The sequence below is a fragment of the Pinus tabuliformis genome, chromosome 2_1, assembly GCF_031772625.1.
Source record: "Pinus tabuliformis cultivar Carrire ecotype Pingquan chromosome 2_1, CPIR1, whole genome shotgun sequence".
Lineage (NCBI taxonomy): Eukaryota > Viridiplantae > Streptophyta > Pinopsida > Pinales > Pinaceae > Pinus > Pinus tabuliformis.
The window spans coordinates 92040133-92112221 of NC_142299.1; the positions used below are offsets into that span (position 1 = coordinate 92040133).

The 72089-nt window shown below is 38.7% G+C and overlaps 2 protein-coding genes and 1 long non-coding RNA gene across 3 annotated transcripts; all 3 read left to right on the forward strand.

The window, feature by feature from the left end:
- Positions 1-3581: 3581 nt before the first annotated feature.
- LOC149198926 (uncharacterized) lies at positions 3582-4108 on the forward strand. The gene is made up of 2 exons (XR_016253746.1): positions 3582-3710; positions 3961-4108. It is a non-coding gene; the product is annotated as an uncharacterized LOC149198926 (long non-coding RNA).
- Positions 4109-19847: 15739 nt separating this feature from the next.
- On the forward strand, positions 19848-51779 carry LOC149198927 (uncharacterized). The gene is made up of 5 exons (XM_089400412.1): positions 19848-19970; positions 20074-20282; positions 20533-20679; positions 50981-51097; positions 51219-51779. The coding sequence occupies exons 1-5, from the start codon at positions 19859-19861 to the stop codon at positions 51777-51779; spliced, it is 1146 nt and encodes a 381-aa protein (XP_089256538.1). The 5' UTR covers positions 19848-19858.
- Positions 51779-53248, forward strand: LOC149198928 (uncharacterized). Its single transcript, XM_089402228.1, has 3 exons — positions 51779-52347; positions 52552-52624; positions 52749-53248. The coding sequence occupies exons 1-3, from the start codon at positions 52106-52108 to the stop codon at positions 52893-52895; spliced, it is 462 nt and encodes a 153-aa protein (XP_089258354.1). The 5' UTR covers positions 51779-52105; the 3' UTR covers positions 52896-53248.
- Positions 53249-72089: the final 18841 nt, after the last annotated feature.

The window sequence follows — 72089 nt, forward strand, 5'->3', positions numbered from 1 at the left end:
AGGAGCTGCCTATCAGTGCTACAGGTGCCACAAGGGGGGGCACAGATCTTTTGAGTGTCTTGAAGCAGAACAATCTAGTCAAAGGGGAGTGTATGTTGCACAGCTAGAGGAAGCAGAGGCACCACCCCAGGAAGCAAAAAATGTGCCAGAAACAAGGGAAGCCTTAGTTTTGAATAAAGTGCTGTTGAAACCAGCCAAGGAGACAACTGAACAAACTCAAAGGAAGGCATTATTCCGGACAGTTTGTAAGTCGCACGGAAAATGCTGCAAGTTGATTATCGAAAATGGGAGAACAAATAATTTGGTTGCCATAGAGATGGTAGAGAAGTTGGGTTTGAAGTGGCTGAAGCACCCCACTCCCTACAAGGTATCGTGGTTGCAGAAAGGCCATCAGCTGTTGGTTGACGAACATTGTGAATTTGAGTTCCATATTAGCAGGTATAAGGACAAGGTTGTTTGTGATATTATGCCAATGGACATATGTCATATATTGCTAGGAAGGCCATGGCAGTATGACTGGAAGGTAGTGCATGATGGGAAGACAAATGTTACAAGTTTGTCAAAGATGGGATTAAGCACACACTTGTGCCCATCAAAGAGGAGGAGACAATAGAAACAAGCGGGAAGAAAGTGTTACTAATGGGTGGAAAACAGTTTTTGAAGTAGATTGAAGATAGTGAAGTGAACTATGTTGTGGTGAGAAGGGAAAAAACAGTGCTATTGCACACATAAATGTCTGATTTACCTGCAGAAATTCAAAAAATGCTGCAGGACTTCAGCGATATCGTAGTGGACGATTTACCAGATAAATTGCCTCTTAAGAGAAGTATTAGTCATCACATTGACTTTATACCTGGAGAAAGTCTACCGAAGAAAGCAACATATCGGATGAGCCCCAAAGATAACGAGGAAATCAAAAAAAAGGTGCAGGAATTGCTGGATAAAGGGCTGATAAGGGAGAGTTTGAGCCCCTACGCAGTTCCGACAGTTATCGCTCCCAAGAAAGGAGGAGAAGGGTAAGAAAGAACTGGTATGCAAGTTAAAGAAGTCTCTGTATGGGTTAAAACAGTCACCAAGGATGTGGTATCAGAAATTTGATACATTTATATGGGGACTTGGCTTCACTAGAAGCAAAGCAGATCACTGTGTGTATTTTAAATTAATTGGTGACCGTGTTATTTATCTGGTCTTGTATGTGGATGATATGTTGCTGATTGGAAATGACAAAGAAATTATCCAGGATTTGAAGACCCAATTGTCCTCCAAATTCGAAATGAAAGATATTGGTGCTGCAAACTGTATTTTGGACATCTCTCAATGTGGAGTCTTTAGCCTCTATATAGGCCTCATACATACAATACCATGGGTCATTACCATGGTTCCCTCAATACCATCTATCTAATACCATGGGCCCATTACATTATTACTAACTACTTGTGGTCCCTTACATGATACGGGTTAACCACCTTATTTATTACTATGGCCCATCCCATTATTACATTATTCCCTTGGGTACCTCCCTTTGTACCCCATATTATCCCCCTAGGTATATAACATAAAACCTAATAATGCTTTTCAGAGATAATCTTGTTAAAATTTGCATTAACTAAATCTTAGTTTTATCTCTCCCATATTTATGCTACCATTTCCATTTTGGTACTGCCTTCCATATTTCTTACCGGACTGTGAATTGTATGTCACTGATACATCACGACCTAAACTGAAATGCTACTCCATTTGGCCTCTCATTCTAGAACTATTATATGTCATTTCATTGCATTAGGTTCAGGAGGGAGGACTAAAGCCACAAGAATAATTAAATGGGCCATCATAAATGTCCTCTCACGGTGTCTAACCATTATGGCTTTTGATAGATTATTTTTTTTAAGGTAAGAGAGGTTGCAAAAATAATTAAAAGGTCCATTACTAATGTTCTATGTTGGCATCTCTAGCCAGTGATATTTAAGACAAATTCACATGCCTAAAGAAATCGCCAAGCTTTTTAAATCCAATTAATAAAATCTAAATACAAATTCACAGGCCTAAAAAAATCGCTAAGATTTTTTAAATCCAATTAATAAAATCTAAATATTTCTTGTACTCTCGAGGTAATCCAAATCCAATCAATAAAATAAGATTGCCTGTATTTTGCAATCTTTGGAGTCTTAACTATATTCCTAAAACTTATAATAGTATGCATGTAACATAATCACGACATTTTCATTTAGTAATTTCATGGAATTAATTGTAGTTATTTAATTATGTAATAAATTCAATATTTGGACAATGACATTAAATGTAGCTCTTTGATTGTAACGTGGATGGAAAAAAAATGTGTTTATTGATGGCATTAGGGAATGTATGAAGATCCGCCACTCATGGTAAGAGAATACGCATCACAGTGAGAAACAACAGCTCTGTTGCAATTTGAAATCATTGCAAACATCCTATAATATATGGTAATTAGTTGATATATGGTCATGGGTTGCTAATATCAATTTCCATTGTTAATCTTAAATTTATTTTAAATTACTATTTTTCAATTAAAAAAATACCAATTATTATAAACACCAATTGAAAAATATACCAATTATTATAAACTCTATTTTGTTAATATAACTTAGATATAATTAAGGGGAGATGAAGAACATCCTATCAAATATTTCAAAACCTTTGCAACTTTAATTAGTCTGCGATCATCCCATCCAACGATTTGCACCTGTTCAAGCTTTTTTAGCTACTTTGATTCCAACCATTCGTTCAACCCAACAGAGTTAATTCAACAATGATGAGGTGCAGAAAATATGTAGAAATTGCCCAAATACACCAAAACAAAATCTCCTGACTAGAATGAATAGATTATAGTTTTTAAAAACTAAATTTGCACAAACATTGAAATCAAAACCCTGCTTTTAAATTCTACAAATTCACACAAACATTGAAATCAACACCTTACTTTTAAATTGTACAAATTACCAAACAACAAAAATTAAATTCTAAATCTTAAAACTAGCTTGAATTCAATATGTTTACTCTAATTTAACTATAATTAAACTAAATAACACTTCTATCCTTCCCTTTACCCACTTCAAAAATATACTGGGTAGTGTTCAAAGGAGCAATCTCTTTCTAACGTTTCAAAAGCTTTTGGTTTATCACGTTGATATTTTTGCCTTATGGACCCTCGAAGTACATTTTCCATTTCGAACATATTTGAGGAGATGATTGCCGTCAATGAACCGCGAATTGCGATGCTATACAGGCGTGTCGTGTAAATTACCGGCTCATGGGCGGAATAGAGGAATCCGCCATGGCCAAAGCTTCAGCGGCCTTGCCCTGGGAATGGATCGTCGAGAAGCTGGTTTACAATAAAGACATCGGCACACAGCTGCTCAAAGGTACTCCTAAATTCTACAACCTCCGCAAATCGCTTGTACAATATAGGAGACTTTGCTCTCTAACGCAGAAATTTAATATAGGAGACTTTGCTCCTTTTTACAGCTATGGTATTCATGCACATTCCAGACATCAACAATTCTTCTTGCAGTAATCTGCAAGAGAGAATTGCGCTAAGATATATGGAGGAAGTTCTCTTACTTGACAGAGTCGAAGCACACGCGATCCCTCTAGTAAAGGTTCTGGTTAATTCATCTATACCAAATTCAAGTTCCGCCGCTGATCAGGGCTTGCTGCTCCGAGTTTGCACGGAGGTAACTGATGCTTTACAGAAACTGACATTCCAAGATTTAAATATCAAGTAAATTGGGTTAGAAATGTGTCAGATATGAAGCTTTTAGGGTTTCACGTTCTGAACTAAAATATCTGCCAAGATTAGGCTAAATGTCTTTATTAATCGAAAAGAATCTGGCATTTGCTTAACGTGGCTAGCGATCTTGTGTTGACTGTAACTTAATAGAAAGTGAAGGAGCTCTAATTCCATTTTGGATTCCGTGTAGTTAGGTCGTTTTAGGGCACGTAAGAGAGCTTGATGAAAATGGAGAAAGGGACTGGAACGGTTTTGAGGATGATTTAAAACGCATATTTACAGAGGAGGATTCGTCACTGCCATTTATCAATCGGAGAAGCGAGCTCCTCCGGCTCTTGGAAGTATGTACACCTTTCCTGTTATTGTATTTTTCTTGCTCATTTAAAAGCAAAAATGCAAGAAAAGCCTAAAAAACGTCAAACTCATGTTCTATGTGACAATAAAGGTTGTTTCTAACCATTACGAAATGCATACAAAGCATTAGCTCTATGTTAGCCCAATGTTAAGGGGAATACACCAACTGTTTTTCAGGGCATAGGAGTGTTGGAAAATGCAATATGGCAGTTATTAATTTAGATTTTCCTTAACTTTAATAATTGCTTGTGAACTTTATTTATCTTTTTGTTTTTTTAATTAGATCTTCTTCATCAAACAATTATCAAGAGCAGAATAGTAAAGGCAGTAGAAACCTAAATTAGCCTCCAAGTCAGGGCAAAACCCCTCTAAAGTGAAAACCCATAAAATCTCTTTTCTTCTTATAGAATCTGCTTCAAATGAGACAACCAACACTCAAAGCCTAGACCAAGTCCTCCTCCAAGTACCAAGTCAGCCCTCCAAGAAGCTCTTCCAAGTAAATCAGATTGGCAAGGTTTGATCCTGCTTCAACTTGCTTCTAACTTTAGTTTCGTCCCCCAACTTCGACCCTGCAACTTCAGCTTTGTAATTGTTGCAGAAACCCTAATTCAGGCACATGGAAATCTTTCAAGAGATCCTTCTTTGAGCAAGACAATGTCTCCCAAGGTCAATAAAGTCAAATTAGAATACTCGCCCTTCCAACAGCTTGATCCTGCAACTTGATCTCCTGCAATTCGGACTTGCAGTTTCAGCCTTCCTGGAAGCTATAGAAACCCTAGATTTCGCACGTGTGAGAAAGATGGAGCCCAAAAACAAGCCTTTCTTTTTCTTTTTGGATTCTCATTGTCTTCTAGACCTTCACTCTTCTTGTTTTGCTTCTCCCAGTTTCAAGTCGAACTTCTTCTTGAGAGATCGAACTTGTGTGTGTGAATGTGCCAAATGAGGTCGAAATTGCTCCTATTTATAGCCTTTCTAGGGGGTCAAATTCCCTCCTTTAGGTTGACTTGTAGCTGCCAGGGCTAACTTGTACTTTGGAGGTTTCTAGGACTTTCTAGACAAAATCAATTCTTTTACAAGGTACATTTTGCCCAGAAGGGTCTTATAATCATGATGTTGACTCTCTTGACTCATAACAATAAATCCCGTGACCTAACAAACCCTAGAAGCATGAAGAACATGCTTTTACCTAGAAGACCATCAATAAGAAGCATGAAACCCATGCCTTTAAAATAACAATTTTCTTTTTTCTTTTGTTTGTTACTTAAGATATACATATTGAAATGAGTACAATAACAACTATGAAAACCGAAACTAGTTACATTTTCAACACTCCCTGAAGAGTACAACATCATTCTCAAATTGAAGAGTTCTCATAAGAAGATTCAGATTGATAAGGCAATTGCAAGCATCGACATTATAACCAGCACTGTCTTTGAGGCCTAACTAGACAAGCTCAATTTCATTTAAGAGCATTATGTTGGGAGGCTTTACATGAGACATCACATTACCTCTAAGGCACATACCTCATCCTAATGTTCACAAGGTATGTCCTTTTAGGACTATTCTTATCTTGGATTTTTATCCCTTAATCCTTAAATAATATCAGTCCTCTTCGACCAATCTTATCTTGGATACTTGTCTTATCCTCAAAGAATGTCGATACCTTTCCTTTCTTGGATTGTCTATCCTTAAGGAAACCACAAATTCTTATCCAATCCTCCACCATTCTCTCTCCATGTCTTTCACTTAGACTTATCGCTGTTAGTCCTGGTCAAGTGCATGACACATGAAGAAGAGAATGCACATGTGATGTTCATCATCACTCCCTCTCAACTAGAGAGGAGATCCCTATTCTTACTTGGAATAGATTCTTGCTCCTTCACTAATATCTTGTAGACTTCATACTCCCTCTAAAGCATAAAGGAGATTCACAACTTTTTATTATTAGAAAGTCATAGCCACAAGCTTTCTAGCTTGTCTTCATAAGAGTATCAACTACCTGTTTTTTTATGAAGATAGATGCATGGCTCCCTCTTTCCTTCGTATCTCATTATGTTGAGCTTTCTTCTTTTCTAGGTATCTTGGAGCCATCTTCTTCCTTCAATCTTGTTACAGGGTTCATGTCATCAATCTTGTACATCACTTTCATCTTTTCATCATTAATGAAGGCATTATATTGAGCCTTACCAAACTTCAAGCTAATCATAACTTCCTTATGGCAGTGATCTCCTTTATATGAGCTTGAACTGCAGGTTATCTTCTTGCACTGCTACCTTTTAATCCCAAGATGAAAACATCTTGACTTCATAATTACCAAGATCATATGTTGAGCTTGCCTTAACATTCATCATATATTCTTGCAATATCTTTCTAGGTAGCAAGGTAATATTTTAACCATATAACCAATAACAAAATATTAGACTTACCTCATTGTGATGGCTTTCTCATCAAAACATCGACATCCTCATGGTCCATCTCCACAAGAATCTTCCTTCATGCATCATAGTGCCCAAGGATCGAACTTGATTACAAGTTATAATTTTGTTTTGGAGACTATACTGGATGTTGATCACTTTTCTATATAATCTAGTGAGAAAGTCTTGATCCTTTATTCATTCTAGAGTAAGTCAAATTCTTCTTTTAAGCATCGTATAACCATAGTAAGCATATTTTATGGTCAACTTTTTCTACAGGATTCTGTACATATGAATCCTACCCAAGAGAAGAGTTACTTCTAATATGCATCCCTATGCATCCATATAATCATCTAGTTATTTGACCTTAAATGAGCCTTCAATTTGACCAACTAGATTCTCTCATCCTTCAAGAGTATTGTTTCCACACTATATGGAATATATACTAACCTTGTCATAATGCTTAACCTTCCAAAATGATGGTTTTTATAGGATCTTGATGATCCATCTTAGCAAAATGACTACCTCTGACATAATGTTAGATAATGCTTGGATGAACAATAATACGCAAAATGGTCCTAATCTTCTAATTCATAAACTAGATGACTCTTATTGAAGAAACTTAATTAAGTAGACTCCAATTCTTCTACTATCACATGCTTCTACCTATGATGCCATACAAAATCAAAACCCTTCTAGAGTAAACACCAATATTCTAAATGAAGGAAATATTAAATTCATAAAGAACCTGTTATAGAGGATCTGATGATGCTCCTTTTGCAGAGGTGAAAACCACCTCAGATGAAGGTGGGGATCTGTATTTGGCTTCTTCAAGTACACATGTAGATCATGAGGCATGGTTGATTGACTCAAGTGCATCCTTTCACTTCAATCCCCATAGAGAGTGGTTCTGCGAGTATGAGAAATACGATGGTGGTGATGTCTTCTTAGGGGATGATAAGAAGGCTAGAATTGTTGGTTGCGGAAAAGTAAGGTTGAAGTTGCAAGGTTTAAGGGTTAGAACACTTCCGGGTGTTTTGCATATTCCTACATTAGCCAAAAATCTGATTTCTATAAGCAAGTTGGATGATGCAGGTGTAAAAACAGTGTTCGAGAAGGATAACTGCAAGATGGTTCAGGGAGCACTAGTATTGATGCAGGGAGTTTGGACTGGAAATCTGTATAAGCTACAAGGTAGCATTGTTGTTGATGGGTGCAACAGTTTTGTGGTTCCTGAAATTGGAGCAGAAAATCTAGTGGTCTCTGGAGAGAAGACCATGCTATGGCATCAAAGGCTTGGACATATTGGAGAGAAGGGCCTTCGAATACTTCATGGTAAAGGTATGGTAGAAGGTATGAGTAATAGCTCTCTGGATTTTGATTTCTGTGAAAATTGTGTATATGGGAAGCAAAATCAAGTGAGTTTCCCCTTTGGTGGTAAGAGGGCGAAACATATATTAGAGCTTGTGCACAGTGATGTGTTTGGACCTTTGAAAGTTCCATCACTAGGTAAGTCTGTGTACTATGTATCACTTATAGATGACTTCTCAAGGAATACATGGATATATTTCCTTGAGAAGAAATCTGAAGTCTTTGACAGGTTTAAAGAATTTAAGACTCTGGTGGAAAACCAGACAGAGAAGAAGATAAAGGTGTTGGGATAGATAACGGTGGAGAGTTTTGTAGTAAGGAATTTGAAGAATTCTGTAAGAAGTGTGGTATAGCATGGCAGAAGAATACTCCATATACACCTCAGCAAAATGGAGTTGCAGAAAGAATGAACAAGACGTTGATGGAAAGGGCAAGAAGCATGCTCAGTAGTGCCAGGTTAGGACAGGAATTCTGGACAGAGGCAGTGGAGACATCATGTTACCTGGTCAACATATCACCTTCATCAGCGTTGGAGGATAAGACTCCACAAGAGGTATGGACTAGTAAGAAACCCTCTCTTTCACATCTGAGGGTATTTGGATGTGATGCATATGTACATGTTCCAAAGGAGAAACGCACCAAGTTGGATAGTAAATCTGAAAAGTACATCTTTATTGGGTATAAGGATGGTTTAAAGGGTTATAAGCTTTGGAACCCAATAACAAGGAAAGTTGTGTACATCAGAGATGTGGTGTTCAAAGAGGTGAAAGACATTATTAAACATGAAGTCCAACCAAAGGAACCTGAGAAGATAGAGTTTGAGCTTAAGGAAGAAGAATCAGACTCTACAACAGAGGAGGAATCAGAAGATGAAGAGCCACAAACTCCAGGTCTGAGAAGATCAGTTCGAGAAATAAGGCAGTCAGAAAGGTATAGTCCATTTGCTTTCTGTTCAAATTTTTCTTTATCTATTACCGATGATGATCCTAGAACTATGAAGGAAGTAGTAGATTCATAGGATGGAAAACTCTGGAAAGAGGCCGTGGTTGATGAAATGGCATCTTTTCAGAAAAATGAGGCTTGGGATCTGGTGGAGTTGCCGGCTGGAAGGAAACCCATTGGCGGCAAATGGGTGTTCAAGAAGAAGACAAATGTTGAAGGAAAGGTGGAAAAATACAAAGCTTAGTTGGTAGCAAAAGGCTATTCCCAGGTGCCAAGAATTGATTTTGGTGATATTTTTTCTCTTGTTTCCAAGGTATCCTCTATTAGATACTTTTATCCGTTATTGCTGCTTTTGATTTTGAGGTTGAACAGATGGATGTGAAGACAACATTTCTTCACAGGGATCTGGCAGAGGAAATCTACATGAAACAACCCGAAGGCTTTGCGGTGAAGGGTAAGAAAGAACTAGTATGCAAGTTAAAGAAGTCTCTGTATGGGTTAAAACAGTCACCAAGGATGTGGTATCAGAAATTTGATACATTTATATGGGGACTTGGCTTCACTAGAAGCAAAGCAGATCACTGTGTGTATTTTAAATTAATTGGTGACCGTGTTATTTATCTGGTCTTGTATGTGGATGATATGTTGCTGATTGGAAATGACAAAGAAATTATCCAGGATTTGAAGACCCAATTGTCCTCCAAATTCGACATGAAAGATATTGGTGCTGCAAACTATATTTTGGACATCTCTCAATGTGGAGTCTTTAGCCTATATATAGGCCTCATACATACAATACCATGGGTCATTACCATGGTTCCCTCAATACCATCTATCTAATACCATGGGCCCATTACATTATTACTAACTACTTGTGGTCCCTTACATGATACGGGTTAACCACCTTATTTATTACTATGGCCCATCCCATTATTACATTATTCCCTTGGGTACCTCCCTTTGTACCCCATATTATCCCCCCTAGGTATATAACATAAAACCTAATAATGCTTTTCAGAGATAATCTTGTTAAAATTTGCATTAACTAAATCTTAGTTTTATCTCTCCCATATTTATGCTACCATTTCCATTTTGGTACTGCCTTCCATATTTCTTATCGGACTGTGAATTGTATGTCACTGATAGATCACGACCTAAACTGAAATGCTACTCCATTTGGCCTCTCATTCTAGAACTATTATATGTCATTTCATTGCATTAGGTTCAGGAGGGAGGACTGAAGCCACAAGAATAATTAAATGGGCCATCATAAATGTCCTCTCACGGTGTCTAACCATTATGGCTTTTGATAGATTATTTTTTTTAAGGTAAGAGAGGTTGCAAAAATAATTAAAAGGTCCATTACTAATGTTCTATGTTGGCATCTCTAGCCTGTGATATTTAAGACAAATTCACATGCCTAAAGAAATCGCCAAGCTTTTTAAATCCAATTAATAAAATCTAAATACAAATTCACAGGCCTAAAAAAATCGCTAAGATTTTTTAAATCCAATTAATAAAATCTAAATATTTCTTGTACTCTCGAGGTAATCCAAATCCAATCAATAAAATAAGATTGCCTGTATTTTGCAATCTTTGGAGTCTTAACTATATTCCTAAAACTTATAATAGTATGCATGTAACATAATCACGACATTTTCATTTAGTAATTTCATGGAATTAATTGTAGTTATTTAATTATGTAATAAATTCAATATTTGGACAATGACATTAAATGTAGCTCTTTGATTGTAACGTGGATGGAAAAAAAATGTGTTTATTGATGGCATTAGGGAATGCATGAACATCCGCCACTCATGGTAAGAGAATACGCATCACAGTGAGAAACAACAGCTATGTTGCAATTTGAAATCATTGCAAACATCCTATAATATATGGTAATTAGTTGATATATGGTCATGGGTTGCTAATATCAATTTCCATTGTTAATCTTAAATTTATTTTAAATTACTATTTTTCAATTAAAAAAATACCAATTATTATAAACACCAATTGAAAAATATACCAATTATTATAAACTCTATTTTGTTAATATAACTTAGATATAATTAAGGGGCGATGAAGAACATCCTATCAAATATTTCAAAACCTTTGCAACTTTAATTAGTCTGCGATCATCCCATCCAACGATTTGCACATGTTCAAGCTTTTTTAGCTACTTTGATTCCAACCATTCGTTCAACCCAACAGAGTTAATTCAACAATGATGAGGTGCAGAAAATATGTAGAAATTGCCCAAATACACCAAAACAAAATCTCCTGACTAGAATGAATAGATTATAGTTTTTAAAAACTAAATTTGCACAAACATTGAAATCAAAACCCTGCTTTTAAATTCTACAAATTCACACAAACATTGAAATCAACACCTTACTTTTAAATTGTACAAATTACCAAACAACAAAAATTAAATTCTAAATCTTAAAACTAGCTTGAATTCAATATGTTTACACTAATTTAACTATAATTAAACTAAATAACACTTCTATCCTTCCCTTTACCCACTTCAAAAATATACTGGGTAGTGTTCAAAGGAGCAATCTCTTTCTAACGTTTCAAAAGCTTTTGGTTTATCACGTTGATATTTTTGCCTTATGGGCCCTCGAAGTACATTTTCCATTTCGAACATATTTGAGGAGATGATTGCCGTCAATGAACCGCGAATTGCGATGCTATACATGCGTGTCGTGTAAATTACCGGCTCATGGGCGGAATAGAGGAATCCGCCATGGCCAAAGCTTCAGCGGCCTTGCCCTGGGAATGGATCGTCGAGAACCTGGTTGACAATAAAGACATCGGCACACAGCTGCTCAAAGGTACTCCTAAATTCTACAACCTCCGCAAATCGCTTGTACAATATAGGAGACTTTGCTCTCTAACGCAGAAATTTAATATAGGAGACTTTGCTCCTTTTTACAGCTATGGTATTCATGCACATTCTAGACATCAACAATTCTTCTTGCAGTAATCTGCAAGAGAGAATTGCGCTAAGATATATGGAGGAAGTTCTCTTACTTGACAGAGTCGAAGCACACGCGATCCCTCTAGTAAAGGTTTTGGTTAATTCATCTATACCAAATTCAAGTTCCGCCGCTGATCAGGGCTTGCTGCTCCGAGTTTGCACGGAGGTAACTGATGCTTTACAGAAACTGACATTCCAAGATTTAAATATCAAGTAAATTGGGTTAGAAATGTGTCAGATATGAAGCTTTTAGGGTTTCACGTTCTGAACTAAAATATCTGCCAAGATTAGGCTAAATGTCTTTATTAATCGAAAAGAATCTGGCATTTGCTTAACGTGGCTAGCGATCTTGTGTTGACTGTAACTTGATAGAAAGTGAAGGAGCTCTAATTCCATTTTGGATTCCGTGTAGTTAGGTCGTTTTAGGGCACGTAAGAGAGCTTGATGAAAATGGAGAAAGGGACTGGAACGGTTTTGAGGATGATTTAAAACGCATATTTACAGAGGAGGATTCGTCACTGCCATTTATCAATCGGAGAAGCGAGCTCCTCCGGCTCTTGGAAGTATGTACGCCTTTCCTGTTATTGTATTTTTCTTGCTCATTTAAAAGCAAAAATGCAAGAAAAGCCTAAAAAACGTCAAACTCATGTTCTATGTGACAATAAAGGTTGTTTCTAACCATTACGAAATGCATACAAAGCATTAGCTCTATGTTAGCCCAATGTTAAGGGGAATACACCAACTGTTTTTCAGGGCATAGGAGTGTTGGAAAATGCAATATGGCAGTTATTAATTTAGATTTTCCTTAACTTTAATAATTGCTTGTGAACTTTATTTATCTTTTTGTTTTTTTAATTAGATCTTCTTCATCAAACAATTATCAAGAGCAGAATAGTAAAGGCAGTAGAAACCTAAATTAGCCTCCAAGTCAGGGCAAAACCCCTCTAAAGTGAAAACCCATAAAATCTCTTTTCTTCTTATAGAATCTGCTTCAAATGAGACAACCAACACTCAAAGCCTAGACCAAGTCCTCCTCCAAGTACCAAGTCAGCCCTCCAAGAAGCTCTTCCAAGTAAATCAGATTGGCAAGGTTTGATCCTGCTTCAACTTGCTTCTAACTTTAGTTTCGTCCCCCAACTTCGACCCTGCAACTTCAGCTTTGTAATTGTTGCAGAAACCCTAATTCAGGCACATGGAAATCTTTCAAGAGATCCTTCTTTGAGCAAGACAATGTCTCCCAAGGTCAATAAAGTCAAATTAGAATACTCGCCCTTCCAACAGCTTGATCCTGCAACTTGATCTCCTGCAATTCGGACTTGCAGTTTCAGCCTTCCTGGAAGCTATAGAAACCCTAGATTTCGCACGTGTGAGAAAGATGGAGCCCAAAAACAAGCCTTTCTTTTTCTTTTTGGATTCTCATTGTCTTCTAGACCTTCACTCTTCTTGTTTTGCTTCTCCCAGTTTCAAGTCGAACTTCTTCTTGAGAGATCGAACTTGTGTGTGTGAATGTGCCAAATGAGGTCGAAATTGCTCCTATTTATAGCCTTTCTAGGGGGTCAAATTCCCTCCTTTAGGTTGACTTGTAGCTGCCAGGGCTAACTTGTACTTTGGAGGTTTCTAGGACTTTCTAGACAAAATCAATTCTTTTACAAGGTACATTTTGCCCAGAAGGGTCTTATAATCATGATGTTGACTCTCTTGACTCATAACAATAAATCCCGTGACCTAACAAACCCTAGAAGCATGAAGAACATGCTTTTACCTAGAAGACCATCAATAAGAAGCATGAAACCCATGCCTTTAAAATAACAATTTTCTTTTTTCTTTTGTTTGTTACTTAAGATATACATATTGAAATGAGTACAATAACAACTATGAAAACCGAAACTAGTTACATTTTCAACACTCCCTGAAGAGTACAACATCATTCTCAAATTGAAGAGTTCTCATAAGAAGATTCAGATTGATAAGGCAATTGCAAGCATCGACATTATAACCAGCACTGTCTTTGAGGCCTAACTAGACAAGCTCAATTTCATTTAAGAGCATTATGTTGGGAGGCTTTACATGAGACATCACATTACCTCTAAGGCACATACCTCATCCTAATGTTCACAAGGTATGTCCTTTTAGGACTATTCTTATCTTGGATTTTTATCCCTTAATCCTTAAATAATATCAGTCCTCTTCGACCAATCTTATCTTGGATACTTGTCTTATCCTCAAAGAATGTCGATACCTTTCCTTTCTTGGATTGTCTATCCTTAAGGAAACCACAAATTCTTATCCAATCCTCCACCATTCTCTCTCCATGTCTTTCACTTAGACTTATCGCTGTTAGTCCTGGTCAAGTGCATGACACATGAAGAAGAGAATGCACATGTGATGTTCATCATCACTCCCTCTCAACTAGAGAGGAGATCCCTATTCTTACTTGGAATAGATTCTTGCTCCTTCACTAATATCTTGTAGACTTCATACTCCCTCTAAAGCATAAAGGAGATTCACAACTTTTTATTATTAGAAAGTCATAGCCACAAGCTTTCTAGCTTGTCTTCATAAGAGTATCAACTACCTGTTTTTTTATGAAGATAGATGCATGGCTCCCTCTTTCCTTCGTATCTCATTATGTTGAGCTTTCTTCTTTTCTAGGTATCTTGGAGCCATCTTCTTCCTTCAATCTTGTTACAGGGTTCATGTCATCAATCTTGTACATCACTTTCATCTTTTCATCATTAATGAAGGCATTATATTGAGCCTTACCAAACTTCAAGCTAATCATAACTTCCTTATGGCAGTGATCTCCTTTATATGAGCTTGAACTGCAGGTTATCTTCTTGCACTGCTACCTTTTAATCCCAAGATGAAAACATCTTGACTTCATAATTACCAAGATCATATGTTGAGCTTGCCTTAACATTCATCATATATTCTTGCAATATCTTTCTAGGTAGCAAGGTAATATTTTAACCATATAACCAATAACAAAATATTAGACTTACCTCATTGTGATGGCTTTCTCATCAAAACATCGACATCCTCATGGTCCATCTCCACAAGAATCTTCCTTCATGCATCATAGTGCCCAAGGATCGAACTTGATTACAAGTTATAATTTTGTTTTGGAGACTATACTGGATGTTGATCACTTTTCTATATAATCTAGTGAGAAAGTCTTGATCCTTTATTCATTCTAGAGTAAGTCAAATTCTTCTTTTAAGCATCGTATAACCATAGTAAGCATATTTTATGGTCAACTTTTTCTACAGGATTCTGTACATATGAATCCTACCCAAGAGAAGAGTTACTTCTAATATGCATCCCTATGCATCCATATAATCATCTAGTTATTTGACCTTAAATGAGCCTTCAATTTGACCAACTAGATTCTCTCATCCTTCAAGAGTATTGTTTCCACACTATATGGAATATATACTAACCTTGTCATAATGCTTAACCTTCCAAAATGATGGTTTTTATAGGATCTTGATGATCCATCTTAGCAAAATGACTACCTCTGACATAATGTTAGATAATGCTTGGATGAACAATAATACGCAAAATGGTCCTAATCTTCTAATTCATAAACTAGATGACTCTTATTGAAGAAACTTAATTAAGTAGACTCCAATTCTTCTACTATCACATGCTTCTACCTATGATGCCATACAAAATCAAAACCCTTCTAGAGTAAACACCAATATTCTAAATGAAGGAAATATTAAATTCATAAAGAACCTGTTATAGAGGATCTGATGATGCTCCTTTTGCAGAGGTGAAAACCACCTCAGATGAAGGTGGGGATCTGTATTTGGCTTCTTCAAGTACACATGTAGATCATGAGGCATGGTTGATTGACTCAAGTGCATCCTTTCACTTCAATCCCCATAGAGAGTGGTTCTGCGAGTATGAGAAATACGATGGTGGTGATGTCTTCTTAGGGGATGATAAGAAGGCTAGAATTGTTGGTTGCGGAAAAGTAAGGTTGAAGTTGCAAGGTTTAAGGGTTAGAACACTTCCGGGTGTTTTGCATATTCCTACATTAGCCAAAAATCTGATTTCTATAAGCAAGTTGGATGATGCAGGTGTAAAAACAGTGTTCGAGAAGGATAACTGCAAGATGGTTCAGGGAGCACTAGTATTGATGCAGGGAGTTTGGACTGGAAATCTGTATAAGCTACAAGGTAGCATTGTTGTTGATGGGTGCAACAGTTTTGTGGTTCCTGAAATTGGAGCAGAAAATCTAGTGGTCTCTGGAGAGAAGACCATGCTATGGCATCAAAGGCTTGGACATATTGGAGAGAAGGGCCTTCGAATACTTCATGGTAAAGGTATGGTAGAAGGTATGAGTAATAGCTCTCTGGATTTTGATTTCTGTGAAAATTGTGTATATGGGAAGCAAAATCAAGTGAGTTTCCCCTTTGGTGGTAAGAGGGCGAAACATATATTAGAGCTTGTGCACAGTGATGTGTTTGGACCTTTGAAAGTTCCATCACTAGGTAAGTCTGTGTACTATGTATCACTTATAGATGACTTCTCAAGGAATACATGGATATATTTCCTTGAGAAGAAATCTGAAGTCTTTGACAGGTTTAAAGAATTTAAGACTCTGGTGGAAAACCAGACAGAGAAGAAGATAAAGGTGTTGGGATAGATAACGGTGGAGAGTTTTGTAGTAAGGAATTTGAAGAATTCTGTAAGAAGTGTGGTATAGCATGGCAGAAGAATACTCCATATACACCTCAGCAAAATGGAGTTGCAGAAAGAATGAACAAGACGTTGATGGAAAGGGCAAGAAGCATGCTCAGTAGTGCCAGGTTAGGACAGGAATTCTGGACAGAGGCAGTGGAGACATCATGTTACCTGGTCAACATATCACCTTCATCAGCGTTGGAGGATAAGACTCCACAAGAGGTATGGACTAGTAAGAAACCCTCTCTTTCACATCTGAGGGTATTTGGATGTGATGCATATGTACATGTTCCAAAGGAGAAACGCACCAAGTTGGATAGTAAATCTGAAAAGTACATCTTTATTGGGTATAAGGATGGTTTAAAGGGTTATAAGCTTTGGAACCCAATAACAAGGAAAGTTGTGTACATCAGAGATGTGGTGTTCAAAGAGGTGAAAGACATTATTAAACATGAAGTCCAACCAAAGGAACCTGAGAAGATAGAGTTTGAGCTTAAGGAAGAAGAATCAGACTCTACAACAGAGGAGGAATCAGAAGATGAAGAGCCACAAACTCCAGGTCTGAGAAGATCAGTTCGAGAAATAAGGCAGTCAGAAAGGTATAGTCCATTTGCTTTCTGTTCAAATTTTTCTTTATCTATTACCGATGATGATCCTAGAACTATGAAGGAAGTAGTAGATTCATAGGATGGAAAACTCTGGAAAGAGGCCGTGGTTGATGAAATGGCATCTTTTCAGAAAAATGAGGCTTGGGATCTGGTGGAGTTGCCGGCTGGAAGGAAACCCATTGGCGGCAAATGGGTGTTCAAGAAGAAGACAAATGTTGAAGGAAAGGTGGAAAAATACAAAGCTTAGTTGGTAGCAAAAGGCTATTCCCAGGTGCCAAGAATTGATTTTGGTGATATTTTTTCTCTTGTTTCCAAGGTATCCTCTATTAGATACTTTTATCCGTTATTGCTGCTTTTGATTTTGAGGTTGAACAGATGGATGTGAAGACAACATTTCTTCACAGGGATCTGGCAGAGGAAATCTACATGAAACAACCCGAAGGCTTTGCGGTGAAGGGTAAGAAAGAACTAGTATGCAAGTTAAAGAAGTCTCTGTATGGGTTAAAACAGTCACCAAGGATGTGGTATCAGAAATTTGATACATTTATATGGGGACTTGGCTTCACTAGAAGCAAAGCAGATCACTGTGTGTATTTTAAATTAATTGGTGACCGTGTTATTTATCTGGTCTTGTATGTGGATGATATGTTGCTGATTGGAAATGACAAAGAAATTATCCAGGATTTGAAGACCCAATTGTCCTCCAAATTCGACATGAAAGATATTGGTGCTGCAAACTATATTTTGGACATCTCTCAATGTGGAGTCTTTAGCCTATATATAGGCCTCATACATACAATACCATGGGTCATTACCATGGTTCCCTCAATACCATCTATCTAATACCATGGGCCCATTACATTATTACTAACTACTTGTGGTCCCTTACATGATACGGGTTAACCACCTTATTTATTACTATGGCCCATCCCATTATTACATTATTCCCTTGGGTACCTCCCTTTGTACCCCATATTATCCCCCCTAGGTATATAACATAAAACCTAATAATGCTTTTCAGAGATAATCTTGTTAAAATTTGCATTAACTAAATCTTAGTTTTATCTCTCCCATATTTATGCTACCATTTCCATTTTGGTACTGCCTTCCATATTTCTTACCGGACTGTGAATTGTATGTCACTGATACATCACGACCTAAACTGAAATGCTACTCCATTTGGCCTCTCATTCTAGAACTATTATATGTCATTTCATTGCATTAGGTTCAGGAGGGAGGACTGAAGCCACAAGAATAATTAAATGGGCCATCATAAATGTCCTCTCACGGTGTCTAACCATTATGGCTTTTGATAGATTATTTTTTTTAAGGTAAGAGAGGTTGCAAAAATAATTAAAAGGTCCATTACTAATGTTCTATGTTGGCATCTCTAGCCTGTGATATTTAAGACAAATTCACATGCCTAAAGAAATCGCCAAGCTTTTTAAATCCAATTAATAAAATCTAAATACAAATTCACAGGCCTAAAAAAATCGCTAAGATTTTTTAAATCCAATTAATAAAATCTAAATATTTCTTGTACTCTCGAGGTAATCCAAATCCAATCAATAAAATAAGATTGCCTGTATTTTGCAATCTTTGGAGTCTTAACTATATTCCTAAAACTTATAATAGTATGCATGTAACATAATCACGACATTTTCATTTAGTAATTTCATGGAATTAATTGTAGTTATTTAATTATGTAATAAATTCAATATTTGGACAATGACATTAAATGTAGCTCTTTGATTGTAACGTGGATGGAAAAAAAATGTGTTTATTGATGGCATTAGGGAATGCATGAACATCCGCCACTCATGGTAAGAGAATACGCATCACAGTGAGAAACAACAGCTATGTTGCAATTTGAAATCATTGCAAACATCCTATAATATATGGTAATTAGTTGATATATGGTCATGGGTTGCTAATATCAATTTCCATTGTTAATCTTAAATTTATTTTAAATTACTATTTTTCAATTAAAAAAATACCAATTATTATAAACACCAATTGAAAAATATACCAATTATTATAAACTCTATTTTGTTAATATAACTTAGATATAATTAAGGGGCGATGAAGAACATCCTATCAAATATTTCAAAACCTTTGCAACTTTAATTAGTCTGCGATCATCCCATCCAACGATTTGCACATGTTCAAGCTTTTTTAGCTACTTTGATTCCAACCATTCGTTCAACCCAACAGAGTTAATTCAACAATGATGAGGTGCAGAAAATATGTAGAAATTGCCCAAATACACCAAAACAAAATCTCCTGACTAGAATGAATAGATTATAGTTTTTAAAAACTAAATTTGCACAAACATTGAAATCAAAACCCTGCTTTTAAATTCTACAAATTCACACAAACATTGAAATCAACACCTTACTTTTAAATTGTACAAATTACCAAACAACAAAAATTAAATTCTAAATCTTAAAACTAGCTTGAATTCAATATGTTTACACTAATTTAACTATAATTAAACTAAATAACACTTCTATCCTTCCCTTTACCCACTTCAAAAATATACTGGGTAGTGTTCAAAGGAGCAATCTCTTTCTAACGTTTCAAAAGCTTTTGGTTTATCACGTTGATATTTTTGCCTTATGGGCCCTCGAAGTACATTTTCCATTTCGAACATATTTGAGGAGATGATTGCCGTCAATGAACCGCGAATTGCGATGCTATACATGCGTGTCGTGTAAATTACCGGCTCATGGGCGGAATAGAGGAATCCGCCATGGCCAAAGCTTCAGCGGCCTTGCCCTGGGAATGGATCGTCGAGAAGCTGGTTGACAATAAAGACATCGGCACACAGCTGCTCAAAGGTACTCCTAAATTCTACAACCTCCGCAAATCGCTTGTACAATATAGGAGACTTTGCTCTCTAACGCAGAAATTTAATATAGGAGACTTTGCTCCTTTTTACAGCTATGGTATTCATGCACATTCCAGACATCAACAATTCTTCTTGCAGTAATCTGCAAGAGAGAATTGCGCTAAGATATATGGAGGAAGTTCTCTTACTTGACAGAGTCGAAGCACACGCGATCCCTCTAGTAAAGGTTTTGGTTAATTCATCTATACCAAATTCAAGTTCCGCCGCTGATCAGGGCTTGCTGCTCCGAGTTTGCACGGAGGTAACTGATGCTTTACAGAAACTGACATTCCAAGATTTAAATATCAAGTAAATTGGGTTAGAAATGTGTCAGATATGAAGCTTTTAGAGTTTCACGTTCTGAACTAAAATATCTGCCAAGATTAGGCTAAATGTCTTTATTAATCGAAAAGAATCTGGCATTTGCTTAACGTTGCTAGCGATCTTGTGTTGACTGTAACTTGATAGAAAGTGAAGGAGCTCTAATTCCATTTTGGATTCCGTGTAGTTAGGTCGTTTTAGGGCACGTAAGAGAGCTTGATGAAAATGGAGAAAGGGACTGGAACGGTTTTGAGGATGATTTAAAACGCATATTTACAGAGGAGGATTCGTCACTGCCATTTATCAATCGGAGAAGCGAGCTCCTCCGGCTCTTGGAAGTATGTACGCCTTTCCTGTTATTGTATTTTTCTTGCTCATTTAAAAGCAAAAATGCAAGAAAAGCCTAAAAAACGTCAAACTCATGTTCTATGTGACAATAAAGGTTGTTTCTAACCATTACGAAATGCATACAAAGCATTAGCTCTATGTTAGCCCAATGTTAAGGGGAATACACCAACTGTTTTTCAGGGCATAGGAGTGTTGGAAAATGCAATATGGCAGTTATTAATTTAGATTTTCCTTAACTTTAATAATTGCTTGTGAACTTTATTTATCTTTTTGTTTTTTTAATTAGATCTTCTTCATCAAACAATTATCAAGAGCAGAATAGTAAAGGCAGTAGAAACCTAAATTAGCCTCCAAGTCAGGGCAAAACCCCTCTAAAGTGAAAACCCATAAAATCTCTTTTCTTCTTATAGAATCTGCTTCAAATGAGACAACCAACACTCAAAGCCTAGACCAAGTCCTCCTCCAAGTACCAAGTCAGCCCTCCAAGAAGCTCTTCCAAGTAAATCAGATTGGCAAGGTTTGATCCTGCTTCAACTTGCTTCTAACTTTAGTTTCGTCCCCCAACTTCGACCCTGCAACTTCAGCTTTGTAATTGTTGCAGAAACCCTAATTCAGGCACATGGAAATCTTTCAAGAGATCCTTCTTTGAGCAAGACAATGTCTCCCAAGGTCAATAAAGTTAAATTAGAATACTCGCCCTTCCAACAGCTTGATCCTGCAACTTGATCTCCTGCAATTCGGACTTGCAGTTTCAGCCTTCCTGGAAGCTATAGAAACCCTAGATTTCGCACGTGTGAGAAAGATGGAGCCCAAAAACAAGCCTTTCTTTTTCTTTTTGGATTCTCATTGTCTTCTAGACCTTCACTCTTCTTGTTTTGCTTCTCCCAGTTTCAAGTCGAACTTCTTCTTGAGAGATCGAACTTGTGTGTGTGAATGTGCCAAATGAGGTCGAAATTGCTCCTATTTATAGCCTTTCTAGGGGGTCGAATTCCCTCCTTTAGGTTGACTTGTAGCTGCCAGGGCTAACTTGTACTTTGGAGGTTTCTAGGACTTTCTAGACAAAATCAATTCTTTTACAAGGTACATTTTGCCCAGAAGGGTCTTATAATCATGATGTTGACTCTCTTGACTCATAACAATAAATCCCGTGACCTAACAAACCCTAGAAGCATGAAGAACATGCTTTTACCTAGAAGACCATCAATAAGAAGCATGAAACCCATGCCTTTAAAATAACAATTTTCTTTTTTCTTTTGTTTGTTACTTAAGATATACATATTGAAATGAGTACAATAACAACTATGAAAACCGAAACTAGTTACATTTTCAACACTCCCTGAAGAGTACAACATCATTCTCAAATTGAAGAGTTCTCATAAGAAGATTCAGATTGATAAGGCAATTGCAAGCATCGACATTATAACCAGCACTGTCTTTGAGGCCTAACTAGACAAGCTCAATTTCATTTAAGAGCATTATGTTGGGAGGCTTTACATGAGACATCACATTACCTCTAAGGCACATACCTCATCCTAATGTTCACAAGGTATGTCCTTTTAGGACTATTCTTATCTTGGATTTTTATCCCTTAATCCTTAAATAATATCAGTCCTCTTCGACCAATCTTATCTTGGATACTTGTCTTATCCTCAAAGAATGTCGATACCTTTCCTTTCTTGGATTGTCTATCCTTAAGGAAACCACAAATGCTTATCCAATCCTCCACCATTCTCTCTCCATGTCTTTCACTTAGACTTATCGCTGTTAGTCCTGGTCAAGTGCATGACACATGAAGAAGAGAATGCACATGTGATGTTCATCATCACTCCCTCTCAACCAGAGAGGAGATCCCTATTCTTACTTGGAATAGATTCTTGCTCCTTCACTAATATCTTGTAGACTTCATACTCCCTCTAAAGCATAAAGGAGATTCAAAACTTTTTATTATTAGAAAGTCATAGCCACAAGCTTTCTAGCTTGTCTTCATAAGAGTATCAACTACCTGTTTTTTTATGAAGATAGATGCATGGCTCCTTCTTTCCTTCGTATCTCATTATGTTGAGCTTTCTTCTTTTCTAGGTATCTTGGAGCCATCTTCTTCCTTCAATCTTGTTACAGGGTTCATGTCATCAATCTTGTACATCACTTTCATCTTTTCATCATTAATGAAGGCATTATTTTGAGCCTTACCAAACTTCAAGCTAATCATAACTTCCTCATGGCAGTGATCTCCTTTATATGAGCTTGAACTGCAGGTTATCTTCTTGCACTGCTACCTTTTAATCCCAAGATGAAAACATCTTGACTTCATAATTACCAAGATCATATGTTGAGCTTGCCTTAACATTCATCATATATTCTTGCAATATCTTTCTAGGTAGCAAGGTAATATGTTAACCATATAACCAATAACAAAATATTAGACTTACCTCATTGTGATGCCTTTCTCATCAAAACATCGACATCCTCATGGTCCATCTCCACAAGAATCTTCCTTCATGCATCATAGTGCCCAAGGATCGAACTTGATTACAAGTTATAATTTTGTTTTGGAGACTATACTGGATGTTGATCACTTTTCTATATAATCTAGTGAGAAAGTCTTGATCCTTTATTCATTCTAGAATAAGTCAAATTCTTCTTCTAAGCATCGTATAACCATAGTAAGCATATTTTATGGTCAACTTTTTCTACAGGATTCTGTACATATGAATCCTACCCAAGAGAAGAGTTACTTCTAATATGCATCCCTATGCATCCATATAATCATCTAGTTATTTGACCTTAAATGAGCCTTCAATTTGACCAACTGGATTCTCTCATCCTTCAAGAGTATTGTTTCCACACTATATGGAATATATACTAACCTTGTCATAATGCTTAACCTTCCAAAATGATGGTTTTTATAGGATCTTGATGATCCATCTTAGCAAAATGACTACCTCTGACATAATGTTAGATAATGCTTGGATGAACAATAATACGCAAAATGGTCCTAATCTTCTAATTCATAAACTAGATGACTCTTATTGAAGCAACTTAATTAAGTAGACTCCAATTCTTCTACTATCACATGCTTCTACCTATGATGCCATACAAAATCAAAACCCTTCTAGAGTAAACAAAATCTCCTGACTAGAATGAATAGATTATAGTTTTTAAAAACTAAATTTGCACAAACATTGAAATCAAAACCCTGCTTTTAAATTCTACAAATTTACACAAACATTCAAATCAACACCTTATTTTTAAATTGTACAAATTACCAAACAACAAAAATTAAATTCTAAATCTTAAAACTAGCTTGAATTCACTATGTTTACTCTAATTTAACTATAATTAAACGAAAGAACACTTCTATCCTTCCCTTTACCCACTTCAAAAATATACTATGTAGTGTTCAAAGGAGCAATCTCTTTCCTAACGTTTCAAAAGCTTTTGGTTTATCACGTTGATATTTTTGCCTTATGGGCCGTCGAAGTACATTTCCATTCCGAACATATTTGAGGAGATGATTGCCGTCAATGAACCACGAATTGCGATGCTATACATGCGTGTCGTGTAAATTATCGGCTCATGGGCGGAATAGAGGAATCCGCCATGGCCAAAGCTTCAGCGGCCTTGCCCTGGGAATGGATCGTCGAGAAGCTGGTTGACAATAAAGACATCGGCACACAGCTGCTCAAAGGTACTCCTAAATTCTACAACCTCCGCAAATCGCTTGTACAATATATGAGACTTTGCTCTCTAACGCAGAAATTTAATATAGGAGACTTTGCTCCTTTGTACAGCGATGGTATTCATGCACATTCCAGACATCAACAATTCTTCTTGCAGTAATCTGCAAGAGAGAATTGCGCTAAGATATATGGAGGAAGTTCTCTTACTTGACAGAGTCGAAGCACATGCGATCCCTCTAGTAAAGGTTCTGGTTAATTCATCTATACCAAACTCAAGTTCCGCCGCTGATCAGGGCTTGCTGCTCCGAGTTTGCACGGAGGTAACTGATGCTTTACAGAAACTAGCATTCCAAGATTTAAATATCAAGTAAATTGGGTTAGAAGTGTGTCAGATATGAAGCTTTTAGGGTTTCACGTTCTGAACTAAAATATCTGCCAAGATTAGGCTAAATGTCTTTATTAATGAAAAGAATCTGGCATTTGCTTAACGTGGCTAGCGATCTTGTGTTGACTGTAACTTGATAGAAAGTGAAGGAGCTCTAATTCCATTTTGGATTCCGTGTAGTTAGGTCGTTTTAGGGCACGTAAGAGAGCTTGATGAAAATGGAGAAAGGGACTGGAACGGTTTTGAGAATGATTTAATACGCATATTTACAGAGGAGGATTCGTCACTGCCATTTATCAATCGGAGAAGCGAGCTCCTCCGGCTCTTGGAAGTATGTACGCCTTTCCTGTTATTGTATTTTTCTTGCTCATTTAAAAGCAAAAATGAAAGAAAAGCCTAAAAAACGTCAAACTCATGTTCTATGTGACAATAAAGGTTGTTTCTAACCATTACGAAATGCATACAAAGCATTAGCTCTATGTTACCCCAATGTTAAGGGGAATACACCAACTGTTTTTCAGGGCATAGGAGTGTTGGAAAATGCAATATGGCAGTTATTAATTTATATTTTCCTTCACTTTAATAATTGCTTGTGAACTTTATTTATCTTTTTGTTTTTTTAATTAGATCTTGTTCATCAAACAATTATCAAGAGCAGATTAGTAAAGGCAGTAGAAACCTAAATTAGCCTCCAAGTCAGGGCAAAACCACTCTAAAGTGAAAACCCATAAAATCTCTTTTCTTCTTATAGAATCTGCTTCAAATGAGACAACCAACACTCAAACCCTAGACCAAGTCCTCCTCCAAGTACCAAGTCAGCCCTCCAAGAAGCTCTTCCAAGTAAATCAGATTGGCAAGGTTTGATCCTGCTTCAACTTGCTTCTAACTTTAGTTTCGTCCCCCAACTTCGACCCTGCAACTTCAACTTTGTAATTGTTGCAGAAACCCTAATTCAGGCACATGGAAATCTTTCAAGAGATCCTTCTTTGAGCAAGACAATGTCTCCCAAGGTCAATAAAGTCAAATTAGAATACTCGCCCTTCCAACAACTTGATCCTGCAACTTGATCTCCTGCAATTCGGACTTGTAGTTTCAGCCTTCCTGGAAGCTATAGAAACCCTAGATTTCGCACGTGTGAGAAAGATGGAGCCCAAAAACAAGCCTTTCTTTTTCTTTTTGGATTCTCATTGTCTTCTAGACCTTCACTCTTCTTGTTTTGCTTCTCCCAGTTTCAAGTCGAACTTCTTCTTGAGAGATCGAACTTGTGTGTGTGAATGTGCCAAATGAGGTCGAAATTGCTCCTATTTATAGCCTTTCTAGGGGGTCGAATTCCCTCCTTTAGGTTGACTTGTCGCTACCAGGGCTGACTTGTACTTTGGAGGTTTCTAGGACTTTCTAGACAAAATCAATTCTTTTACAAGGTACATTTTGCCCAGAAGGGTCTTATAATCATGATGTTGACTCTCTTGACTCATAACGATAAATCCCGTGACCTAACAAACCCTAGAAGCATGAAGAACATGCTTTTACCTAGAAGACCATCAACAAGAAGCATGAAACCCATGCCTTTAAAATAACAATTTTCTTTTTTCTTTTGTTTGTTACTTAAGATATACATATTGAAATGAGTACAATAACAACTATGAAAACCGAAACTAGTTACATTTTCAACACTCCCTGAAGAGTACAACATCATTCTCAAATTGAAGAGTTCTCATAAGAAGATTCAGATTGATAAGGCAATTGCAAGCATCGACATTATAACCAGCACTGTCTTTGAGGCCTAACTAGACAAGCTCAATTTCATTTAAGAGCATTATGTTGGGAGGCTTTACATGAGATATCACATTACCTCTAAGGCACATACCTCATCCTAATGTTCACAAGGTATGTCCTTTTAGGACTATTCTTATCTTGGATTTTTATCCCTTAATCCTTAAAGAATATCAGTCCTCTTCGACCAATCTTATCTTGGATACTTGTCTTATCCTCAAAGAGTGTTGATACCTTTCCTTTCTTGGATTGTCTATCCTTAAGGAAACCACAAATGCTTATCCAATCCTCCACCATTCTCTCTCCATGTCTTTCACTTAGACTTATGGCTGTTAGTCCCGGTCAAGTGCATGACACATGAAGAAGAGAATGCACATGTGATGTTCATCATCACTCCCTCTCAACTAGAGAGGAGATCCCTATTCTTACTTGGAATAGATTCTTGCTCCATCACTAATATCTTGTAGACTTCATACTCCCTCTAAAGCATAAAGGAGATTCACAACTTTTTATTATTAGAAGGTCACAGCCACAAGCTTTCTAGCTTGTCTTCATAAGAGTATCAACTACCTGTTTTTTTATGAAGATAGATGCATGGCTCCCTCTTTCCTTCGTATCTCATTATGTTGAGCTTTCTTCTTTTCTAGGTATCTTGGAGCCATCTTCTTCCTTCAATCTTGTTACAGGGTTCATGTCATCAATCTTGTACATCACTTTCATCTTTTCATCATTAATGAAGGCATTATATTGAGCCTTACCAAACTTCAAGCTAATCATAACTTCCTCATGGCAGTGATCTCCTTTATATGAGCTTGAACTGCAGGTTATCTTCTTGCACTGCTACCTTTTAATCCCAAGATGAAAACATCTTGACTTCATAATTACCAAGATCATATGTTGAGCTTGCCTTAACATTCATCATATATTCTTGCAATATCTTTCTAGGTAGCAAGGCAATATGTTAACCATATAACCAATAACAAAATATTAGACTTACCTCATTGTGATGGCTTTCTCATCAAAACATCGACATCCTCATGGTCCATCTCCACAAGAATCTTCCTTCATGCATCAGAGTGCCCAAGGATCGAACTTGATTACAAGTTATAATTTTGTTTTGGAGACTATACTGGATGTTGATCACTTTTCTATATAATCTAGTGAGAAAGTCTTGATCCTTTATTCATTCTAGAGTAAGTCAAATTCTTCTTTTAAGCATCGTATAACCATAGTAAGCATATTTTATGGTCAACTTTTTCTACAGGATTCTGTACATATGAATCCTACCCAAGAGAAGAGTTACTTCTAATATGCATCCCTATGCATCCATATAATCATCTAGTTATTTGACCTTAAATGAGCCTTCAATTTGACCAACTGGATTCTTTCATCCTTCAAGAGTATTGTTTCCACACTATATGGAATATATACTAACCTTGTCATAATGCTTAACCTTCCAAAATGATGGTTCTTATAGGATCTTGATGATCCATCTTAGCAAAATGACTACCTCTGACATAATGTTAGATAATGCTTGGATGAACAATAATACGCAAAATGGTCCTAATCTTCTAATTCATAAACTAGATGACTCTTATTGAAGCAACTTAATTAAGTAGACTCCAATTCTTCTATTATCACATGCATCTACCTATGATGCCATACAAAATCAAAACCCTTCTAGAGTAAACAACAATGCATGCTATTCTAAATGAAGGAAAGATTAAATTCATAAAGAACCTGTTAGAGAGGATGCCTTCTTCAATAGTAGAGATCTTTGACATCTCTATTTTTGGCTTCTTCTCTGGTTCTCCCTTATCTTCAATTGTGAGAGCTTCACTTATTTCCTTTCTTTTGTTGTTCTACTTGATTGGACAATCCCTTTTAAAGTGTCCATATTCATTGCATCCAAAGCATTGAACCCTCGACATATCTGGCTTCTTCTTGGACTTTCCAAACTTTCCCTTCTTCAAATCCTTGGTTCTTGCAATAAAGGCTTGAGATTGTTCATTTGATTCAATGTCATCCTTTGCCTTGATCCTACTCTCTTCCAAGATGCATTGAGTCCACAACTCATCAAAAGGAGTTGTATCTTTCTTAGAGTAAATGTTAGTTGCAAAATTGCTCCATTCTGGTGGCAAAGCATTCAATACACAAATGGTCATCTCACAGTAAATAATTGTCTCCCCAAGCCCATGCAATTGATCTCTTATTTTAGAAATCTTCATCAGATGGGAGGCTGTGTCTTCATCCTTTGATTTCCTTATACAATATAGTTGGTTTCTCAAGTAAATCTTTTGACCTGATGTGCTTATAGAGTACAAATTTACTAGCTTATCATACACAACCTTAGAAGTCTTTAAATCAACAACAAAGGGAACTATTTTGCTAGTTCTTGAGTTTTATCTTTGCTGGGTTCAACAACTTCACCAAGAACATATTCCATTACTTCATGTTCCACAAGTGCCAGGTCAATCATTTTCTTCCATGCTAGGAAATTTGTTGATCCAATGAGCTTATTGCTTTCCTTGCAGAAAGAACCCATATGATCCCGTAGATTCAGACATAGAGAAATAATATGATACTTGTCAATCAAGAGTCTTCTTCTTTGATAATGTCTCCAACTATCTTGATGCTTTCAAGATCTTCAAAGAGACTTCAGTGATATCCTTGAAATATGGTTCCTTCAACAACAACTTTCAAGAGTGATGAATGATATCAAGATCCTTTGATGCTTTCTTCAAAGATGCCTTTCAATGAGCCTTTTAAATAGATCTCCTTCTAAGAGAGATCAACAACCTTCTTGTAATCTTCCTCTTTCAAGCCTTTCTGTTAAAATTGGCAACTAGGGCCAAACTCCATGAGGGTCTTCTTATTTATGGCCGCTGATATTTTTCTTGGATTCCTCTCGTCGAGAGGTGTAGGATTGATCTAAAAATCATTCGATTCCGACATGTATTCATGGAGATATGAATTTATTTGTGTTATGTGACAACTCGTCAAGGTCGGCCAGCAACCAAATTACCCCCACTTGTCCTCCAAGTTTTAGTATAAATAGAGGTGGCCTTCAAGTCACTTTGACACACACACTCTTGTAATCTCTCTTCATTCTGTTTTGGGTTTGATGAAGAAGAGCATAGAGGGAGTGCCCTAGGATGTACACTATCCTAATTTACAGTCAATGAAGCAAGCCCTAATTGCATTTTCTGAGATGACAAGTATAGGGTGCAGGAAGCAGTGCTTCGTATAGGAAGGAGGGCTTCATATTGGGTGCAGACAACATGATCACATGCCCCACAAGCAGTCAAGGACTCGGGTAAGGGAGTTGCAGTCAAGAAGGCAGAGAGCACACATTCAAGACCACGCATGGAAAGGCAGGGTCTGATTGCACCTCGACTAGGGTATTAGGTGCAGTCATGACCAGAACTCATAAGCATAATATAGACGCAGATCAAATCGATATACTGCCTATGAATCAATGCTCAAATGGACAAGGAAGTATAGATTTCGGATGGGGTTATTGCAGTAAGGTCCAAACTTCATGGAGAGCTAACCCTTAGTATGACAGTCTTTGCATTACATGGATAAGGCATGAAATGTATGTTGTCATGATATTCCTGTAGAGTACTAGGTACGAGGATGAGCAATCATGGATTTGTTTTATAGATCACATCTCTGTCTATAAGGAAAAAGCAGTACCAAAGCTCCAGCAATCTGATAATGAAGGAATGTAACTAGGTCTATTCAATAGTAATCACTGTCTCAGTAATGATAAGGATATAAGATACAGTCATCATGATGAAGACTTCAATGTAACTTCGTTGACATAATGAAATGACTGTCATAATAGAGATCTCAGTGCATCTATGAAAACATAGAGATCACAGTGAAGGTCTGAATGGATCAGGTTGACATGGTAAAGAAGCAACAGTGAAGACCTCTGTGATATTGTAGTAATGGCTTGAATGTGCAACATAGTGCAACATGACAGTGGTGCAACATAATGATGATGAATGGTGTAGCATAGTGATGATGAATGGTGCAACATAGTGCAACATGAGAGTGGTGCAACATAATGATGATGAATGGTGCAACAAAGTGCAACATGGTGCAACATAGTGATGATGAATGGTGCAACACAGTGCCTCATGACAATGTGTGCAACATAATGATGATGAATGGTACAACGTAGTGCGACATGAATGGTGCAACACAGTGATGGGTGCAACACAGTGATGGGTACAATATGGTGATGGAATCACCTGTGTTCAGATCTGCTACCTCATGTGTCATCTTCCTAGAGAAGATCTCTGCTCGTATTATGACAAGTCAAAATGTTGACTTCTGATGTATATGTACTATCTCTCTCTCTCTGCTGAACTATTAAAGAACATAAGAAGAATTGATCAAGGGTTCCCCACATTGGGGTTTGTCCTTGGCTGGCACCACATCTTGTGTCCTCTTGTCTTGGTTTGTCTTTTGCGATTTATGTTTATTTTCTATCTGCATTTTACTATCATGCTTAATGTGATTGCTAATCTGGAATTGATATTGAACTAATATGGAAAATTGAAGTAAATTTGCTCTCAGCATAAAACATACCTAAAATTTAACATGGTTTCAGAGCTAAGGTGAAGACAAAGCCCAAGCAAGAGTGAAAGAGTAATCACCAAAGACAGTTGGATAAGGTCAAAAGACTCAATGGGTTCCTCATCCCACTTCAAATTCACCAAGGGTGAAGTCGTAGCAAAGAAGATTATCAAAGTGGCACAGCGAAAGCATCTGGTGGCCTACCTATAGGTCACTTCAATGGGAAGTCCGGATCTGAGAATGGAAGGAAAGGCAGATGCCTTGCTTGCAATAAGTTTGGCCATTATGCAAGGAAGTGTCCAAATAGAAGGGACACATCACTTGATGATGATAACAATCATTCCATGGGTATCTTCAATGATCAGAGGAATGACAGGTACAATGGCAAAGGAAAAGGGAATGCAGGTCATCAAGGAAATGGCCGTCTCTTCAAGAAAGAAAGGATCTCCAGGTATGAAGAATATAATGTTGTTTCAAATAAGCAAGAGGAGATCAGCTCTCTTCACTACCTCTCCTCTGGACACTTTGAAAAGGTGGTATATTGATAGTGGTGCATCAAGGCACTTCATCGGATACAAGGAAGCTCTCTCTAATTTGATAGAGAAGGAGACAATCGTGGAGATTATTCTTGGAGAGGATGCCACCTATCTCGGAAAGGGTGTAGGGAATGCTACCCTTCAATTGAATGAGAGTAGCACGATTCATTTACAAGAAGTTCTTTGTGTACCTGATCTCAAGAAGAACCTGGTGTCCATTTCGGCAGTGGAAGTCAAAGGTTTCAAGGTGGCATTGATCGATGGAAAGGTACGTGTTTGAAAATGGAATATTCAAGATGCTTTTACTCATGGGTTCAGGGTTGGCAATTTGTATCAAGTTGCAGGAAGTCCATTAGGGACCATGTCATGTGACACATCTCTTCAATGACACCGGAGGTCTGCTCATCTTCGTCGTAAGACCCTACCCGATGTGAGACAGATGGTGATAGGGATGCCTGAATCCAAAGAAGAGCATGAAGGTACATGTCCAAGATGTACCGAAGGAAAATTTACAAGGGGACCATTCCCCTCATGTAATAGCAAGACCATGGATGTGGAACAACCAGAGGGGTTTGAGATTCATGATCGGGAAATCTCACGTATGCAGGTAGAAGAAAGCCCTCTATGGCTTGAAGCAAGCACCCCGGGCCTGGTATGAAAGGATAGACAACTATTTGATGAAGCTGAGACTCACTAGGAGTGACGCCAATCCAAACCATTGCTTGAAGGTTGTGGATGATAGACCTCTCATACTGGCACCTTATGAGGACTACCTCTTTTTGACAGGTGTAGACCCTCTCATTTGCAAAAGTGAGAGGGAGTTGGATTCCGGATTTGGAATGATGAACTGCAAGCCCGTGACTACCTCGATGAAGCCTAACTTTAAGAAGTTATGCGATAGTGATGCTGGACTTGATTTGGGAAATGCCTCTGAGTTTCATAAACTCACACTAGCATTGATGTTCTTGGTGAACTCCCGCCTGGATATATGTTTTGCAGTTAGCATATTGAGCTCATATATGGTTGAGCCTCACTGGATTGGTGCCCAGAATCATTTGAGATATCTTCAGGGCACAATCTCTCATGGATTGAGATACACTGCCAGAAATATGACGCTGCATGATTATTCTGTTGCTGACTGGGTAGGCAGTGTGGAGGATCGCAAGAGCACTTTTGGGTGCTGATTCTCTTTGGGTTATGCTTCAAGATCTTGGATGAGCAGGACGCAGAAGTCGGTTGTTTTGAGCACCAATGAGGTCGGATACATAGCTGTGAGTATGGCCTCCTGTGAAGCTGTCTGGTTGTGGAAGCTCTTCTGTGAGTTGGTTGGACTCGTGCTGGATACCATCGTGATCTTCTGTGACAACCAGAGGGGGATTCGATTGTTAAGGAATCTCGTGTTCTATAATCGCTCCAAGCATACAAACATCAGGTACCACTTTATCTGGGATATGGTACAACGAGGAGCAGGAAGGCTCCATCACTCTGGGACTGATGTGCAGGTCACCGTTATTCAGATAAAGCCCCTGGGAAAGGTCAAATTCTTGACTTTCTGAGAACGACGAGGAGTCGTGGAGAGACTTTCTCCTGAAGGTCCTATATGATATGGACATTGAGCTCTGGGAGCTCCGGGGGCTTGGGGGTACTTCTTGGAGTGATGAGCAACCATAGGGTGAGTGGTTCAGCCTTCCCCTAGTGGTCTGCTATGTAGGCAGGATGAGTGGCTCATCCTTCTCCCATCAAGATACAATCATAGGGTGAGTGGTTCAGCCTTCCCCTAGTGATTTTTTGTGTAGTGAGTGGTTCAACCTTCCCCTGGGATACCCCGTGGCGACATGTAGGCAGGATGAGTGGTTCATCCTTCTCTTGCTGAGACATCCTACCCATGCAGTTTGGGACGCATGGGAAGTACCTCGCATCTGGCCAATGAGTAGGGAAATGAGGATAGGGACCATAGTAGTACCGATTGATGCATCATGTAACTATTGTACTCCCTATGCTAGGATGATATTGATCTGGGGTCAATTGGAACTGACTTCGGGTCAGTAAGAGTGTTTTGACACTCTCTTTATTTGGAACTGATTTCAGATTAGTAAGAATGATATAACTCACTCTCTTTTGGAATTGATTTCGAATTAGTGAGAGTGGTATGATACACTCTCTTTATTTGGAATTGATTTTGGATCAGTAAGTGTGGTATGATACACTCTCTTTATTTGGAACTGACTTCAGATCAGTAAGAGTGGTATGAGACACTCTCTTTTATATAGGACTGACTACGGGTCAATAGAGGATGGTATGATACATTATCGATCACTTCTTCTTCTTCATAGTTCAGCAAAGCAGAGCAGAACAGAGCAGTGCAGGGCACTGATACCTGAGATAGTACGGACTGGCAGATGGATTAGCAGATGGAGTTCTCCCTAGTTGAGAGGGAGTGTTAAAATTGGAAACTAGGGCCAAACTCCATGAGGGTCTTTTTATTTATGGCAGCTGATATTTTTCTTGGATTCCTCTGTAGGATTGATCTAAAGATCATTCGATTCCTACATGTATTCATGGAGATATGAATTTACTTGTGTTATGTGACAATTCGTCAAGGTCGGCCAACAACCAAATTACCCCCACTTGTCCTCCACGTTTTAGTATAAATAGAGGTGGCCTTCAAGTCACTTTGACACACACTTGTAATCTATCTTCATTCTGTTTTGGGTTTGATGAAGAAGAGCATAGAGGGAGTGCCCTAGGATATACACTATCCTAATTTACAGTCAATGAAGCAAGCCCTAATCGCATTTTCTGAGATGACAAGTATAGGGTGCTGGAAGGAGTGCTTCGTATAGGAAGGAGGGCTTTGTATTAGGTGTAGACAACATGATCACATGCCACTGCAGGTAGTCAAGTACTCGGATAAGGGAGCCACAGTCAAGAAGGCAGAGAGCACACATTCAAGACCACACATGGAAAGGCAGGGTCTGACTGCACCTCGGCTAGGGTATTAGGTGCAGTCATGACCAGAACTCATAAGCATAATGAAGACGCAGATCAGATCGATATACTGCCTATGAATCAATGCTCGGATGGACAAGCAAGTATAGATTTCGGATGGGGTTACAGCAGTAACGTCTAAACTTCATGGAGACCTAACCCTTAGTATGACAGTCTTCGCATTACATGGATAAGGCATGACAAGTATGCAGTGATGATATTCCTGTAGAGTACTAGGTACGAGGATGAGCAGTCATGCATCTGTTCTATAGATCACATCTTTTTCTATAAGGAAAAAGCAGTACCAAAGTTCCAACAATCTGATAATGAAGGAATGTAACTAGGTCTATTCAATAGTAATCACTGTCTTAGTAATGATAAGGATATAATATATAGTCATCACGATGAAGACTTCAATGTAGACTTCGTTGACATAATGAAATGACTGTCATAATAGGAGATCTTAGTGCATCTATGAAAACATAGAGATCATAGTGAAGATCTCAATGGATCATGTTGACATGGTAAAGAAGCAACAATGAAGACCTCAGTGATACTGTAGTAATGGCTTGAATGGTGCAACATAGTGTAGCATGACTGTGGTGCAACATAATGATGATGAATGGTGCAGCATAGTGCAGCATGACAGTGGTGCGACATAGTGCAACATGACAGTGGTGCAGCATAATGATGATGAATGGTGCAGCAAAGTGCAGCATGATGCAACATAGTGATGATGAATGGTGCAACATAATGCAGCATGACAGTGGTGCAACTATATACAAACCTAAACTAAATGAAAAAGAAACTAATGAAAATAAAACCTAAAAACTAAACTAACACACACATACATGAAATAAATTTTTTTAAATGTTTTATTGTTTTGCAGCTGTTGTGTGCAGGTTCTGATGGCGGAAGGAGTTCGAAGTTGGAAGAAGAGGCACACAGAGAGGTCAGCAACGAAGGAGGATAGGAATGCGGAGCTGTTGCGGATCAAAAAGAAGGGGAAGCGATGGGTAGCAACGGACAGGAGAAAAATTGCGGGTTTCTCTGGCAGCGTGAATGAGCAACTGAAGGTAGCCACAGAGAAGGTGCAGCGAGGGAAGGGAAGAGTGACTGCGGTTTAGGTAGCAAGATGGAGAATAAGGCTGCGTAAAGGAGGCAATATGCAGGTTTTGATCTTGTGTTTGTGGGACGGATGCTTGGACGGGCAGCGTAAGGAGAGATTTGCGTGAGGGCTGGACAAGATTGCGTGAAGGATAGAGCAATGGGGAGCCAGATGAGGACAACAGGTGAGGGAAATAAAACTGGGATTGCAGGCAGAATGGCAACAACAAATTTGATGTCAGAGGATGAGAAAATACAGGGTTTGGTGGCAGCAAGGGTCCTGTAAAAAAATAATTCGAAATTGCACAGTGAACCCTGAGACCAGGCAACAAATCGATCTGCAAAATGGTGGCCCAGAAATTCTTTAAATCACCAAAACCTCAAAAAAATTCCAACAATCTTAATTTAAAATTTTAAATCCTTCTACTTCAGATTTCTTAATGAAACCTTCATGAAAATTTCCAGATCTGAAAATAAATAAATTCAAACCCTTGGACTGTGAAATCTGGATATGATCCCTGCCAAAATGATGCTGATGGACCCCTAAAGATCCAGATCTTACCCTCCAGGGCCTAGATCTGGACTCTGCACAGCTTTCAGCTTCAGATCTACAGCTACAAGACAACAAGAAACACCCAAACGATATAAACAATGACCCAAAAAACTAAAACTCCGAAAACCCAAGTTAGAAAACTGAAAATAATTATAGATCTATATACATGAATGGCAAATCTATTAGATCTAAGGAGTGTGAGTCCAACTCCGCTCCCAGATCTGATAATCTGAGACTCTCAACATCCCGATCTATCGATTTAGCACAGAAAAATTTAAAATTTTCAAATTTTAAAGGAGGTACTGAGCTCAAAACCCTTCATGCATCACCCATAAAAAGTATCTTATGATAAGCCCGGGATCAGATTTAAGTTGGGCTCTTTAGAAACCATGGATTGAAAGTTGGCTGGTTCAACCGAGAACTTCCTCGAATGCCCGATGATCTAAAAATCAAGACTTTCGTACAAAACTCAATTCAACCATCAACATAGAGTGAAAAAACGATAATAAAATTCAGATTTAATAGGGATACCTGTTATTATATTCAAAACTTAAATTATCATTCAAACCGCAACGATTGAGCAAGATACCTGTACTCAAATCACTCTTCAGAAAACTATCATCAATGGCTAAAAAGAAATCTATGCATGCAAATGACACATCTTACAGTGTTTCCACGAAGAGTAACACCAACAAAAATTAACCCCAAAGTCTTTCTTTATTGCTCATAAAAAGATTACAAAAGAGCTTTTCGCTTAGTACACGATCTAGAGATCGGATGATCCTGACAGACAAAATGACCTTCTATTTAAAGATAAATCCTCCAATGGCTAGTTTGAGTGATCCACGTCAAAACAATCTCGACCGTTGATGAGGATCAAAATTTCTTTTAATCTCATCCATCGAAATTTTAAATTATTGAGGAAATTCGAAAATTTCAATTAAATGTGTTTTAATTAATTTAAAAATTAAAGTTTTGAATTAATTTCCTCAAAATTTTGACTTGGACTTAACCCTAAGGACCAAGGGCTTAAAATTTAGCAAAATAATTAATTTACCTTAGTCCCTGGACCTCTTAAAATTTAATTTTTTAAGGACCAACGAATTTTGCCTTCAGGGAATTTAAATTTACCTAGGACCTAGAATTAATTAAATTTCTGGCTTAGGAGTTTAATTAATTTTGGCCAGAAAATTTAATTAATTAACCTATGAGGGGATAAATTATTTTTCCAACCCTCAGGACACTTTACATCATGATTTTCACATTTTTTACATCTCAAGGGGGAAAACCCATTTGCAAAAGACCTTCACAGACTACCCAATTCTGCGACACAAATATAATTCAGCTGACCAAGCAATTTGTAACCTAACCAAATAGTTAGGATTATTCCCAAATCACTTTTACATAGATTCGATCTAGAACACTAGGACTCCCCTAAGATCCCAGTGACAAAATCCACTTCGGCTTTGGGTAAGGCTGAAGGAAAACTCTGCTGACCATCCGAGAATGGATTGGTGAGACAAAAAACCTCTCGGAATTTAGATCGTCACCAGAAAATTAGGTTTACCTAGGCAATTACATACACGACACGGATCTGCTGAGATTATTTACAATTTACACATACAGAAAGGGTTTACATTATAACATGATGATCAGGCCCGTGGTGATAGTTGAACGTCAAGCCTTACTATGCATGAGTTAAGGGGATCTCTTTTGCGAAAAGAAGTTTCCTCCATTGATGAATATTTGAAATATTTCAAAAGCTCATGGGCAAAAACATGATGTACCATCATGTCAGATGGATGGACGGATCAAAGGAACCATACCATCATAAACTTTCTTATCTTTTGCCCACAGGGAAACATGTTTCCAAAATCAGTTAATGCATCTGATAGGGTGAAAGATGCACACTTGTTATTTCAGCTTTTGGATGAGGTTGTTGAAGAGGTGGGGGTGGCTAATGTTGTTCAAATCATCACAGATAATGCCTCTAACTATGTTCTTGCTAGTAAAATGTTCGAGGAAAAACACAAAACCATCTTTTGGACCCCATGTGCTGCACATTGCATAGACCTCATGCTTGAGGATATTAGAAAAATAGATTGGGTCAAGAACACTGTAGAGCATGCCAAAAGCATAACAAAATATATCTACAATCACTCATGGATTTTGAGCTTAATGAGGAAACACATAGGGGGCAGGGATATTATTAGGCCTGCCATCGCTAGATTTGCAATTCATTTTCTGACATTGCAATCTATGCTTTCCCAACATAGAAACTTGCAAAGGCTGTTTTCTAGTGATGAATGGAATGAAAGCCAATGGTCTCGCAAACATGATGGAAAATATGTGAAAAAGAAAGTTAATAAAGAAATATTTTGGAAAAAGGCAGTAGAGATTGTGAAGGTCGCTGAGCCACTGGTTAAGGTGTTGTGGTTGTGGATGCAGAAAGATTGGCTATGGGCTTCATTTATGAGGCTGTGGATCAAGCAAAGGAGCAAATAAAGACAACATACAATGATTGTTAAGTTTAGGTATGTTCTATGCTTAGAGCAATTTATTTCAATTTTCATAGTTAGCTCAATAACTTTTCCAAATTAGCGATCACATCAGCATTAAAGTAAACTGCAGATAGAACATAAACATAAATCGTAGAAGACAAGCCAAGACAAGAGGACACAAGATGTGGCTCTAGCTAGGGACAAACCCCAATGTGGGGAAACCCTTGATCATTTCTTCTTATATGTTCTTCAACAGTTCAACAGAGAGAGAGAGAGATAGTACCTTTACAACTGAAGTCAACACTTTGACTTATCTAGATGAGAACATAGATCATCTCTAAGAAGATGATACATGAGATCAATTGAAGACATGCCGCTTCAACTGATTCTCCAAGGTGACTCCTTCACCTATCATCGTGCTGCATCTCATCATCATGCTGCGCCTCACCGTGCTGCACCATGTTGCACCCATCATCAGAATGCTACATCTCATCATGCTTCATCAATCATGACAGTACCCATCACTGTACTGCGTCATGTGCCATTGCTGCACCATGTTGCCATACTGACCTATGTGTTTGCTGCACCTAGCTAGCTTGTTGTCCCTTGCTTGCTTGTTGTCCCTAGCATGCTTGTTGTCCCTAGCATGCTTGCTATCCCTGGCATCCTAGTTGTACTTGCTGCACTGAGTATCATGTTGCTGTCCCAATGTGTTATACTAGCAGCAATATGAACTTGCTATATCATATTGCTATACCTCACCATTGTGCTGCGCCTCATTATGCTATGATACACTTCATCGTTGTACCCATCATGCTGCAAAATTCATCAACATGTTGTTGCAATATATCTGCTGCTTGCAACATCATGCTGCTTCAATGCATTATCACTGTTTTCTTCGTCCAAGTCATTGTACTATTATCAACATAGTCCTAACATTTGTTGCGTTGCTGGACAGACTTCAATGTATATCCTTCAACACTCTTCTCCATGTCATACAAGCCTCTTTCAGACCTTCTCCTCTAGGGCTGTAACTGGGGCATGCTTGAATAGTCTTGGTTTATATCACCTGGAGGACTGCAATTAGGGCAGCATAGAGCTTCTCCATAGGGCTGCGTATAGGGCAGCGTAGGGCTCTTCACAGAGCTACGTATAGGGCACCGTAGGGCTCTCCATAGAGCTGTGTATAGGGCAACGTAGGGCTCTCCAATAGCGCTGTGTATAGGGCAGCATAGGGCTCTCCAATAGAGCTTTGTATAGGGCAGCGTAGGGCTCTCCTAGAGCTATGTATAAGGCAGCATAGGGTTCTCCATAGAGTTGTGTATAGGGCAGCGTAGGGCTTTCCAATAGAGCTGTGTACAGGGAAGCATAGGGCTCTCCAATAGAGCTGTGTATAGGGCAGCGTATGGTTTCTCTTTTAGACCAGCAATTAGATCTCTCCTTGCTGCGTTATGTAGGCTTCCTTCACTGCGTTAAAATCTCCTCCATGATAGCGTTAGGATCTAGGGCATCCTCTATGGCAGCGTATCCTCTTTAGATCTCTCCTCCCACCAAAACCCAAAGACAAGTGGAGAGGAAGAGATCACCAAGAGGATGTGTGTCCAAATGACTTTCAAGGCACCTCTATTTATACTAAAACGTTGAGCACAAGTGGGGTTTTTTTGGTCGCTGGCCGACCTTGACGAATTGTCCCATAACACAAATAAATTCATATCTCCATGAATACTTATCGGAATCAGATGATCTTTAGATCAATCCTACACCTCTCGATGAGAGGGATCCAAGAAAAATATCAGCTGCCATAAATAAGATGACCCACATGGAGTTTGGCCCTAGTTGCCAATTTTAACAATGATAGAGTGGCTAAGTATGGGCCCATTTGGGCAATCATTGATGAAAGATGGAAAAATCAACTCCATCGCCCTATACATGCAACTGGGTTTTTTCTGAACCCAAGGTATCATTATAAAGCTCTAGAGGCAGATGCTTTGACTGGGGAGGTTAGAGATGGTTTGATTGAATGTATTGATTGCATGATTGCTAAGGAGAGTGATCAACGGGAGATACATCAACAGATCACTTGTTTCAGCAGAGCCATAGGTACCTTTGACAAGAACCTAGCAAGGATTGCAAGGGAAGCAGATGAGCCAAGTAAACAAACAATTTCAATTTTCAAATCCTTATTTTGTTAAATTGTTTGTAATTTGAAAGTTGGATATAATTTGTTGAGCTAACTCATTACACAACTATGATTTTTGTAGCACAATGGTGGGAGGCATTTGGTAGACATTGTCCTCAATTGCAGAAGTTTGCAATCTGTATTTTGAGTCAAACTTGCAGTGCTACTGGGTGTGAGTGCAATTGGTCCATCTTTGAGAGGATTCACATGAAGAAGAGAAACCGTTTGGAACAAAAGCGGTTAAATGATCTAGTCTATGTCCAATACAATCTTCGACTAAGACACAACCAATTGCTGAACAAAAGACCTGATACAGATCCCATTGTGTTGGAAGATATTGATCCAACATCAGATTGGGTAATGGAGTGTCATCCAACAAAGTTTGATTCTGATGAGGATTTTGGTATTGATTTGGATTTATAGACAAAGACATTAGCTGAAGTTGCTGTTGAACATAATGTTTAGTTGAATGCAGATCTACTTGTACCAGGCATAATTCGAAGTCCTCCAGTTGCAAACACTTCCTCTACTCAGCCACGACAGAAGCACATATCTCGTTTATCTCAGCGTGCAGCTGCTGCGCCTGCTAGTGCTACTACTTCTACAATTGTAGTTGGAGATGGTGATGAGGAGGAGCCATGGGTTTCCCTATCTAACACTGATTCAGAGTCTGAGCTAGATGATGTTAGCTTCTCTAGCAGTAGCCAGTAGTATTGGTGACTAGTGATGTTTTACTGTTTACTTTTGTTGTAGAGGCCATTTAGAGCCTCCTTGGTTATGTGTTTTTGTTTTGATCTCTATATCATGTATGCATTAGACATTGCACTGGGTACCATTTTGATAGAATGGATATATTCATGAGCCTACTTTGATCATATGTTGTCTTCTCTCGATATTCTAATGCTTTGTGTTTGGAAACATGAATGAAAATCTTTAAAATTATGTTTTTTCATAAAAAAAATTAATATTTGATGTATGTTTTACAACGACCGAGTCATTGAAATCAAAGTGGCCAAGTCGATAATGAGTTAGAGTCGGAATCGGAGCCGACCCTCGGCCGTTTCCGAACCCGAGTCGGAGTTTTAAAACATTGATTCGTGAAAGGACCACCTTCATGCCACGTAAGTGACAAGTCATGGCTTTAGAATTTACTAATTTAGAATTCTAGATTTTTTTGAATTCAATTATTTTTTATTTGAAAGTTTAATTATGTTAAATTTTCTTTATTTTGTCGTAGATGTTTGGTTTTGAAGCTATGGTTCAAGGGTACCAAATTTACAGAAATTCACCATCATAATCCTCAATAAGACTTGTAGCAGTTCGAGGTGTGAGCGCAATTGGAGTGTCTTTGAGAAAATACACTCAAATAAGTGCAACATGTTATAACTTTGAATTTCAACTGAGCAATTACATTTATTGTAATTTATGACCCTCAAGAGTCAGGACTCATTAATTTTTGTTTTGACACTCTTACGTGTTGGAGTCCTCACGCCTTAATGACTTGGTGTATGTCGATTACAATCTTCGACTATGGGTGAAGCAAATGGAGAAAACACTAGATGCGGATGCCATTTCCTTGGACAATATTAATGTATTGTCTAAGTGGATGGTGGAGTTTGAGCTTCCCCATCGTGGAGGAGTCACTTGCACGGTTAGAAGAGGGACCAATAGTAGTACGACAACGGGGGCAACAAGAGGACACGGAGGAGGAGCAATAGTGTAATATTCCAAACTTAAATAAATAGTGATATGCAAAGCAAAAACGATTTACAACACAAATTTTAAACAATCGACAAATGCTCATAAAAACTCTAGAATTAAGAACTAGCTGAGCCATTTTATTAATCAATGGAGCAAGTACAATAGTATGGAGGAATTCACTTAGGCTTGCTTCAATGGCAAGCGTGACAGAACCCAGGTGATAATACAATGATCTCAAATGCTGGAAATGGCTGCTTCTCTAATGCTCTGCACTACCCAAAAAATTTCACTGCTGCCTGGAAAGGGGCTGCAAGAAACTCCTCCTCTGGTGCTTAGAAAATGATGAAACTTCAGCCACAAACTCCTTGGCCAAAACCCACAAAAACCCAAAAATGGTTTGGCCCGATTCGGACTTCCCAAAATCGACCCCCAAAGGGACTATTCAATCCCCAACAATTATACACTGTCTGCTGCAAAGATATGGCTTAAAACCCCACCTCTGTTGCTCAGAAAATTTATATTTAGGATCTTTGTCAAAAACCCAGAAAAACCTAGAAATGATTTTGGTTGGTTTAGACTTCTGAAATTTGAGCCCCTTGGAGCCTAACCTCAACTACAACTGCAAAATTTGACCTGCTAGAAGCTGCCTGTAAATCCTCTCGGAAATGCCCCCAAGTGTTGGGTTGACCCTTGCTATGCAATCCTTGACTTCCCGGGTGAGCTCTTGGCTTAAGACACCTGCTCCTAAGCTCCATGAAAAACTGTTGAGTGGCCTCTGCACTGTCCCCTAGCCCATCAATTCAAACTGCTGGAATGTTGGCTCTGCTTGCTGTAAACTCAGCAAGAATGTTGGTCTATTGCTGCTATCTCAGCTCTCTAACTCTTCGACAAACAATCTGATCTCTGTTGGCCTCTATCTCCCTCTGTATTCTCTAGCTGCCCATAAATACACACTCCCTGCTCTGCGTTGGTTGGTGGTGCTACGTCACTGCCCAAAAACTCCTGAAATCCTTGTAGAACTGCTTCTCTAGGGTGGGCACGGATGGTCCCCCGAAGTAGAGGCTGAATCTCTTGCTTGAGAGATTCGTGGCTAAACAACCGGTTGACTCAGCTAAACAACAAAGTGAACAATCATGTGATTTTGTTTGCAAGATGTATGAATGAATCCCAAAATGGGAGCTGCTCCCTCCTTATAACTCCTTGGGCCTCCCTTGCCTCATGTGGGCCCCTCCATCCACTTATTCGACTTTCCTTTCAAGCTATTCGAATGGGCCAATTCGAATTCCCATGTGGGTGGCCCCCACATTCCACTAGCAACCAAATTAAGTCGAATTGCCTCCTAAGTCCCTAAGTTGAAAATGATGGGTTCTCTTCATTAGCCAAAACCGTGCAAAACCGTGTAGCAACACCTTGTTACAAATGTGTTTGAAAAGGGACATGACAGTCCTCCCCTCCCAAATGTTGCTTGCCCTCAAGCAACCTCAAAGTTGGGTGCTCCAATATGTGCTCACCCTCCCACGTGGCATCCTCATCCGGCAAGTTCTTCCAACGCTCCAAAAAATCTCTTGTCCTCAAGTAATGCCTGAACGAGCATCCTCTCTAACTGTTGCTCCCCACTGTCACTGTAACATATGCCAGGGTCCAAGATGTGCCACTGAATCGTCCCTGACCTCAGCACTGTCCTGATATGAAAGAATCCTTTAATACCAGGATGCCAGGCCATCCTGTCCAACATGAAGCTCCACTCACTCCACTCACTATCCTGCCCGGTGCAAGTACCAAAAGTCCCTTGCTCCATCAATGACTTGCTAAATCCCGATGAAAGATCTGTATGATCTCCCCATGCAGTAGCCGGTGCATCCCTAAAGGTTATTGAGCTATGAAGAGTTGTGACGCCCCAGTTCCGTGCTAGTCCCAGAGTGGTGCCACCATGTTGACGTTGCGCTACTCTGACTATGTCATACTCCCCATCATGCACAGACAATATCCTCCTCTCTTGGAATTCAATGGTGGAATACTAAAAGAGGTGAGACACATCTTGCCTGGGCATCTCCATGGCACCAAGGCTTACCCATCCAAATCTAACTCTGAACCTGTGCAACAATAAAGAATGTCTGCCTCCCCATATGACGAAACCCTCTGTGAACCCCCATGTGTCATCCCAAGAGCGAACTATATCACTCTCTGCCACAATTCCGCTCACCACAAGTGATTTATCGATCAACTGAATCCCGACATCCCATAGGCAGACCTGTTGTGGCATAGCCCTGACAACTGATGGAATCCCTTTGGCCCTCTTATCTAGTCCATGCATGCCACCCGTATATATGCTTCATACATCATGAACTAATCCGAGGCATGCTAAATTGTCCGGTGCTTGCCAATGTGTAGTACTGATGACCATTGGAAACCACGTGTGCCAAATAGCTACCCCCTGAATGTGACCAATAGATGGGTATCTGATACGCGCAATCGACTCAGTGTATGCGAATACATCTTGCTCTTGCCAACCATCGCCACTGGTTCGACTACCTTCCCCCTAGAGAATGTGTCGATACAATGTCGGGAACTCAGATACATACTGGACAACTATCTCAGCCGCACACGGTATCCTTTGCTCATGCATGGTCCAGACATGCCCTGTGGAAAGAGTGAAACATGTCTCCCCTATGACCAGCTCCCTAGGCATAGGATCAATGATGAATGATATGCCATCCCTGTCGGTGATCACCTCATCCCTCGACCTGTGGCTGTCAACTTGCACACCGACTCGATGCCCCCAACAAGAAGTCTCCCCTCTATCGCACCAAGTGTCATATAAATATCTTGGGTGAGCTTCGCGTCCCCTACTGCTCGTGCCTAGAGTGTCAAAGGACAACAACCAAATCGCCCATTCCTGTAAGTGACGTAGAAGAGGGTCAGGAGTGTGAGTCCTTGTGGATACCATCAAGTATCACTCATCTGTGTCCCCATCAATCCTGGGTGAACTACACCCAAAGGTATGCTTGGTATCTCCGTCCCCGTGTGTCCCTGGAGGCAACACTCCAAGACCTCGTTGTGCAGCGCCATACGCCCCTGCATACCACTGATCAACCCAATACTCCTGGACATGCCACTGTACATCGCGACCTACCCCTGTACACTGCTGGATACTCTCGGCAGCAGCTATGCCATCCTGTACCGTCCTACTTCCTACCTGTGTCACTGCACTTGTCACTCCCCGCATGTACTCACTGCGATGTGAGGCACTCCCACTCCGCAACACAGTCCAACACACTACAACACACCACCATGCATCTCCATGCCCACCTGTAGACCATTGCGCAACGCTAGATGCTCCCACACATCCTTGGATATGATGGCCTAGAGCTATGTCTCTACGTGTTAGGCCACATCCGATTAGTATCATCACCTCCACCATTGCATCATTATCCCTACTGATGAATGGATCTTCCCTCCAAATCCCCCCTGAGGGATCCGAGAAGCGATTCTCTCTATGTATTAGCAATGATGCCACCACTGCTCCACTCCTATGCGTTCTCTGTGCCCCGCACAAAAGTGAAGAGCCACCAGCTCCATGCAAGGGACTGTCTGGTGGCCTGCCAATGCCACCTCCTTTGACAAACTCATGCCAAAGTATGTTGATCACCCAATGATCCCGTGTCAAAATGCCATACCAAGAAAACCAAAAGAGTCTGTCCATAAACTGGTCGACCACTGGTGCTGACCGAGACTCCCCTAGCGAATGTGCATGCTCAATTGCTAGGTCAACTGCACCATCCCGGTTGTAGTCAACCGACATACATGGGAAGTGATAGGTAGTCCCTCCTGGATCCCAATGCCAGTGGGGGCTTCTAGCATCCCCAGTCCCTGGAAACTCCTGCTGAGCTCTACTTAGGTCCACTACCATCTCCATAGTCCACTCCACCGGGTACCAACTCAGAATCTCTCGCCACCCAACCCCAAGAGAGGGATCGAATGCACGAACTCTTGCACATAGAACAACCCCAACATGCAGATGTTGCACCCTGTGCAACTCAGGTCTTCTCATCTCGCTATCGTGGTCAATATATACAATTTGACTAGGTAGCTCTATCTCCCTCTGTCCAATGGGCCAAGGTAACCTAACAGTGTTGCTAGCCCCGTTTATGGATGCCCGAAGAGGGTTGCTCTCACGCTCCAATGTGCACTCTAGCTGCACCAGCAGGGAATCCAACTGCTCCCCAACGTGAGTCAATAATCACTCTCATACCCTCCAACTCCTCGTTTTGCTACAGAATCGCCTCTCGCATTAACACGACCTTCCTTTTTAATGCTAAAAGGTTGGCCTGAAACTGATGGAACTGTCGTGGCTCCAGATACCTCAATAATTGTGGGGTCTCAGCATCATGCTCAACCTCCTCTTTAGGCTCTTGATATCTAAAGACAGGTCTCCACCAACAAAAGCGCCCCCTGGTCTCACCCTCTAACCGTCTTTGTCTTGTCTACTCCTTTTTAGGAGAGCCTTGATCTGGTTGACTTTCCCCACACGATGTAGATGGTTGCACCTCCATGGCCTGCTCACATCTAACGTTTTTGTTGTAAGGGTGAGGATGGGTTTGGTCTGTCACCCTCCTCAACTGAGCCAACCTCTCATCGTCCCAATGAATTCTACCCCAGAATTTCTGCATATTGGATTTCCCTTGAGCCATGGGTTTGTCTCTAGTTTCACTCGTCACTGTGCACTCATACCCAAAGCTTCCATGATCTTCTGGCTAATTTCCCATAGCTAGGCCAAGATCATGCTCTGATACCACTGTAATGTTCCAAACTTAAATAAATAGTGATATGCAAAGGAAAAACGATTTACAACACAAAATTTTTAAACAATTGGCAAATGCTCATAAAAACTCTTGAATTAAGAACCAGCTGAGCCATTTTATTAATCAATGGAGCAAGTACAGTAGTATGGAGGAATTCACTTGGGCTTGCCTCAATGGCAAGCGTGACAAAACCCAGGTGATAATACAATGATCTCAAATGCTGGAAATGGTTGCTCCTCTAATGCTCTGCGCTGCCCAAAAAATTTCACTACTGCTTGGAAAGGGACTGCAAGAAACTCCTCCTCCGGTGTAGAAAATGATGAAACTTCAACCACAAACTCTTTGGCGAAAACCCACAAAAACCCAGAAATGGTTTGGCCCAATTTGAACTTCCCAAAATCGAAACCCAATGGCACTATTCAATCCCCAATAATTCTACAGTGTTTGCTGCAAAGATACGGCTTAAAACCCCACGTCCGTTGCTAAGAAAATTATGAAAATTTATATTTAGGATCCTTGTCAAAAACCCATAAATGATTTTGGCTGGTTTAGACTTCTGAAATTCGACCCCCTTGGAGCCCAACCTCAGCTACAACTGTAAAATTCGATCTGTTGGAAGCTACCTATAAATCCTCTTGGAAATGACCCCAAAGTGCTGGGCTGACCCTTGCTATGCAATCCTTGACTTCCTGGGTGAGCTCTTGGCCTAAGACACCTGCTCCTAAGCTCCACGAAAAATTGTTGAGTGGCCTTTGCGCTGCCCCCTAGCCCAACAATTCGAACTGCTGGAATGCTGGCTCTGCTGGCTGTAAACTCAGTAAGAATGCTGGTCTATTGCTGCTATCTCAGCTCTCTAACTCTTCAGCAAACAACCTGATCTTTGCTGGCCTCTATATCCCTCTACGTATTCTCTAGCTGCCCAGAAATATGCACTTCCTGCTCTGCGCTAGTTGGTGGTGCTACGTCATTGCCCCAAAACTCCTGAAATCCTTGTAGAATTGCTTCTCTAGAGCGGGCACGGATGGTCCCCCGAAGTAGAGGTTGAATCTCTTGCTTGAGAGATTCGTGGCTAAACAGCCGGTTGACTCAGCTAAACAGCAGAGTGAACAATCAAGTGATTTTGTTTGCGAGATGTATGAATGAATCCCAAAATGAGAGCTGCTCCTTCCTTATAACTCCTTGGGCCTCCCTTGCCTCATATGGGCCCCTCCATCCACCTATTCGACTTTCCCTCCAAGCTATCCAAATGGGCCAATTCGAATTCCCATGTGGGTGGCCCCCACATTCCACTAGCAACCAAATTAAGTCAAATTGCCTTCTAAGTCCCTAAGTCGAAAATGATGGGTTCTCTTCTTTAGCCAAAATTGTGCAAAATTGTGTAGCAGCACCCTGTTACAAATGTGTTTGAGAAGGGACATGACAAATAGGAGGAGGAGGAGAATATGGCAGCATCAACACCAGCTTCTACAGATATAGGAGAGCACAGTTCCATACCCATCAGTCATTGTTTGACATTTGGTGCAGGGCTAGGGCCCACCACTGCTAAGGGCAGGCTTGGCAAACAACCCATCATCTTTTCTTCTAAAAGGGGGAGAGGACACTGACATCAGATAGCTAGCTGTTAGATTTTTTGTTTTGCCATTGTACATATAACTCATGATGATGAGATACATTTATATATGTGATGCTATTTTGTATTGGTTCTCCACATTTGAGTTCGTGATTGGACAATTATCAGGAATTAACAGGATTTACTATTGCCTTTGATGTATCATATTTGTTTGACATCCACTACATCATATATATTAGTGCTTTCTACATATTTATGTGCCAATGTATTTATTTGATGCTGTTGTTGCTTTATATGTTTAAAAATCTGAAAAAAATGAATATATTTTGCATTTTTTAATATTTGCTGCTGTTTTCCAAAATTTTCCAAGTTTTTTGTTGATTTTTCTGAAATGATGTTTTTAGGACCCTCATTGATTTTTTGCTGATTCTGACTTTTTCAACACTGGTTATTTCTAATAGCCATAAAACTTTGACTGACCAGAGCTCTAATGCCAAGCTTAACAATTTAACCCAAAAATGATGTGCTGTAAACCTCTTTGACCTAGAATCAAAGTAGGGAAACCATTTCTTCAAGGTTAAGGACATGGAACCCTAAAATCCTCTTGTTATCAAAATATTTGCTGCGCTTGCTTTAATTCTGAAATGGAAGGCAACCTATCCCTCATGAGTGTGTGGATGTACCCTAGCGATGATTTCCAAACCCTCTACAGCCAGAGAGATAAGTTCTTCTCAGATATATACCTTCCATAGAATTGTCCTGTCAAGGTTTTATTGGACATTTCGAGTCTCGACTACCTGGTTCATCGTAACATCTTCAGCTATGGCTAGTTTTGTCTTTGTTTTTAGCAGTTTTATGCATTCTCACCTTTCTTACCTGAATTAACCACAAGTCTACTACCAACCGTCTCCGCACCATTTAAATCCTTATCTCCACCACCTTTTTCCTCTCTTACTTCTGAAGTGCCCACCTTCAGACTAAATTCCTTATTGACACCCAAAATATCCTCATCAGAGTTCGGATCTGAAAGAAGTTCAGTTTTTTGAATACACTCCTTCAAAATAAACTCCTCGTTGCCTTGGCCATCCTCTACCAAATTATGAACAGTAAAAACTTTGGGGATACTTTCTGGCCATCCAACTTCTTCCTTGTAACCATGCAAATAATGCTCTGTTGGTACAAGGACATAGCACAGGACAGAAACACCTGCTTCCACTTGACACTTAGTCTTGTCACCAGCAACATCATAAAGTGCTTTTCATTCTGATACTGTCCTTCTGTCAGAAATGTCATTTTGCCTAAACACCTCTGACCATCCATTGTTCGCCAAAGTTTTTGATGTGGTTTTCTCGCCTAGTACACATCCCTTAATACCCCCACCTTGCCGACACTGCTGGGTACCTTCTTTAGAGAAGATAGGGGGGACCTTCCATGGGATCCTGCACTTGAATTGGCTTGCTCCTCTTCTGGCCTTAGGTTCTGCAAAACCCTAATTCTCCAATACTCCTGCTCAACCTCCATTTTTCCTCCCAAGATTAAATTCTTGCTTCTGCTAAAGTCAATTATATGCTCACCTTGTGTCTTTTGTACCAGCTGCAAACAGAGCAGTTGAGTAGTTCAGTGGTCTGAACTTTAAAGTAGTGGCAGAGACATTCTGCAAGGGAACATACAGTGATGGAATGGGATACCCACAGATAGATAACATAGCCCACATTGGTATGCTTGCATTTCATCAGTGTCTGTCCTTGGTATTGTGATAACTACCAAAAGTGATCAGCAGCTTTACATTTTCAACGTGTTATTCTAAAAATGAATTACAGCGAGCTCTATCTTTGATTCATTTTGTTTCCTAACATTCTGAGGAAATTTGCAGGTACTGAGTATGGTATTTTTTATAATTTCATGCAATTGTGTTGTTATTCACAGGATAAAAACGCTTGTCTTTCTACACTAGAGAAGTATCCTATTGAAACATTGAAGTATGATTTACATCAATTTGTTCGTATGAAGAAAGCTTCTCTGAACAGACCAGTTCTTGATCAGGTAAAGTGCAGAATGAATTTGATATTGGATGACTGACATTATTTCGAGAATAATATTTCTGGTTGTGTGTGTAAAACATTCATGTCAGTCTGGCTTACAATACTAATTTATTGGTTTACAGCTGGTTTATGATGTCTCTAAGGGACGACACTTTCCTTCTTTGTTACATTATACACATCCATCACCAACAGGAAAAGAATGTAACAATAGTGGAGGTCGGAAGCGATTGTATAGAGAAGCAGACTTGCCATACAAATCTATATGTTCAGAAGGTGAAAAGAGGTTAAAGCATGGTGGAAAAGATAGCTCTCAGTCTAATATTGAAAAGAGAAGTGAATGCATTATTGAAAAAACATATAGTGTTTCTGAAAATGGTTGCCAGAACAATTCTTTATGCACTTCAACACAGAATTTTCAGAAAGATTCTCAAACAACTACTGGAAATGGTATGCGGGATATTGGATCTAAACTAGAAATCCACATTTCTGGAGATGAAAAATTACAGCAGTTATCAAGTGGCACCAAGTCAACTTCTAATGGTCATTCACATTGTAGTGAGAGGAGAGATGATGGGGTTTGTTGCTTGGAAGGAGAAACAGATGAACCCAAGGAGGAAAGCAATTCAGAAGCCACAACTACTAGGGAACGCAATTCACTCGAGGCAGAGGAGTTACCTTACTGATACCATCTAAAGATGGTCAGGAACAGACTTGTTTCAAATGTAGAGAAGGCGGAGTATTGTCTTGTTGCAGTGGGTGTTCTATTGCTGTGCATGAAAAATGTTTTCAATTAGATGCATCTACTATTCCAGGTGAAACTTTTGATTGCCTTGTCTGTTCTTACAAAAGAGCCCTTGTAGCTTACCAAAAAGCAAAGAAAGACGCTATAGAATCCAAAAAGAGATTACTTGCATTCCTAAATATCAGGTCAGTCCAAGGTAAAGAACAGCGAGCACGGAACAACAATCATAAGGAATGTGAAAAAGGAGGGGAAGCATGTGCCAACAAAATGAAGACTTCTGAAGAGATTTTTAGTCATACAAGTGATTTTAGTTCAGGTTCCAAGAGAAAACATGCGTTTAGCAAAAGTTCTGGAATTTCTGTTCATGGAGATAAAAGACCTGGTGGAATTGAAAATGATCTACCATGTGAACAGAATGAAGCTGACGATGATATGCATGGTGGAGATCTTGAAGATGGTAATATTGATGATGGGAAATACCACTTACGTAATAGGAAATCCACAATGAGGTATTTAGGAACACAATCTTGGGACACAAGGAATTTGAATTCTTCCACAGCATTTAAATTTTAATCCATCACTTTCTGTATTTGAAGATTTGTTTCGAAGCTAAATTCCTGGCAGCCATCATTTAAGGATTTATTGAATGAAAAGATAAAACGTTCAATATCTTTTGCTTTAGAACAATTTACTATACTAGTTGTCATGTGCAGAGGAACCTGTCGTCTGCCTGGTGCACGTAGGAATAAGTTAGTTTGGACAAAGGCTGAAGAGGAGGCTTTGAAGGTGGACCTCCTTTCATGCAGACTTAATTTTTCTTTTCTCTTTCTGCATGTTTTTATTAGTAACCATTTTGATTGCATGTTCGTGGATCATTGGCTCATTTTGAGGGCAGTTTTTTTTCACACAGGAAGGTATGGAGAAATTTGCGATGGGCAAAACCAATGGAATCCCGTGGAAACGCATATGGGAACATGGGAAAGGGATTTTTGACAAGTCACGTTTACCTACTGACTTGAAGGATAAATGGCGGAATATGAAGAAGAGTAATTCCTGAAACATGTCTGTACATTGTACAGTGGCATCCGCTCTTGTCTTGCCAACTCTATAACTGTGTTGCTGAGATTTGTGACTGCATAATACAAGGCAAAATTTCTGAATCAACTATTTCCAATCTAGGAGAATTTTGAATAATTTATATTGGTTCTGAGCTGTGCAAGTCGGCCCCTCCAAATATGATGATTTTCGTTATGAAACCAGTCTAAAATGAAGGACCAAGTTGGCCCCTAAAAGGGAATTTTATTTGTGAATTTTTTTCTAGTTTGAAGGACAGGTTGGCTCAGTCAACAAAATTAATGAATTGTTTTTAATTAATGATATAATAGGCTGATCACCTCAGGTTTATGGTCATGTCAACCCATCTTTAGTGCCCCTTCGTTGACTACAAGTAGTGGGCTCAGATCTCCCCTAAAAGAATCATTCTTGACATGCCAATCTTATGCAATTCTCTTATTTTTCTCGAGGCCAGGGCAGAACGAAAATTAGTTGAAGTAGGCTGAGTTTATCTGAAGGAATTTGATTTTATTGTTTGTCTTTAATGTTGGTGATTCATTGGACTGGTGGATGGTTCTTCAAGGCATTCTTTTCAGATCTGTTCTAATTATTTTGGGGCAACTCTGCACAATAATTTGGCCCTCATCTAGGGCAAAATTAGGTCTGTTCTGTGGCTTAATTCGTGTAAGTTTTGAGGTTGTCTATGGTGCCCTTCTTGCAATTGGTTTTGAGGCTCCTTTTGGCCTTTTGATGCAGAGTCTTTGAGGTTCCAATTTGGCCTGTCCGAGGCCTTATCTAAGCCCTAATTCAACCCCCTTTTGAGACTGTTCAGTGACAGACTTGAAGGTCTATTCTAAGGCATAATATGAACCTATTCTGAGGCACTATTTGAACCATCTCTGTGGCATCTTTCGGACTATTTGTGGCACATGTTTTGGCCTATTAGTGAGGCCTAATTTCGGGCATTCCTGAAGCTCTTGTCTGAGGCTTCATGAAGCTTGAATTGAGACAATTTTGAGCATTGTTTTCAGTCCCCCTTGAGGCATAATTTCAGTTATATTGGAGGAGGGCTGAATTTGAAGTAGTTTCAAGCTCTGTTTCAACCCACCCTTAAGTAGATCTTTCATGCATGATATTGAACCCTCTCCTGAGTACTAAATAGAGGCTTATTTGATGTCTGAGGCTGTTTCAAGGGTTGATTCATCTGCAAACTAAAGTCTGACCGAATTTAACGGCAGCCAAGGAAGCCTGGTCAGGGTCTGATCTAAGGAAGTCCAAGACAAAATCTTAACACAGATTGAAGGGCTTCTTAGAGGCATAAGCTTGACAAGTACTACTACAAGAAGTTAAGGGCTGTTAAGGGGCATTGCCAAAGGCAAAATATTTGACAAAGTCTGAAGCAATTGGTGGCAGAAAAGGTGCATCTTTCTCCAGGTATGAGACAATTTTTTTGTAAACTGTTAAGTATGTATTTGAATTGAACACTGGAGGAGGTGTTGATAAATCCAAGAAGCAATCTTGAAGTTTGATAATAACTTGATAGTCTAGCAAGAATTCCGTTGTATATCTGGGCATATATTAGCAGAGAGAGCAATAAGGCTTTAATTGAATATAATTGTAAGTGGGTCATTGTCCCTGGTATGGGAGCTCACATTCATCTTCTTTTTCAATATTCAGGGTGGCAGGGTGGTGCTAAGGCAAAGTGGAACTTGTAGGGTGTTAGAGCATCTTTCTAGGTGGAGCTGGTAAAAGCAGGATGGTAGAGCATCCTTCTAGTTGGAGCTGGTTAAAGCAAGGTGTTTGGGCATCCTTTTAGTTGGAGTTCGTAAAACCAACGAGTTGGAGCCTCCTTCCAGTCATAGCTGGAGAATCTTGGAAGGGTTTCCACCTAAAAAATTTCTTGTGTATTGCTCATGTGATGTGATGTGATGTGTTGCTGATGTGTTGTTCGATTTGTGGTAATGATATTTAATGTTGTGGAAGAAATGAAAATTAAGTGACATACTGATTCACCCCTTCTTTCAGTGTTTCCAACAATATTGATATGGTGACATTGAGCAACATTCTTGAGTTGCACTAGGCCTGTTCTTTGTTTCAGGTGCGCGAAGCAATGAATTGTAAGTTTTGGAGGTAACAAATTGGTCTCATTGATGGGGACAAAATCTAGTGATTGGAGAATTAATAGATTTGAAATGGATTTGGGCAAGTCAATGGTTGTAAGACTCAGTACCTAAGTGCAATTTGGCAATTAATGAGGTTATATAAAATATAAAGGACAATGCAAGTGTAAAATTTTTTTGAATGAGCCAGAGAGAGGGAAAGCAAATTAAATAAGATAAAAAAATGAAAATAGGAGAGAAAAAGAGAGGGAGGAATAGGAACTGAAAGGACAGTCTCTTGGCCTTTCCGATACCCCCTACCCCTCGTAGATGGTCTGTGACTTTACTCTTAAAGGGTCCTTTTGGCCAAAGAGGGTAGTGTGCACAAAGTCATGAATTACATTTTATCAAATATTGCTGAATTAGATAATTGAGCAACCATTGAATGTTGGTTTTCCCATTTGGGTTCTTATGGTAAACACTAAGTTCCTTTGGGACGATTCTCTCTATTTTCCATGTTATTTTTATTCTGAGTTTAAAATGAAGCTTCTTTTTATTCAAATTGTTGCATGTGTTTTTTTAATGGGTTGAAAGATTTTTTCCAACTCTAGTTTGAGGATTTCCTTCTTTGAGATTAGAAATCTAAGGCTATGACCACACAGTTGTTGCAAGTCTTTAGGTAGTTTTTAATTTGTTTTTCTGGCTATTAGTTTGTTGGACTAATTTTGCTAAAACTATTTCTTCATCAATTATAGTCTGTGGCTATTTGCTAAGCTACTACACTTACCAAGACATTGTAGAGAGGTTAGAAGTTGTCTTTTGCTATTGCTTGAACCCATATGCAAGCCATATGGGTGTTTTTTTGCTTCCTTGAGGACCATTTGCAGTATGCTACTCATGGGTGCTTGCTTGCATCTCAGAGCCATACATAGGCCATACGGTTTGTGTGGGGTGTCCATTGCTTGTGAAATGGTCTGGTATCTTTCTCGCTTGGCTATGCCTAGATTGCCTTGGTTGAAGATTGCCAAAGGATGGCTCAAATGAAATATTAAAGAGATGCCTCAACGTTTCCTTCCAATCATTGGGTCACTATCTTTTTGCAATTATGAGAATTCTCTTCATTGGGAGGTTGTCTTATTATTATTGACTCCATCTGTTTTTTAACAAGTTTAGTGTTGAAGAGTTAAACGAGTGTCCAACTTAATACTTGTATGTGAACGCTTTGCATCTAGCATGCCAATCATTAGGGAAATGCATTAGATTTATGAGTACTAGTTGCATTGAAATGTCTGAGTTGAAGCTTGAGCCTATACATATGAAACTTGGAAGTGAGGGATTGGTTTTGCTTTTAGATCATTAAGCATTCGAGTGAGTGAAGTAACATTATCTCTTGTATTTATTGGATCAATCGATTTCATCTTCTATACTATTTGTTTTGGTCGCAAAGAAGGCAATTGGTTCCATGAGTCCAAGTCTACAATAGAGTGTGCCAATTCTAAATAATGAGAGAGGTGTTGAGTTACATATTTGAGAAATACAACCTAGACTTTAGGTTGCATTGCGGAATGTTATTGTTATGTTGGACTTGTTGCTAACATAGTGTTCATGAAATTTTTTTGCAAGGGTCTAGAAAAGCAATAAATCATAAAAATTGGGAAAATATTTGCAAATGTTAACAAACATTGGCAAAATTAAAAAATACAAAATCTTCATTTTTTCAATTTCTTTAACATCTAAAGTAACAATAACATCAAATAAATGCTTTTCCACATAAATATGTAAACAAAACTGATATAATAATAAAAGATGTATAAGATGTTAGTGCTACATCACACATCAACTCTGAATCACGTCTTGAATCTCGAGTCTAGACTCGACCTCAAAATATCAACAAAAAGTATAATGAATATATCTCATCATAATGAGTCATCTACAATGAAATTAGATACATTGAAGTTAAAGGGCACAAAAGAAGGGCATTAAGGTTAAATGCTTCCAAGCAGTAACTTGACACGGGGATTCGAGATTTGTAGCATACTGGGATTCGAGTGTCGGATTCAGACACGTTGACCCCCTGTAATAGGACATGTAGGATTCGTTATATATATATTAAAAAGTAGATATCTCTGACACATTCTCGTTATTTATACAAATTCATTGATTTCAAACATAGATTTTCATCTAGATGTTAGTTTTATTGTTTTCAAAGTAAGTTAGTAACATTATAGCATGCATAGTACATACAAAATTCAAATACATGTCACTGTCACATAAATCATAAATGATAAATCAATGAATCATAAATTCTAAATTCATAAATGATAAATCATAATACATATTCAATTCATCAATGATCCAATAGGAGAAAGACAAGATAGTAAGATAAAGACACTGACAACTGTAGTTTTCTCATTAAGTCATCAAATCAAAATGTGTTACATAGGTAGTGTAATGCCAATGGCAAATAGAAATAGAAAATATAAAACAACTACAGATATACAAGCCTCAAGGCAGTAGGTAGCCCATGACTCATGAGTCATCAATCTTCATAGACATCATCAGAATCAGCATCAATGTCCTCATCATCATGGTCACCACTGCTCTCCTCTGCATCCTCCTCCTCCCCTATATCCATAGTCGCCTCTGCATCTGCTGGTGTGGAGGACGACCCCTCTACAATCACTGTCATCAAATCTAACAGACTCTAGCACTGGATCATTGAGATCCATGTTGGCCAATGCCAACTCAACACTGCTATCCATACCCATATCATCAGGGAAGCCATCCCACATCTTTGTCTTTCCCTTCAACCACTCTTCCCTCTGCCTGTAAATAAGACGAAAGTTGGTGTGCACATACACCATTGTCTTTGCCCTGTACTGCTCAAGCCTGCTCTTCTTCACACTATACAAATTCCTATATGTGCTCCAATTCCTCTCGCAACAAGAGGATGAAGTCACCTGAGAGAGGAGCCTCATGGCTAACTACTAAAGAGGAGGGCTTATTGCTCCATGATTTGCCCAGCAAGAATAGGGCTTCTTAGCCCCCTGTCTCTAATCACATCATATCTTGCAAATCGACCAGTGCTAGTGGAAAACTCTGCAAAGGCATCCTCCACCTCATCAAGCAATGCTCTATCCTGAAAAACCCGCTTGAATGCATCTTTCCTCCCCTGTGAGATTTCACCATCCATGTGAGGAGGGAATCTGCAAGAAGGTCCACCATTCATCCACTCATGGCTGTAGTATTTTGGGTTCAATGAGTGAGCCAAACAATGTAAAGGTGTGCAATTCTTGTCCCATATGTTGACAAGAATATCTTGTATAGTACCACAAAAGGCCTCTGGTGATGTCTCATACTCGGGGCGCTCACTCTGTAGAATAATGCTCCTCACAGACTTAATCATGGAATCCCATCCCTCATAAACCTCTCCTAGGATGGGTTTGTCTGTATCTGCGAATTGAAACAAAGAAATGATAGGGTTCATGATCTGAATAATTATATCTACCCTCTCCCACCAAACATCATCTAGCATTGTGTCCTTCAGTGTTTTAGAGGCTACTTGATCTGTCTTTCTCCAAAAAGACCAAAACTTAGAAATAACCATGGCCCCAAGAGCGGTCTTGACCTCCCTCAACCTCTTCAACATGATGAATGAAGAGGCAAACCGTGTATCAACGATCTTCAACAATGATAGATTGATGTACTCCTTGTAGATAGTGAGGGCATTTGTATGATTTTGCACAAAGTTACGGATATGTCGTGCATCCTCAATAATGTTACCAATCCAAAGCACATCAGAAGCAATGGATTTCAGTGCTAAGTTCAATGAATGGACATTGCAAGGTGTCCAAAACACTTGTGGATATTTAGCTTCCACAATCATGCCAGCAACCTTGCAAACAGGTGCATTATCTGTAATGATTTGCACACAAGCATAAACACCTACATCTTTAATCACTTTAATAAATAACTCACCCATAAATTCTGCAACCTTGTATTCTCCAAGTGTATCCACCACTTTCAAGAAAACTGGACCATTCAAGGAAGACACCATGAAGTTGATGAGTGGGTGTCGTGCTGGATCTGTCCATCCATTAGAAACAACGCTAACCCCAGATGTTAGCCATGATGTTTCAATAGGCTCAAGCATTTTTTGCACCTGTTTTTTTGCCTTCGTCAACAATGTGGTTCTAAGCTTCTTTGAACCAGGAGGTACATACCATGACGGAGACCCGTGAGTTAGAGCTTGGCACATCTCAATAAGTAGAGGTGAGCGTGCAACATTAAAGGATATGAAGTTTTGATAGAAAAATGAGGCGATGGTGAGATCAAGCTCTTTTCGTTTCTTTTTTTGAAAAATCTTGTCCATTGGACCAAGTGAAATTGCCTTTCTTTTTGCTGCTTGTCCCCCAATAGAACTCTCAAATGGAAATTTGGTGGTGCCTTTTCTCTTTCCTCAAAAATGGAAGGGGGTCATCATTCTTGGTTTTTCTTGATTTTGCAGCCACATTTGCCATACCAACAGTGAACTCTTTTTCCATTTCTTTCCTCTTTTGCAAAGGAACAACTTTACAAGCTCCAACTCCACAACCTGGTAAAGCGAACAAATGGCCTTTCACATGGTAATATGTGCTTGTGAAAGTATTGTGCAAAAGTTGCATCTCCAATGCACATTGCCTCCTCCCTTCCCTTGGTGCTTGGCCCATCCTCTCTTGTGACATATTTCCACAAGGGATATGTTTCAATGTTGTCTTTAGGAGGAAGTCTTCCCTCAGCATTACTTGTAGCAGACTCTGATGATATTGGGGGAGGAGGGGCATCTCCAATGGGGACATTCTTTCCTTTCTTTTGCCCCCTACCTGCTGTCCTTGATTGAGCCATGAATACTATAAAAAAAATAAACAAAATATGCACAAATTTGTAAAAGAAATGCATATACAAACTGCTCTAATAGAAATGCAAAAAAATAGAGATGAAATGCACTTACCTGGTGCTTGAATCTCCTTGCCGAACGCTCCAAACCCTTGGCTCCTTGCTCCAAACTTCTAACAGCAAACCCACAACTCACTGTTTGCAAAAGGAATGAGAGAAAATGGTATTAAAAAAAAGGAATGCGCTATTTTAAAGCCCGCGAGTTTCACTTTTGTGGGATTTGAATTCCAAATTCGGGACACGATGTGTCCTAACGGGACACGACTGGGATTTGCTCATGTCCTGTTAGGACACGATGTGTCCCATATTTGGGATTCGAATTCCCTTGAATTGTGTCCGATTTGTAGGATTCAAACACTTACGCAAAAATGGACGAATCCGGTTTCATAGCTTCCAAGTATTGCATCATTCAAGATGAATTAGGTTAGAGGAATCGGGAAGGTCTCATACTTAGATGTGTTGATGAAGTAGAGGCCAATAAACTTCTAACATAATTCCATGTAGGTTTTGTGGGGGTCACTATGTAGCAGTTACAATGGATCCCTGTGGAAAAATGATTGAAATATGTTTTGGAGAGAGCTTGCAACAAGATTCCCTCAAAGTGATCAAATGCTCTTCCCCCAAAAAATGTTGCAAGTTAAGAGAAATTTTGAGGAGTTACAATGGACCTTTTGGAAAACCCAAAAAATAACCTTCTTTACAAAATTACAATGGTTTCCTTGGAGGATCCTTGGGTTAAAAAACCCCTTTGAAGGGGGTTACAAGGCACAAATGGTGGTTATAAAATCAATGATCCAATGGTAGTTTTTTTGGTGCTCCAATCTTCAAAAAGTTTGGCACAATCCACCAACAATCCTCTTTTTATGGATCTAGCAAACAAAATCAGCAAACATGTGAAGTGAAAGATGCCAAAACTAATCCTTGGACATCTACAATGTTAAAACAAAATCTTGATCAAAAAAATTATAAGGAAAATTCTAAATCAAATAAATGAAATCCTATTCTAGAGCAGCCAATAAGAGTTGATTTCAATAAGTTTTCCTTCGTTGATTTATGACTATTGGGACAACAACAACAAACAAAAGCCCTTAGTTTGCTAGATGTTTAATGGAGATCATGAAATAAGAACCAAGAATAATAATATAGTTTTTTTTGTTTGAGAAAGAAGTGACAGAGAAGGGCTATTTGAAGGCCCTTTTGAAGCCCTTTGAGAGTTCTTAGTCCAAGTGATACTAATGCTCCTTAGGATGCTTGAAGGTGGATGGTTCAACCAAGAACTTCCCCACTTCAAGCTTGAAGTACTTGAGACACCAATTAAGATCTTTCCCATAAGATTAACAACATACGTGAAATTTTGCATAGTGATAAACTAAGCTTGTTATGCAACCTTGAAATACATATAATAGTTAAATCTAGAATGCAAAAATTCAAAAGAATAACAAGCAATTTCTACTCTCTCCCTTGGACAACAATGTCCCTATCAAGCTTAGATTACCAACTTGAAACAAGTAGCATAAAAACCTATAAGATTACCTCAACTTAAGCATATGAAAAACCACACAAGGCAATGGACCATTGACCTCCAAAGTCTTCTTGTATTATCAATAATATAGCAAAATTACAACAGAGTTTACCCAAGCTCTCAAGCTTCCATAATTAAGAATAAGAGAAAATGGGTTACAAATGTAGAGTTTTGGGAGAAGATCCCAAGAAGCCCAACAAATTCTCTAGGGAAAGATTGACGATGCATAGAGCACTGTCAAGTGGCAACATTGTCTCTTGGACTGGTTGAGTGTATCCCTTGAGTGCTGGTGCGTACTGCGTACTAGTCCTCTGCCAAGTGTGGAGGAAAAGCGGGGAGATAAGGGGAAAATATTCCCCACTTAACTCACAACAAATCCTACAAAAAACTTCATCAAAACAAATGGTGATTTTCTTGTTGCATGGAGACTTTCCTCTATTGCTAACGCAAGTCTTGTAGTTGGCAACATGTCATCCCCTTTGCTAGCTGCCTAACAAGTAGAGGGGATAGGTGTTAAGGGGGAGTTATCTCCCACTCAACTCTTAAACAGATTTGAATCAACTTTGCAGTGAACTCATGGTCCACTACCACTGCTAATTCGACCTGCTAGTTGGGCAACTCGTCCCCCTAATCAGTTGTTGATCTTCACTCTAACATGCTAGCAGTGGGGTCAATCCTCTTAGGTGGCATTCCAAGTTAGCCTCAAACTCAACTTTACTTTGCCAAATCACCTCTTAACTTCGTTTGACTTGGAACATGACTTAAATGTGTCCCCACTTATTAATTTTTGCAATTTTTTTGTCCTTGTCTCCACTTTTATGAGTAAAAGTGGGGGGTTTTCATGGGAAGAGAATATTTTTTGGACCGCCAAAGTGGGTACTAGGATAATGTTGGTGATTCGAGCTTGAATTTTGAGCACCCACATGCCACCAACATTTCCTAGCACCATTTTTTTACATTATTACATAGAAAATTAATTAAAAATCTCATATTATCCTGAAAATGAACCACAATTGGGGGTTTGAAACGTCGATGATCTAACTAAAGTTATGCAATGGATCTTGAAAACCATTTGAAACAATATTAATATCGCAGAAATATGAAATCTAAAATTAAAAATCTCATCCTATGAATTTTTTAATTATTTAAAAGTTCCTAGAAAGACCTAGTCAAATTCTGTAAGACTCTCAATGTGACCTAGCATGGTAATATAAATTGGCCCTAGACATTAGGATACACTCAAGGCCCAATTATTAAGCCACACTCCAGCTTTGAAGGTATACGAGTGAAGAAACTCGACTAGTTATTTGTCACTAAAGAGTGAAAATAATTAGTTAAGTGAAAAAAAACTCTAGAGTGGACTCACTAAGTAATTAGGTCCCAAGTTGCTTAAGTCTATTATATAAGTTTATCATGCTAGTGTTCATTTATCATGGGTATGAAATTTGAGAGAAGAGAGAGAGAGAGGAGAGAGAAGAAGAGGCAAAAATGCCTTGCTAGACTTCTGATCATCTGAAAATTTGTCAAGTGCCTTTGTGCATTAGGCCATGGGGTCGTCACATCCTACTAGGTGGAACTTAGCAAGTAACAGGGCCCACATTGTTTTGTTGGTTTCCCTTAACTCATATAAATAGAAGAAGGAGAGAGTTCTCACTTAATTGTTCATTCACTCATTGCTGTGATGAGATGTGACCTAGAGAGAAGTGCATACTAGTCCACTCTCTCTCCCCCTCTCTTGAGCCACTAGGGTTTCTTGGTCTTTTTGGAGAACCTTGGACGTCTAGGGTTAGGCTTTATTCCTTGGAGATTAGAGATTAGCGTGTTGTGATAAAATCACAGGGTACTTTTGTTAAATAAAAGGAAGAGAAGAGAATGTGTTGCCTTGGAGGATGTGTTGAAATTATTCTTTCTTGTTTGAGTTTGTTGTATGGTTTTACCAGTGGACTTGTACTATCTTTGAGAGAAGGCTATGATATGTGTGTGCACTTCGTTATTAGCATGTGAATGGAGTTTTCAGCAGTCCAAAACTTGTGCATGTTCAGATTTGTTTTTCAGCCATATATGCTCATGTATTTTTATTTACAGCTATATATGTCTTGTTTATTTGACATAAGTAAGAGGACACTCTACATCGCCATTGACGAATCAAAAGGGCTGTTTTTCTGCTGATATACCTACTGTTGTACTGCTGTTATAACTGGTTTATGTAGAATAAGTTGCCCTAGAAGGATGCAATTTGTCCAAGTTGTTTGGTATTTTTTCTATTGGATTGCGTTTGTCCAAGTTGTTTGGTATCTTTTCTACTTGGATTGCCTAGAAGTTTGGACTGTTTGGAAGTCAAATATTGTTTTCCTTCCTCTGCCGTTTTATACACTATTTCACAGCTAAGGCTGAAAATGTAGAAGGTTTTAAGATCCAAGAAACCTCTATTTAGAGAGGTGAAATTTCTGTTTTGCATTAAAATCTGAGATAGCAATTTCCATTGCAGAGATTTTTACAAATACAATGGAAACCAGCAAGCTAATAGGCTTCTAAGTTTCAGGCCTCCATGGTTCAATGGATACTTAACCTGACCCCACTTTGGTCTTGTGGTTAAGGATCCATGTCAGCAACTAAGATGACTAGCTACTTTATATGTTGGCATCGCTACGGAAAAGGCACTAACGTGAAAGCAATGGACACACTTAGTGAGGCTGATAACAAGCCAACGCATGGACTTTGTTCTTTTACGAATTCACAAATAATGGAAGTAGAATGCTTTTAGCTGCATGACAGATACTGCCCAGTCTTCGTTTATGTTTGTTTCTTTGTTATTTAGTTTAGACGAAAGAATCACAGCAAAAGCTATTGCATGGTGTTGGAAAATCAAGTTGAATATTACTCTAAAAGCAATGTTCTTGATTATACCTTCTCTATAATAAATTCATTTGATAAATTTGCTACTCTGAAACAGTCTTCATTTATGGTCGTTTATTTTTATTTACTCCGGAGAAAGAAATCATAGCAGAAGCTATTGCATGTTGTTGGTAAATCAAATTGAATGTTGGTTCAAAAGTAATGCTCTTAATTGTACTTTATCCATAAGAAATTCAATAGATAAAATTGACAGGTCCAAAATAACCTATCACAATTGATACTGATAAAGACAGAAATCAGTATATAACAGAGGATTGAAAAAAATATTAAACCAAACAGGGATTAATACAGGTAACCAAGCAAGGAATATAATCCATGCCTAATTGGAAGAATAGAACAAGCCAAGGATAGCAAGCATAATTTTTTTTATGTGGGAACTCCATTACCAAGAGCCCATCTCTTCCTCAATTCATGTTTTAACCACCTATCAAGTTCTCATTACTACTGTACGTACCTTGAAACTACTACTTAACATCCAACCTACACAACCAACGTAACCTCCATCTTTTCTGCATGAAAGTTGAATCAAACACAATGAAGGGGGATTACACACAGTCCATTCTTATGCTTCATCATTCACATTTATACCCTCGATTCCATCCTCGATAAGACCAAAAGGGCACGAAGACAACAAGCATGATGAGGGGTCAAGCCTGTTGTAACCGGTCCCCACAGGTATTGAAATTTCCGAGGCAACTAATAGTTTTGTGATGCAGGGCAGGTCCAGTTGAAGAAGACTTTTAGGGCCTGTTGACAATGACTGCAACAATTTTACTCACTTCAATAGCTAGCTAGTACCAAAACAAATACATTTAGAATGTAATCAATAAATAAACACACATTCTAGTGTTTCTTATCAAGTGGTTGACCAGGCATTTGCATTTTTTAAGTTTATGGGTGTATACACCTTGTGCTTTAATATTGGATTGAGTATCATGTCACATTCTTGAAATCATTGGGAGCTTGTGGTGCTGCTACTGTTTAATGCAAACTTACTCGTTTGCATTTTTCGGTCATGGATGTGTATACACCTTGTGCTTTAGTATTTGATAGAATATCATGTCAAATTCTTGAAATCGTTTGGAGCTTGTGGTGCTGCTACTATTTAAAGCAAACTTTGTGGTCAAAACACTAGTTATCCTTTTCTATAAATTATTTCAAGGTCCACGTCACGTTTCACGTTTCACTTTATCACAAGTAAGATTAATTGTTAGAGTATAATGACTAAATTGTTAACTAGTGCTAACTCACGTGCTTTTGGTTTTAGTGTGGTTGTTAATCCTTATAATCAAAGTGGAAACACTATGAATTAAAAATATGGAGAACATACTCACAGACGTACTATATTCATATATACGTATGTTAGGTTAGTTTATATATATATAAAAGAAGATATTAGATATTCTCATAAGAAGATTTGGGAATCTTTAGTATATTAGATATAATTTAAGTTATAGGTAGCCTACATATTTTTATTTAAATTTTATTTGGAGAAGAGATATGATGTTGTTTAAATATAAATTAGATATATATAGGCATTCTTTATTTAAATTTTATTTGGAGAAGAGATATAATCTTGTTAATAGTATTTATATATAAATACAGAAAAATATGTAGACAACATTATATCTCTTTTCCATATAAAATTTAAATAAAAAACAGGTAGACTGCTTATATATATATATATGAAAACAATTTTATTATTATTATTAATTTTTAGGTACCTTGTATTATGTCAAATGAAAATTACAAAGATCAATTTTTTTTGGCTACTAGTTTATTTGAAGGGAAACTAGACTAGTAATATAAATTCAAAGTCTCAAGATTGTTAAGACTTCATGTGACTAGAGTATCTTGTAAATAGAAACTTATAAAAACAAGTTGGTTATGTCAGACCTTGACATATATCGACATGAGAAGACAAAAAAGGCTACTAGTGTTGCAAGGAAAAAACCAATGAGTCATAACAACTATTGGGTAGAATTTCGAGGCATCTGCGCTGGCTAGTCATTACCTTTATTTGTGTAGAAGGAGATGTTGACTGATCTCCTGGCTAGAATGGTTAGCGTGTTTTATCTTCTAGCTTTGCCAATCTAATAAAATTCGCCTCCTGAGTTTTCATGTACCTACCTATGCAACTACAATATTCAAATGACATTTAACGTTGTGTTGACTTGATGTCATGATCGATGAAGTGGTGGTAGTGCATGCATTGCACCAAGTATAGTGGGAACCCTTTCATGTGAGCTAACATCGTATCAAGGCGGGCGAATGCCTACTCCTGGGCATTCTCCTTAAGGGTGAATTTTATTATTTGAAAATGAAAGTTAGGTTTTTTTTTTTTTTTTATAAATTTCTGCAAACTTTTTCTCTTATAAATTTACTATTCAATATAACAATACATACAAGCAATTTCCCCAAAAGGTGCAAAGGTACATCGAAGGAATAGAAGATTTGGGAAGATCATCTTGAAAAATTCACTAAATATAGAATATCTTATTTCTATGAGAATAAATGTTATATAAATATCAAGGTCGATCTCTTGTCGATGTCCTAGAGCCCAACGACTCATTCCCTAGGCCACACAATGGGTCCTGCTAGATTCCACTAGTCTAGTTGACACTACTTCAAGAATGAGGCTAATGTTCTTAGTACAAGAAGAGCACAAAAATTGTTGGATTATGAAGAGCAACCTTCTACTTCAGTGGTTGCTTACTTGTTGATGGAAATTTGTCATTGCAACATTTGGTTATGCCTAGAGTAAGATGACTGATGGTAAAATATGCAAGTACATTTGATGTAAATTCTAGCATAATTACCAAAAATCTCACAATCATATAAATGAATACATCTAGAAAATATTACCCTAAAGCATTCATTAAGATTCTCTTGATTTTAACTTCATGTACTTTAAAAAGTGTCATTGGGCCATAATTCATCTATGAAGTTTTCCCTCAATGGCATTATAATTTAACATTAAGTTGATAAAATGAACATAAGCAAGGAAATATCACGACTTCACCATTGTAGCTAAGTCTGGCTTATTTCTAAATCTAAATAGGCAACTGATAAAAAATAAATAAAAATCAATCACAAAATGTAAATTACCATAAACTTGCCCACGGGGCTTTGGATTGATGGTGAATGGGTGCATTGTTAAGGCATTCCTTATGATAGGTCATTGGTTCAAATCCCCGTGGGTGTTTACCTACCAAAAAAAAAATTATCATAAACTTTGAACCGGATAAAAATGTAATACAACATGCTTAAAATCAATAAAAACAATTCATTAGCATTAAAAGATGCACAAGAAAACTTTGTAACTTTAGAACCTATTTCCTATAGTCTAGAACCTTTTGTTTGGTATATGGAAAATTTCCAAATATAACCTACACCCACAACAACTGACCACAACCTACAACTAACCACAACCTACTATGGCCGATCAGGCGAACACTAACATGAATCCTCAAGTCTTCAGTCAACATAGACACCCTCTCATGAACACTATATAGAGCTTCTAGTAGACTTCTACCTATTCGTCCCTAAATCTACGCAGTTGTAGGTCACAAGTGAGCAAACGTGGAGGATGATACAACTAGCTTGCTAAGATAGCAAGTCTACTTTTTAGTTCTCTTGGAAGGATACAACAACTACACTACAAAAGAGACCATAATTCATTTACTGTAGGAATTTACAGGGTAGGTTCCTCAGACAGAACACCAAAGGACACCGCTCACAAACAGATCACAGATCAATACACCAGTATTTTGACGTGGTTAAAACCCTCAAAGAGGGAAACAGTCCACGGCCTGAGCCAACGCGGCCACTTCAGGCAATTTATTAATAAAAGAATGAAAATCTACATAAGCTTCTCTCATAGACGGGTTACCCTACAAATGACCCTCCATGCTCTTTAAATAGAGATCATGGACCAATCGGGTGTTAAGCCACGGATCAAGTGTCGGTAATACCGAGGAGAGAATGAACCGTCGGATCACTACATATCGTGACCGTCGGATTGTAAGTTACAAAATGTACATAGTAAAGAAACCCACTTTACCTAACTCTATACCTAACTCTATACTAGACCAAGTTGTACTTAACTATTTCCTATGTGTCGGAATATCCTAACATCCCCCCTTAAAAACAACTTGGGATAGGATTGAAGGATTTACAAATATGACACAATAGGAGAAGGAAGGAGGCACTAGAGCCTATCCCCCCTTAGTGACAACTTCCTGAACTCCAACCATAAATCGAAGTTTAGTGAACTTCGCCTCTGTGAGAGCCTTTGTAAAGATGTCTGCAACTTGATCATTTGTTGAACAATATTGCACTTCAAGAACATGGTCGTGAATGAGCTTTCTGATGAAGTGCATGTGCAGTTCAATGTGTTTGCTGCGCTGATGTTGGACTGGATCTTTGCATAGCTGAATGGCACTTTGATTATCACACCAAAGTGTAGTCGGATGCTGCTGCTGAAAGCCAAACTTTGACAGGATCTGACGAAGCCACAAGGCTTCCTTACTAGCTTCTACGGCACCACGATATTCTTCTTCTGCTGAAGAAAGAGAAATGGCACCTTGTTTCTTGCAAGCCCATGTAATAGGTCCTGAACCAAGAGTGAACACATAACCTGCAGTAGACTTCCTATCATCAGGGTCACCAGCCCAATCGGAATCAGTGAAACCAACCAATAGAGGAGATGCTTCGGCACTGTAATGAATCCCAAACTGAACTGTACCTCGAACATAACGAAGTATTCTTTTAGCTGCTTTCCAATGACTTTCACGTGGGTTTTGCATAAACCGAGCAACAAGGCCAACAACAAAGGAAAGGTCAGGACGAGTATGGGTTAGATACAAAAGTTTTCCTACAAGTTGACGGTATAAGGTAGCATCAACTTCAGGAGAAGTACAAGTGACTGAAAGTTTGACTCCAGACTGAAAGGGAGAAGGGGCTGGCTTACAGTCTTCCATGTGAAAGTGGCGTAGAATACCACAGGCATACTTGGAATGAGAAAGGGAAATACCTTCCTTGGTTTGCAAGACTTGAAGACCGAGAAAATAATGTAAGTGTCCTAAGTCTGTCATTTCAAACTTCCTTTTAAGGTTAGACTTCACATGGTTTATAAGGTTGGGATCAGTACCAGCCAGGATAAGATCATCAACATAAAGAACAAGAATGATAAGAGACTTGCCCACTTTCTTGGTGTAGACAGTATTGTCAGAATGACACCTAGAGAAGCCAGATTCTAAAAGAAAGTTATCCATTTTGGCATACCAAGCTCGAGGAGCTTGCTTGAGACCATAAAGGGATTTCTTAAGCCGACATACAAGGCTGGAGTCTGTTTGTATAAAGCCAATAGGTTGTTCCATATAGATTTCTTCATGCAAGTCCCCATGCAAGAAGGCGGATTTAACATCCATCTGATGGACTTCCCATTTGAAAGAGGCAGCAAGGGAAAGAACAAGGCGGATAGAGTTCATTTTGGCAACAAGGGAGAAGGTTTCAGTATAGTCAATGCCTTCAACTTGTGAAAAACCCTTAGAAACAAGACGAGCTTTATGTTTATCAACTTTCCCATCTGGTCCATACTTGGTTCTGTAAACCCATTTGCATCTAACAAGTTTTCGTCCCTTTGGTAAAGGAACAAGATCCCATGTATCATTTTCCAATAATGAATGATATTCTTCATTCATAGCTGCTTCCCAATCTAGATGGCCTGAAGCTTCTGCAAAGGTGTCAGGATCATAATTCATTGAAGCTTGAGCCAGTAAAGAAGAGGCTCTCTCGAACTGAGAACATGTACGTCGTTGATCTGTAGGATCACCGGCAAGATCACCTGCTGCATCCCGAGTAGCACGGACCCATTTTGGAAGCTGAGGAGCTGAAGGAGGATCCTGAGAAGGTGGGGGAGGATTTTCATCCTCGCTTTCATCATCTGAAGAAGAAATATTTTCAAAAGTAGAAGAGATAGGGAGAGGTGGCACATCCGCCGAACTAGGCTCGCAGGCCGATATATTTTCATCAAACTGTACATCTCTTCTAATGATGAACATTTTTGGACTTAAGTGGAATAAGTCTATATCCTTTGACATCTCTAGAATATCCAACAAAAATACATTTTTCACTCTTTGTTTCTAAAGCTTTATGTTTCTCATCTGGAATATGGGCCCATGCTTCACTTCCAAAAACACGAAAGTGACTTACATTTGGTTTGTTTGAGCTCCATGCTTCTTCTGGAGTGATATTCTTTTAAACCTTAGTAGGAGTGCGATTTATTATGTAATTTGCACAGTTAATTGCTTCTGCCCAATAATTAAGACTAAGTCCTTTAGATTGAAGCATACAATTAGCCATTTCCTTTAAGGTGCGATTCTTCCTTTCAGCTACACCATTTTGTTGTGAGTATATGGAACAGTATGTTGCATTTGAATTCCATTCTCAGTGCAAAAGTTGATGAATGTGTTTTTAACATATTCTTCGCCATTATCAGATCTTAGCTTAAGAATTTGATGTCCAGATTGTTTTTCAACAAAGGCCTTAAAGGCCAAGAACATGTTAAATACTTCACTCTTGAGTTTTAGGAAGTATATCAAGTGCGTCTGGAGAAATCATCAATGAAAGTTAAGAAATACTTGTAGCCAGAGAATGAAGCAACTGGAAGTGGACCACATAAATCACTATGCACGAGCTGTAAAGGGGCTGAGGCGTGCCAAGAGGCACGTTTTTCAATATGTCCTGATGATGTTTTCCGAGTACACATCCGGAACAAACACCATCTCTGCAAGAGACCATTGGAAGACCTGTCACCATATTTTCTTTACATAGATTCTGAAGAGAGCGATAGTTTAAGTGACCAAATCGCTCATGCCAAAGTTTGCTCACTTCATCATTATGAGCAAAAAATACTGAGGGAAGATTTCATGACCCAAAGTTGTGAAACTTATACAACCTTGTAGAATCATCAGCAATGCCAGTAGCTAAAATCTGTCTGGGATCTCTTAGGTCCTTAATTTACAACATCGTGAGGTGAAAATTCAACGATTTTGCCTTCACCTGAATGGGTTATCTGATATACAGATAGAAGGTTGCAGGATAAGGTTGGAACACATAATACATCATTAAATGACCATTGTCTAGGATGAACAGTTCCAGTCCCTACAACACTAAGAGATCTATCATCACCAACATATATATTTTTGGTGTGTTACAAGCATTTAAAGAAGAAAACATGGCTTTGTTTTTGGCCATGTGATAAGAAGCTCCAGAATCAATGAGCCACTCTTGAGAATGAGAAGAAGAAGATACATTTAGTTACATAGCCAGACCGGAGATGATTGACAAACACATGCAGAAAGTGACCATTCCTGAAGATGAAGTTGAAGTTGAAGATTGCTCCAAATGGATGTTATGCTTCTTCATTGTGCTTCCAAGGCTTCCTTTCTTAAAGCATTTGGATTCTAAGTGGCCATCTCTATTACAAAAGTTGCAATGTCTATCAGTCTTCTTCCCTTTGTTTTTATTTGTCTTATCATTTTGTTGAAATGATTTTTCATTTTGACGCTGAATTGCTTAGGACCCTTGTTTGGTTTAGGACCATTCTTTTTAGGACACAACTTCTTAGGATTCTTTAGATTTGGTTGCTGCTGGGCGGCTAACGCTTTCTTGGAAGAGTTTCAAGATGAAGAAGACCAATGTTGTACGAGTTTTTCTTGTT

Coding starts and splice junctions, on each gene's coding strand:
- LOC149198927 (XM_089400412.1), top strand. CDS start 19,859: ATGGGCGGAATAGAGGAATCCGCCATGGCCAAAGCTTCAGCGGCCTTG. Junction 19,971..20,073: donor CGGCACACAGCTGCTCAAAG/GTACTCCTAAAT, acceptor TCCTTTTTACAG/CTATGGTATTCATGCACATT. Junction 20,680..50,980: donor AGCTCCTCCGGCTCTTGGAA/GTATGTACGCCT, acceptor TGTTATTCACAG/GATAAAAACGCTTGTCTTTC.
- LOC149198928 (XM_089402228.1), top strand. CDS start 52,106: ATGAAGACTTCTGAAGAGATTTTTAGTCATACAAGTGATTTTAGTTCA. Junction 52,348..52,551: donor AATAGGAAATCCACAATGAG/GTATTTAGGAAC, acceptor TGTCATGTGCAG/AGGAACCTGTCGTCTGCCTG. Junction 52,625..52,748: donor CTGAAGAGGAGGCTTTGAAG/GTGGACCTCCTT, acceptor TTTTTCACACAG/GAAGGTATGGAGAAATTTGC.